General features: G+C 40.8%; 3 protein-coding genes and 1 long non-coding RNA gene across 7 annotated transcripts in view; 2 read left to right on the top strand and 2 right to left on the bottom strand.

Moving 5' to 3' along the window:
* en2a (engrailed homeobox 2a) overlaps positions 1-2,289 on the top strand; it is a 7,651-nt gene extending 5,362 nt beyond the window's left edge. Inside the window, exon 2 of the mRNA XM_049565890.1 lies at positions 1-2,289. This exon is cut by the window's left edge and continues 1,208 nt beyond it. The gene's annotated coding sequence lies outside the window, so the exon portion shown is untranslated.
* LOC125882180 (uncharacterized) overlaps positions 1-24,076 on the bottom strand; it is a 32,484-nt gene extending 8,408 nt beyond the window's left edge. The window contains exons 1-6 of the long non-coding RNA XR_007448314.1: positions 23,808-24,076; positions 23,141-23,212; positions 21,054-21,114; positions 20,388-20,448; positions 5,577-5,649; positions 5,307-5,472 (exon numbers count right to left, since the gene is read on the bottom strand). This is a non-coding gene — a long non-coding RNA (uncharacterized LOC125882180). The remainder of the gene's footprint in view (positions 1-5,306; positions 5,473-5,576; positions 5,650-20,387; positions 20,449-21,053; positions 21,115-23,140; positions 23,213-23,807) is intronic.
* A 3,336-nt stretch (positions 24,077-27,412) lies between these two features.
* On the top strand, positions 27,413-58,547 carry rbm33a (RNA binding motif protein 33a). 4 transcript variants are annotated; one of them, XM_049565886.1, is made up of 19 exons: positions 27,413-27,615; positions 31,093-31,171; positions 34,134-34,182; positions 34,575-34,648; positions 34,791-35,097; positions 36,986-37,141; positions 38,456-38,624; positions 39,358-39,575; positions 41,006-41,324; positions 42,929-42,990; positions 45,525-45,654; positions 46,063-46,430; positions 47,060-47,323; positions 47,524-47,808; positions 48,240-49,028; positions 50,750-50,917; positions 51,784-51,969; positions 52,301-52,389; positions 52,598-58,547. In XM_049565886.1, the coding sequence occupies exons 1-19, from the start codon at positions 27,597-27,599 to the stop codon at positions 52,644-52,646; spliced, it is 3,780 nt and encodes a 1,259-aa protein (XP_049421843.1). In that variant the 5' UTR covers positions 27,413-27,596; the 3' UTR covers positions 52,647-58,547. The 4 variants fall into 4 exon arrangements, with proteins under 4 accessions (XP_049421843.1, XP_049421844.1, XP_049421842.1 ...); XM_049565887.1 differs by having other exon boundaries at positions 41,003-41,324; positions 46,063-46,418; XM_049565885.1 differs by having other exon boundaries at positions 41,003-41,324.
* Positions 58,548-60,973: 2,426 nt separating this feature from the next.
* shha (sonic hedgehog signaling molecule a) lies at positions 60,974-69,738 on the bottom strand. The gene is made up of 3 exons (XM_049565007.1): positions 69,183-69,738; positions 64,903-65,164; positions 60,974-62,658 (listed from the first exon to the last, which is right to left on the bottom strand). Exons 1-3 carry the CDS (start codon positions 69,480-69,482, stop codon positions 61,979-61,981), a joined length of 1,242 nt encoding a protein of 413 aa, XP_049420964.1. The 5' UTR covers positions 69,483-69,738; the 3' UTR covers positions 60,974-61,978.
* Between the last annotated feature and the right edge of the window lie 2,351 nt (positions 69,739-72,089).

Genomic DNA, 72,089 nt, shown 5'->3' with positions numbered 1-72,089 from the left:
GCCTCGCTTATATGCATGTGGTCGTCTCATAGCCTTTAAAATATGTGCGTATTCCCTTCGTTATACCAATGCATCAGTGCAGCTATTATAGTTTTTAACTAGCAATATGAATCTGTTTTTTTGTAGCTAACTGAATTGAAGGCTATAATGCTGCCTATAAAGTCACAGAACAACTCTGTAGCATAAAGACAATGATGGCAACCATTATGCGCACTCTGGATTATATAGACTATAAAAGCAGGTTATTGGATGTTCTTGTTAAATCTTTCTCTATATACAGTTTTATTACATATCCATTTATCATAAAAAGAAGGCAAATCCGTCAGTGACTGTATTACAAATGTTGGAAATCTCTTATCGTTGTTGAAAGGACTTCATATGTGTATTTATATAGATTATATTGAGAAAAAAAATCTATCCAATGACCAGTGTTGCTTTAGAGTAGATATCTGAGGTGTTTACACTGCTTGTTTATCTTGCAATAACTTCTTTTTGTTTTCTTTTGGTTTTTTTTGTGAATGAAAAATAGTTTATGGGGCCTTTGCATGAAAGCTGCAATTTGTTGTACTTGGGCAAATAACTGTGTTTATAAACTTTGGTCTTTATTGACAGGAGTATGATCGAGCTAAGTTTTAGACTGTATCCATACCAAATTGTGGACTTTTTGCCTTTCAAAGTGTTTTTGTTGTGTATCTGCAAAAAGTGTGTGTGAATTAAAATCCACCAAACAGAAACACACTTTGCCTTAAAAGTTCAAGTGTGAACTTTTTATGAAACAGAACTGTGCCGAATCAGAGAAGCAGTATTACTTCAAATGCAGACTATTCAAGTTTAATGCCTTTATGAAAAACTGCTGGTACGACATTATGAATTTACTCATCAGCGTATATCTATCTATATATGAACATGTTTAAATAAAATTACAACACAGAGTTGTAGAATACAATGCTATTTTTTATTTTATGTTGGGAGTATTCTTTGGTATAAATGTACATAATTTGTATCATGTATTAATTGTGTAATTAACTGCCTCCTGAAAAACTGCAAAAGAAGAGTAAATAAACCTTGAAGATTATACACAAGCAAGTCTCTGGCATCTTTACGTGATATGTATTGTCATTAAAACACAGAAGAAAAATAACTGAGGCCTGGCTGAAGCAGCGACTCAATGCTGAGCTTCTGCAGGCATTATTATCTACAAAAAACAAATGCATTACTCGCCAGAAAAGAGAAATACACACAAAAATAGTTGTAAAGAAATGTTGCCAGATGTCAAATATCCACAAATGCAATCACAAACATTATTAATTTGCATAGCATGACAATCCTCTCCATGCAAACACCCCCTCATTCTATGGGCGGCTCTGCATCACATTCATTGAGGATCAAATTCATGGGTTCTGAGATTAAAACATTTGCGAAAGCATCCAAACATTATGCAAGGGAAAGCCTTGAACAATTCCCAGGCATGTTTCCTCAACAATGCCTTATCTGCATTTCCATACTTGCACCGCTAGTCTTTGAACGCCATGTCTAACGGCCAGTGACTAGCATTAGAGCGGATAGGGCTGCTCCCAGCACTGTCTTCACGACGGTCAGTCTTCCTCGCCGCTTCTGAAAGGAGCCTGTGCTTCTATCACAAGGCAGAAATGGGAGTCGAAAGGAGAGAGTGAGAGAGAGGGGAGGGAGGGAGGGGGGGAGAGACACTAGAGAGAGGGAGAGAGAGCAATGAAGGTCAAAGCCTGTCATGGCTGCAGGTGGCTGGTTTCCCCCCTCCCGCCCCTCAGTAACCCATTCTCCACACACAGCTTTCTCACTCGCTAACTCATACTCTCTCCCTCCCTCACACACACACACACACACACACACACACACATACACTTACACACATCTTACTATCACTTGGTTTTATTTTATTCTTGCCTGGCACGCACACATCCCCACACACTTCATTCATTTCTGTTCCTCCTCACATGCACACATACCCCTGTTGTTTTGGTCCTTCATTCAGCGCATCAATAGGAACCTTCATCAAAATATTCACCGGCAGAGGAGCTCCCCGAAGTTCAGATAGGGACACCAATGCATGAACAATAGCTGGAGCTGTACGGCTGCATGGGCACATTCTGCTGGAACAAAAGCTTTTTATCGGAGAATAATTTGTCTCATCGCCAAAAGTGAGATTCAGGTGGTCGAGTGACCAGACGTGGTCCATGTTTGGGCCTCTAATCACTCCATGCAACAGGAAAGTCTTGCATTGCAGTAAAAACATATGACAGTGGAAATCATCAGTTATCTGGGTGGAAAACACTGAGAAATAAACACCTCTGGAGCAGGATGCAGAAGTTGTAAAAAACACCTGGAATAAAAGTTATTTTGTGCTGACAATTTCACAAAGTTCTCATGCTGTAAAAATGGAAGTGAGCACAGGATACATCAGGAAAGTATCAATGTCTACCTCTAAACACAAAAGGGCCCCATCCTGCTATGACCTCTCCTACCATCCTCCCCCTCCCCTACTGTGTCATTTACCCAGTTTCTAAATGCTTCCTACGGCCAGAGTGGAATCTGCTCAGAGGTGCCTAGGCTTTGTGGCGGAAACATAATTAAAGTGGTGAAAGATGTAAAAGGTGAAGAATGGGGATGACATCAGGCCAATTTCACACTTGGCACTCGAATGGCTAGGTCCAAGCCAGGACTCTTGCCTCGCAACACAGATCAAAGCCCACTGTCACCGCACCAGTGCAGGAAAAAAAGAGGCAAAAGGACACCTAACTATGCTAATCCCCAGGACGAATATATTTTAATCTTGTTAGAATACAAGTTAATGCCGTGGCTCAGTGACTGAACTTTCTGGCAAGAATGAGAGGTGGACAGAATTACTTTTACCTTTTCTACATGAGGTGCCTCTGTCTGGCACCGGATAAACAGCCGGAGTCTGAACAAACTTTCTTTTGGGCAAACTCAGCACATTATCGAGCCACATACTGTACAGGCAGCAGATAGCAGTCACAAGCCAGTGAAAAGGCGAGCAACAGTTTTCATTAAGAACAACGATGGAGGGGAGAAAAAAAAACCTCCAGTGGCTGTGTCAGTGACCCCGTCTGAATCCCCACTAGGGCACCTAACATGCAAAGGAAATGAGTATTTTGTGGACTGGTTTGTCCCCTCTCACATTGAGCCCTCCGTTCTCAAAAGCACCTTGGTAACCCTTGATCTCTCATGTATGGAAGTCAGGGCACTGGGGCCTGCAGAAGTTGACTAGGCAGACAATAGCAAGCGGATGCTTTCTGGAAAAGTCACACCCAGGCAACTCTCATTTCACACACCCGTGTTTGAGCGACCCTTGAAAAGAGATGCAAGACTTTTCAATAAAGATTCTTTTTGTTAACGAAATTCAGGAAAAACAAATCTCTCTGTGCCTTTTTCCCATGTAGCGACCATATCTGGGTGCTTTAGCGGATGTTTCCTGCTTTGGGGAATAAATTAAAATGTGGAATCTTTGGCAATAAATTCCACAAAGTTGTTTATAACATGCTTTGACCAACAGAACTTCTGGTTTCACTGACTGAATCGTGGATGTGTCATGAACGGATTTTTGGGTGGTCAAAATGTGGTAACCGTAATGAGAGAACATTACGGGACAGTATAAAGAGTTTTTGTTCATATAAAAATCTGCTTATTTTGACACAGGTTGCATCAGTTGTTTCTGTTATACTTTTTGCAGACTGCATTTACTATGACTCTGACTGCTGCTTTGGTGAAATTAAACTGCTGTTACTCTGCTAATTCTGTTACAAGAGATCACATCAAGTGCTTTTGAAGCTGAAAATTAACACTAACTTTCATGATATTCTGATATGTTATCTTTTTCACAAATGAAGCACATCTTCCTCACGAAACAAAACAATAAAAACATCATCAGTTCGTTGTCATTTTTAACTTCCTGTTCACACTTAACAAAAGAGCTGCAACTGACGATTATTCTCATCACTGATTAGGTTGTTGTTTACATTGATCATTAGTCGATTGATCGTTTAGTCTATAAAATGACAAAAAAATACTTAAAAATACTCATCGCGATTTTTCCAGAAGATCAGATTGCATCTTCAAATTTTTTGTTTTGTCTTACCAGCGATCAAAAATCGAAATATATTAATTTACAATGGCATAAAACTGAGAGGAGCAGCAAGTCTTCACAGTTTAGAAGCTAAAAGTTTGGCATTTTTGTTTGATTAATGACTTAAACTTACTGCTTATCAGAATTGCCGTAGGTTAATTTTCTGTTCATCGACTAATCAACTAATTGTTTCAGTGTTAAATATAACAATAAAGCCAATAATGAGACTATAGTTTGTGTAAAATGCATCACACTCCCCAAGATATTATGTATGATATGGCAAATCAAAAGCAAGATGAGTAATGTATGAATAAAACCGACATTACATTGCATCCCACAATTTCTTCACAGGTGTCTTAATCATTTGGATTAGAAGAAAGTTTTATTAAACACTGATTAGCTATTCATTTTAAAAAGCATAACATATTTCCATTATAATATCACAATACACTCTCTGTAATGTTGGATCACCTTCGAGTACTGTAACAAGGGTTGAAGTAGATTTGGAGTTGAACACTAACGAATCTTTGCCTGTTCGGCCTTTTATCAAGTACAGTAAAATTCCTCATGAAGGTTTTCTCAAATTCCCAATAAATTTAGTAATGAATATTTTACTTTTCTCATTCCCCTACAATTCTAACAGTGTTGCAACTTAAAATATAAGCTAAATTGAACTAAAACATGTACGCACCAAGAGGAAACTTTCATAATAAACACACTTTTAAAACAAGACCTGCCTTTTCCAAAAATAACACGTTTCTGTGATATCTTTTTATAAGTCCTGAAGTGGCATTGGGTGTTTAATTCTGTACTGTAATGCACTGAAGTAAACAAAGTTGAATATCTACCAAAATCAGGAGCATGTTCATGTTTGAGACAGGTTCTAAAAACACTCAGTGCTCTGGAGGAAACAAAAGCACGCATGGGTATCAAAGGTATGAGCTGTAATGTGATATGCTGCATTATGATTTCATTATTCATAAGTTGCGGGAATTTATGCAACAAAAACCAGATCTCTTGAAGAGGAACCGTCGAGTTGGTTGTGCTTCTTGGTGAAGCTTACAGTCCCCTTCTATATACTAAATTAAGATGTACAATGTACAGTCATGCCATCTCCGGCCTTTGTTACAGAGTTTGTGTTGCTTGCTGACACAGCTCGACAGGGTCAAGGATACATCTGACTCACCTCAGGCCCCCTGCTCTCCCTGGGGACTGGCCTGTCACTCACTTTGTGGTTACGCATCATAACTGACAGAGGCACAAAGTGAGAGCTCGACACTGCATCAACAGCAGCAACATCATCACCAAAAAACCATGACATCTTCCTCCTAGTCCACCACCAGCTCTCTACACTGTGGAGGGAAGGGGAAAAACACACATTCACACCAAGAGCCAATAATAAAATGTCATTCAGTGTGAGTAGGGAGACCCAAAAATAGAAGATTTGGACATTTACCTTAAAATTCTCCACACTGAAGTTGGGATGTGGGATGCCTTGCAATAGAGTTGTTATGAAGTGGCAGCCAGACCTGCAAAGGTTTGAAATGATTGGGTGTAATACTTAATTTCAGACGCTTTATTGAGACTGCATACACACATCTGCGCTCTGTGATCCATTCTAAATGGGTCTCTAGCTCATTGAAACAGCGTTGGGTTGGTGTAGCGTATAGCCTTTAATTGGTATTAAGTAGATGACATAATAAGCACACACATAGAGCTGTTTGACTAAGAGCAAAGGGTTTCAATGATCACTGATCACAGCACTTTGTTCTTTCTACATTAAAAATGAATATAGTCACTGAAATACTGTACTGGACCACTTCAGAATACAGATGATGCAACAGCCAAACGCTGACGACCAAATCTAAGGCACATTACAACTAAGGCACACATACAGTATATGAATAATAAAGCTTGTTTTTATATCTTAGATGCTACAGAGCAGAAAATCCTGTGATAATCAGTGAGTGCCCATTCGCTGTGCCAGACTGTAACCGATAATTTGGAGAATAAAATGGCAGCCCGCCAAAGACCTGGGTGAAGAGTTCAAAATATGTTTCCGTTATATTGTAGTAATGGTCACAGTGCATCCAACAAAGCATATTTAGCATAGATGTTTTCCTATTTGGCTGCATTTGTGTTACGAAAATAGTGTGCTCGTGTTTTTGCTAATTCTGTTTGGATGGATTTTGTGTTTTTAACATTCAGCCTTTTAAAGGGAGAATATCCGGGCGGCATTTAGCTCTACATCTGGACAAATTGTGGCTGGAAACAGAGCACTATCGCCAACTACTCATTTTGGATAAAGCGCTGACAAAAGAGGTTAACCCTCACTGATTTCAGCCCAATCTACCTGTCTAGACTTCTTCAGATTGTACATTGTTCTCAGACGGTCGAATACACCAAAAATAATCATCTCAGTTTGAGTTGGCACACAAGGCGAGCTGCGGCTCAGTCGACCGTGCCTTAGCTCACAGTAGTGGGCGTCTCTCCCTTTCTCCCTCTCACTCATTTTGCTGCATGCTGCCATTTTAACTGTTCCTGAGTGGCAGGCGAGAGGGCGGGGTTGGTAGTGGCGGCCATGATGGTGGAATCACTACACCCACTCCTGAGAACAGCCTCTACATCAAAGCCAATTCACACTTTGGGCTATGTTGTGGTGCAGGCCAAAACCAGAGACTCTAGGTGTAGGGCGAAGTATGACGTGTGGTAAATAAGAGTAATGTCTTACTGCATGCACGGCGAAACATTTCTATCAGAGAACACACATACTAATTATGTTTTTCTGAAAATTTAAAAACATTTGCAGACAAATTCACCCTAATTTTTTGCAAAACCTACAGTACTAGACACATTGCATTTGTAACATCTGCACATTTAAATTAAAAATGTTCTGTATACATCAATACTGTACGTCGCGTAGGTGTCCATTTGGCTTTTTACAAATATTATGCTATTGTTTATTGCACTGCACTGCCCTTAATCTTACATTTATAATATTTTCTAACTTTTTCAGTAAATCCAATATGTTTAAGCACAAATTATAAGACAGGTGCATGTGGAAAAGGGCTGCACATACGCTACACTTTACCTTCACTTATTGAAATAGCAAAAATCACAATTTCATGAAGATAAAACAAGAAAAAATAGAATGTACAATTACTGCAAAGGTAGAAAGCTGCCTTGGCTGAACAAGGCTCAACATAAAAACAGCTCAGGAAGATGAGTCTTACTCAGCCATGCTAAAAAAAAAAAAAAAAAAAACATGTAAATGCAGGAATATTTTTCTTCATTTTAGCTACAAACTGCCTGTTGAATGTAAGATTTAAAAGGATAAAATATCAAATTCAAATTACTTACTGCGCATGAGAAATAAAACGTCCAAAAAATGTATCAAAATCAAAAAACTATCTAAAACCAAAAACAGCATGACTGTAAATGTCACAAATAAAAAAAAAAAACTAAATCAGTCCTCCGTTCAAGAGTGTCACCGTGATCAGATGAACTAAAGCAAATAAACAAAAAAAATCTTAGGAAAGTAAAATTGTTGTTTCTGAGGTGAAAGGCAAAGGAACTGACAGCTGGTCTCTGGCGTCCTGTGACCTAACTGAAAATGTCGCCCAATTATTAAAATAAAAAAAGGGAAGTTTTTGCCAACAAAGTCATGCATGTGGTCCCTCAAAGCAGATTGTGTATTATGTGGGTCACATCCGTACCCCCGCCTCATTTCCCCACCCCCAACCCTGAAAATTAAAAAGAAAAAAAAAAAAATGTCTTCCTTAGATGACCAGAGTGGCTCCTAACCAACAACATTTGAGGTCAAAGTTCATTATGTCCCCTTGGCAACACCAGGGCAACAAGCAACGGTGTCTAGACAGGTCATGGTATCCCCCCCATGCCCAAACCAACCCACCACCCCCTGGCTCTTTCCGGAAGGAGGTGTCAGCAGCAGCCAAGTGCAGGGTAAACAGGGTGGAGGGGGGGGTGGCCTTTGGCCCTCGTGAGGTCGGATCAGCACCTCCACCCTCCACTGATCAAAGATGAGGATCCTCCATGCCAGGGCCTTGGTCAAAGGGGGCAGGGTCGGGAGATGAACTCTGCGTTTCTGTAATCTAGACGTGTCCAGACCCGATTGTCTTCTTTCACAGCCCAAAATGGACCCTTCCGGTGCCGCTGATTACATTAGGGAGGACAGCCTCTTTTCACTGGGGCGCCCGGACAAAAGAGGCGCTTCCGTGCCCCTCGCCATCTGGTCCCAAAATAACAGAAAAGGTCCCAGGAAAAAAAAAAAAAAGCCCAGCCAGCACACAGCCTTAAATGAAAGGAACGCTGTTTGAATAGATGGGATGGCTGGACAGATAAGCAAACATACAGTAAAGCCTCACACATTTACGCAGAGATTGGAACCCAATCTAAATCAGCAAATAAAGCAGTGTACATGGGCTCTGATGAGCAGGTCTGCAAATCATTGATGGATTTTCGCAGAAATGGAATTCTGCTGTGCACCAAATACAGAACTGTGCCACACATACATCATTATTATTACAAACTATCAATGCCCACAGGCTCTTCATGAGTTTAAACTAATCTGTGTTGTAGCACCGTGGACCCTGTGGATAGATTTGTGATGGAAATGAGAAGAAAAACACTAATTTATGTGATAGTTTTGAGTTTTTAATACAATGCAGTCGATAAAATAGGTAAATAATTGAAGACATAATGCATTAGGCATAACCAGAACTAAAAAAGCCAAAGTCTGTGGTGGCCAAACGGATTTTTAACTTTAAATTTAGTACACTGCTGCTACACAGGTGTGCCACATTAGGTCGACTGCCAATGAGCAGCATTTGCAGCCTCACATAGCCTGAATGCTGCATGTCTGTCACATCCCTATTGGTTAGTTTAACCTTGAGCCCAGTCCACTTTGTCCAAGCTGTGTGTCAGTGTTTTGCACATGGCGTCATGACTTTTGGCTGGTCCTTTCACATATCAAATCATTTTGGGGCTTTTTTCAAGCCATGCAGCTGCTGTTTGGGCACAGATTATTTGGCCTAATTGCAGCTCATGTTGCCCTGAAAACTCCCAGAAATCCAAAGTTCTGATTATTAGACCTCTATTATAGCTGGAAAATGCTTCTAACTGACACTCCACATTATATTAGCAGCATTTCTTACATTGTTGGCAAATGTGATGAAGTAACTTTAAAGTTCAGATTATTTTCATGTAGCGTTCATTGCTATTTTGTCTTTCTCTGTAACTAGCTAGCATAAGATAATTGATGAGTGGTCTGGGCACTTGGGCATCGTCGCTGTTAAAGTTGTGGTATTCTGACATAATCATCTGGGATTTTGAAAATCTGACATGAGACGAATAAAAAGCAGCAAATGATATCAAAATGAGAATCTAGCACATTTAAACTAAAAGCCTTAAAAGTGCTAATCACCAGTCTTTCTTTCGAAGATTATATCCAATTTAAAATCCAGCTCAACTTGAGGTTATAATAACGTGGTCTGTTCACTTCAGCAGCCTCTTTAAAAGGTTTCCATGTTCGACACGCAGGTACTTCAGGTGAGCTACGCGCCGTTCTACTGTCACAAAATGTATAACTCAGAGCATTTGGAGCTCTGTTTTGCTAATGCTGATTATATGCTCTGCTATGCATGGCTTGTTTTTCTCTCACAGTCCACAAGGAAATTTGGTAAATAAACAACCTCATTAGTGGCAAAGGTGATGCTGCCCTTGATCTTGAATGGTTTTGTCAGGAGAAAGGTGAATGTGCGGCATTGAGAAGTAAAGTTAGATTGAGTAGCCTGCCCATGTGGGACCGGCTTTGTTTTGAAAACTGATTTCACAAGCCAGAAATCTGAATTCAGCTCTTGATTGGTACAAGCCACGCAACAACGAGGCACAAAACTACCTCCAAAACATATTTTTGGCAACATTAAAGGATTCTAACAGCCACAAATCCAAGGTATACTCAAGTTTGTCTAACAAATGTGCCATAATCATGATAGAGAAGCCTGGTAATCTCTTTAAACTCTTTCTAAATTACAGTAAATATAACCAGCTACAGCACATAATTCAGTTTTAAATGAATATACGTGTTCAAGGTTTCAGATAGACCTGTCATCCAAACTTTGAATGTAGATTTGGGGGCTTTATGAAATCCAAATTAACAGTATTGCCAGAACAAATTGACGTTTTAATGAATCATGAGATGTATGAATATTACTGGTAGAACTAGGACACACAGAACATCCAAGGTAACACTCGTGCACCTAAAGACGATTTTTCTCTTATTAGCTTTAAACTCCAGAGAAATTATGTAAAGCTGATTTTAAGTGCTGAAATTTCATGTAATTTTAATATCCTCTTAAATTTTACTTCAGCGTTAAATATACAGTATCCCAGGTCTGACATAGCAAATTTTGGTGAACCGTTTGCCTTCAAACTTTTCATTATCTACAGGTCCTAATTATCTGCCTTTCTCTTCCTGCTTTACTTGCTCCATTCTTCATTATAAAACCACATCCAGGCTCAAAACTTTCAGTTGTCTGATTTTAATCCATATATAAATAAGTTATAATGAAAGTGAAATGCTTGAAAAGAAGCAAATAAGCAAAAGAAGAGCAGTTACACACTCAAGGATGCACATCTAAGTCGCTGAAAATGGTCAAATGGCACAAATAAATAAGCCAGTTCATAAAATATGAACTGAATGACAGTCTGCTGGTGTGACGTTTGACAGCTATATCCTGAGAAGAGTGGAAATTACTGCAGACTTCAATGTCTTAAAAGACCTACTTCACACATGACGACAAGCTCTTCTCATCCCTGCTGTGATGCAGCAACATCCTGCAAGTATTTTACATCTTATTTCTTCATCTGTGTCATTTCTAGGAGAAGAGTTCATATAACAACAACATGGAGAGAAGAAACTGAAGCAGGTGAGGTGATGTGATCCATCTGTTGTTCTTGGGATAACGCTCAAGAGGAAAATAAGTTCCAGACTTCAGAGATGAGGCACATAACTGCTCTGTACTACTCCAGACTTGCTGTATTGACTTGCACTCATCAAGGGTTTGACGCGCATGAGCGTGGCTTGGACAGTCAGTTGTCAGCCATGTTGGCTGTTCTTTGTAATGATGCTGCACACTTGCACCTGCTTTGGTTCCTTTAGCACTGGAAGTCAAACCTCTAACACACACACTCAAACGTGATGTGGCTGATGTTGCTTTTCTTTGTTCTTTGTTTTCTCAAGAAGTACTTTTTGGCCTTGCAATTATTGATAAAAAAAAAAGCAGAAAAAATGGTTTGTAAAGCAGGAGAGAATACAGAATTCCAAGGCAGCGGGAGCCAGAGTGTTTGTGGGGGTGAAAATGCTGCAAAATTACAATTTACTTGTAGACTGTGCAGAAGTTAAGTATGATTTTAAATGTGTGGCAGTCAGACACACACTGTGGGCATCACCTGTTGTCCACCAAGGCTGTGACGACCAGTCGATCGACAGAAAAATAATCGATGAATTTTAAGGCAGCGTTTAATGCAAAAATGGCAGACAATGATGCTTTCAGTCTGCAAATATGAAGATTTTCTGCTTTTTTCTGTTTTATATCATATTAAACTGAATAATTTGTGGTTTGGACTGACAAGATGAGACATTTAAAGACATCAGCTTGGACTGAGAAACAAAGATGAATATTTTTACTATTTTCTGTCATTTTATAGACTAAACAATTAATCGATTACTCAAGACAACAATCTGCAGATTTATTGCTTATGAAAATAATCGTTAGTCGCAGCTCTTTTATCCACACAGCTGAATTTTATTTAGAAAATCACCTAATGTATTTGAACTTGTTATATAAGTGCAACGCTGGAATTGTAAAACTTTAAAACTTGCCCAGGTGATCTTACAAACACAAAGTGTTTTATATTCATGAACTACTTTACCACTTTTTCAAGCAGGTACTGTGGAGGAAAAAAAAACATAATGCAGAGGGAAGAGATTCACAACCAGAGCCAGAACTGAGGCAAGCTCCTCATACAGCACTGCATATGATCATACACCATGTTCCTGCCCTGTTAAATGTCTATTCCCAAAACATTCTACTGAAATATTTTAGACAAAATGCAAGAAAACTAGAACTCTTCCAGCTGCAGGTCAAGCTGCAGTATCTGACAAATATCATCCAGTGAGCCACATGCACTGCTACGCGCCTGAAACAAACACAATATTTCCAGAACTTTCTCTCCAACGCTCTGACTTTCTCAACTTTCCTACTGTCTCAGTGAAGGCAGCAGCACCGGAGGGACTTCTCCTCCTGTTGCTACTACTGAACGCTTATTCCACAATCCTGTACGTCATCTACTTCTAATCTTTTGTTTGTGGGTAAATAAAAATCTAAATAACAAAAGCATTATCCAGTCCAACCCACTACTGACTCATTGCGTGTGTGTCTGCTGGGGGTTGCACATAACTGGCAGACACCAGCTCGGCTTCACAACTGTGGGATAAGTGAAGTGAGTGTGACATATAGAGGGCAGGTGGTGCCAGTCAAGTGAAGTACACAAGTGTAGTCCCAATCTGTAGTTTCATAGCTCGATAATTAGTTATTTTTCCATAGCAATCTCCAAATTATGTCATCAGGCCTTACAGAGTACTCATTATTCACTGCAACAAACAAGCTGGAAATAACACTCAATCCTATGGAGACCTCAGAACTGCGTTCCAGGGAGGGACTCGAGTCGCTGTGTGAAACCAACAAGAACCAACACGACACCTGGCATTTTCCAGCTAAAGTGGGCTGTTGCACACTGCTGAGCACAAGGGAGAGACATGCTTCTTAATTGTGCAGGTTTGAGAGTGCTGAGAGAAAAAAAAGATCACACATATGGTTGGCCATATAAAGGCTTAGAAAACCTGCTGATTTATTTATTTTTACATAAATGCATTTATGAGGAAACTGACAGAAACAATGTCTAGACATCTTAAATAAGGCAAGAGATATGTACCAAAAGTTACTGTGGCTTTGCACCAGTTCAAGGGTATATCTAAATATGAATAATGCTCATTAACAGCCTGCAGTATTTACTCATTTAAGGCTAATTCGATAGTATAAAAATATTTCATAACATCTGAGAAAATCATGTTGCAGTTAAGAATTACACCTAAATATCAGATTTAGACAGACGAGTCAAACCTGTTTAAAAATGGCACATCTCTTGGACCCACAGAAAAAACATGCTTTGGGTCAATTAATGTGCTCAGTCTGCATTAAATAAGTTCTTAAAATATTGCAAGGGCTACAATTTTACTTTTTTTTACTTTATAGCATACCCTATAAGAAGTAATCGTCATTATTTTGACTTTTATGCTAACACTTATTACTTATTAATACTGTGTTTTGGCTATAAACAAACATAAAACTCCACAACCTGCCTGGCTGTAATCTTGGAAGTATGGGGAGGGGAATTCACAACCATCCGTTCATCTGCAACCCTCTGCAGGGTGTCAGGCTTTCACTGTTAAGTGTGTGAATGAATGAAGAAGGTATATCAGACCTGTCCCTCAATGTAGTTAGAATTCTAAGACTGAACGTGGCTCAATATTACAAAGTTATTGTTAACTTAAATCATTTGTTGTTGAATTTCTATGGTTTTTAAAAGTAGAAAGTTGTCCTCAAGCGCTAAACATTTTTGTATTATACAAAACTGTTCAGATCAAACGAACTGATCATAAGATTTAGGTCCAGCATGGCTCAAACCTCACTGTGCTCACCCCAATAATCCGAGTTATTCCTTAATTTCTGATGGAACCTTCATATTTTACCAAAACAAGCAGCAGTCACATCGCAACAAATCAAACGATTTTGTTAAAAAATACACAGAGTTGAGTTTGTGCAAACTTCATTTTATGAAGTGTTTCTAAACATCCTGAATTATTAATTATTTATCTCTTGCATTATCGTCAATCACTCACCACTCAGACTAGATTCAGTTTCAGGCAATTCATGATGAAATAATTTGTTAAAATGAATGAAAAGAAACGAAAGAAAAGTTTCTTATGAGCCAAATGGCATAGTTACACAATTACAGGTTACAGAGTGAATTTTAAACAAAGAAAAGAGAAATATATGTCATTACCATGATATGAGAATAGATATCATCGTCTTAGATTTTGGATATCATAATACGTTAAGTGTTGTCTTTTCCTGGTTTTGAAGGCCGCATTGAAGTGAGGTAATTTATTTTTCTAACCGTTCTATTGTTTGCCTTTACCCATTTAGTCAACATATTTACATTACAGATGATTATTTATCAAAAATCTAATTGTGTAAATATTTTCTATAAGAGTCAGAGACTGCTCAGCCCTATACCGTAGATGTCGCAACACGAAAGGTCTAATATATTTTAGTAAAGTGGACAACTACTTCTAATTGCAAGAGTGAAACATAACTAATAACGGGTCCACTATAAGAAGAAATTAAAAGGTTTCATTAGAGTCAGTAAACACTGATAACTAAAATAAATTGCCAGTTCAATTAAGGGTTATGGAGTTTGCAGTATGACGATCAGAGAATGTAAACAGAAGAAGTTACTCAGATAAAGCTCTTGGGAGCCGGGGATCATGCACCATCTGCACTTTCATAAAAGTGATATGGGTCCTGACTTAAAGTCTTGAAGAGGGTAATTAGTTAACAGTTAAAGGCAGTAATCACCTGGCAATGAAGATAAAAGGACTCCAAGGAAAACAAAGTGGAAATGGGCTGGTACCATTCACATCACAGTCGGATTCTAAAGGTCATGTGCTAAGTCCTGTTAAGAGCCTCAAAGGGCAAACACTGAACACTGGGCACTTTTGTGTGAGTGTTTAGAAACACAGCCACATTTTAAGCACACAAACATGAAAAATATCAATTTCACATTTGGTTTAACGCTTTCACACTTTGTGTCACTGACACCCAGAGAGAAGGGCTGTGGAAGACAAAACACAGCTCCTGGATAAGGATCATGTTAATGCCTATCAATTAGGATCAAAAAGGGATTAACCGGCATGGTTGCAGCGGTAAGATGGGGGCCCATGCAAAGTCACTGAATACTAGGGGTCACACCCCCGACTTCATTAGGCCTGACCTTTCCACGCCATTGTGTGGCAGGGAAGAGACCCTGCAGTCTGTGTTTCCCCTTTACCCATCTTAGATGGCTTATGGAGAGTCAAATATGAGACATGCAGAAAAGCTGTTAGAGATCAGTGAAATATGAAATATTCACTTTCAAAGTCCAGGGAGACTTATTAGGTTACTGCAACTTGGAGCAGGTGGGTATTTACTCATCAACCCCCAGTCTCCCTGCAAAGGAAATCATTTTTTTCACCTTAGAGAGAAGTGAGATTTACTAATTAGTCATGGTGCAGCCTTCCCTCGCTATGATGTACCGTGGGGTTGACGAACTCTCACTCTGCCTAGGCGTCTTAATTCACTAAAGGTCAAATGGCAAAGTGGAAGGTGTGTCCAGGTGTGTTTAAATAAGCCCCAATTAGGGAAAAATGCAAGCACACCCTCAAGTCTCACCTATCCAACTTGGAAGGAAACTTTGAGTAAAGCTCCTGAACTGGGCCAATTTTAATGCTGAGGCGTGTTGTAGTACTTTTTTACATATTCGTTGCATAAAGACAGAGAACCGAAAAATAACTTTCACAGACAAACACCCTTGTACGGATATATTTTGTGTATATATACACAAAATTATCGGTCACATATTGTCAGTGTTTACACAAAAAAGTGCACAACTTTAAATTGTACCTATAGGGTGTCTACAGGTATCAGACACATACATTTAATTTAATTTTTAAGCATTTTTAACAAAATTTTACACAGATTTTTGGATAAATCATCTTCTCATTCAAGCGTTACATGCAAGTATTGATGTGATCCTGTGCAAAGGTACATTTTATGTAGGAAAATGACTATAAGAGTGACTTGAGTAAATCTATATTTTGCCAACAGGTACGTAAAAGTATAAAGTAAAAACACAGTATTAGGTTCAGTGGTTAAGTTTATAATCTGTAGTATCAGAAACGTGGACCTTAAATGTTTGTGGCATGTAATGTTTGTGTCACAAATTCAAATTCAAGCCTATTTAACGACCTTTAAGGCCTAATATTTGTATAATTTAACTGAGGACATTTTAAGACTTTAAAGGACCTGCAGACGCCCTTATTGTACCTCTTAATGCTAAACTGGGTTGTTGCATCATTAAAAGTAGTCGCTGCAATTTTATTTTCGCACCTGAGATTCATCTGAGGGCTCAAACAAAACATGTAGGACTTTATAGTTTCTCTTTAGTCAGTATATAAAATAAATTCAACATGTAAGCATTCAAAAAAAGATAAAATAATTGGTGAGCCGATTAAAAATGTACACATATTGTTTTACTATATGGTTCTCAGAGTGCCATATTACAGTCTGACCAGATGTTTGCACTCACTCTGGTTGGAAAATGACATTTTTGTTCAACTGTGCCATATATTTGATAACTGAATTTGATCAATCCTTGATTAAAATATGTAGAAAATTACAAATATCTGCTGATTTATCATTTTTTAGAATGTTTTTCCTTTTTTGAACTACCAGGCTCTGTATTGTTTAAGCTCTAAAGAGTAACTATAGTGTTACAAGGACACTATGTACTTTATGTTCAACCTTTCACACCACAGCTGAGCAGGATCTGGCCTGCTTAAAACCCCGACTGAGAGGAAGGTAGATCTGGGCTGGATAACTGACAGTGAATTGACCTGTTCTCACCAATAGTAACCACTGTGGGTTTTTTCCATCAGCTTTGGTGTAAAAGATGAAAAAAAAAGACAATTAAGTCCAAAGATACATGCATTAGATTATTTTAGAAATTCTAGAACAATACAATCTTCATAAAGCACTGTACAGTATGTTAAATGCATGTCTGCAGCTGTTTTGTTGGAAAACCGTAACTTAGACTGAAGTAACAACTCTTCATTTGCAAGGTCTCCATCCAGCGGTATGTGCTGAGAACTCAGTGAAAGTTAAGAGTTAAGTAAAAAAGCAGAAGTTCATCTCAGGCCAAAAGTTTCTTTCCCAGAAAGTAAGTGCTTGTTCAGGCTGCTGTTCAGTTTAAGCAGGCATGGAGCCTTGCACCGCCTTCTTTGTACCGTTTATGAGGGTGTTATAGATGAGCACACTCCATTTCAAAGTCACTGGTGGATTTGCAGTCAAATTAAAACAGGAAGTATTGCTGAAGCTGTCAATGCTACGCAGCTGAGTGGGAACGGACATGCTGCATGTGCACATCTTAAAGACTGGCTGGGTCACAAACAGTGGGGAAACAAATGCAGGCAAACACACGGCGGTCACACAACACTGCAGTCAGAGGAATCAACTTATTTACTTACCTTTCACACAGCTCAAAAGTAAGTGTTTTAACAATCGACAACAAACGCATAGAGCGCTGTGCAATTTCATTTGCAATTTCCCTCTCCTAATGAGGCTCTAATATTCATGTGACGTTGATATTGATGTTGTGGTTGCACCTGAAATCCAAAACCTCTGCAGTCAGTGAGTGGGGTGTGTGTTGTGGCTGTTTTAATGATAAACAAAGGTCTGCTATCTCCAGGCAAAGATCTCACTGCTGGCCCAAGATCAATTGCAAACCTCAAAAATGGTGTTTGAGCAGAGTTTGTTTGCAAAAACTGCCCCGTAAACAAGTCTCTCATGTTATTATTCTAATATTAGGGCATTATGAATACAGTATAAAGGAGACACACTCAGCTGTGACTAATCGGCAGAAAAAATAGATCCAAACAACAAAAAACAATCTGGCATATCATCAGAAGCATTTGAGGTGAACTGATGTATCGATATGATATCTATTTAACACAATTACAGTTTTAAGATGCTAGTTTGAGTGAGCATGTTCACACTGCCAGCTTGCAGTATGGTAAACTTATTTCACACAATCCACAAAGGTCAACAGGTTTAAATTAATAAAATAAAAAAATAAAAAATACTCAATCTGACATTAATCTACAGGTTTGATGATTCTGACCTGCCTCCAACACATGCACAAACTCAAAGTGCCTTTTCTCTCTATTTTCATGGCACCACAGCAGAGGCCCAGCTTAATATGTTACTGACAGCCACTGTTGTGTTACGTGGCATCAGAACACAGTCTGGCTTTCACACCAGCTCTTAACAGTGCACGAAAACAAGTATTTAAGAGGGCAAAGGTCACCTAAACCTTTCAGTGAGTCAGTCAGCAGTTATATCACAATATACAGTGCTTTAAAATAAATGCTGCAGTGAGCTGATTTTAAATTTAAAGTGCATTTGTTGTAAATCCTGTGCAACTTTATCATGACGATATAAAAATACATTTTAAGACTAAGAGGCGTCTACAAATGTAAAATAATACAGTATTTTATGTCGCTTAAAATACATTTTTTAATTCCCAGTAAGCGTAATATATATAAAAGCGTAAAAGATTTTATTACATTTAATATATACAGACATAATTGTAAAAAAACGGCAAAGCTGAGATAATTTCGAAATATATGCATAATATAAAATCGTACAAATCAGACATAAAATAGCTGCCAAACATTTTAATGTCGTTTATTACTCCAGATGAAGTACCGAAAAACTAATTTTGTATTAAATGTTTACAACGTCTGATCTGGTTTAAATAAAACAGTAGTTTATTTAATGTGTGCACCTTCTTTTGATGTCTTTTATTTTACTGTAAATTGTGTTTACTGTAAAACAATTTCACTTCGTCGAGAACACAAAATGCTTTAAATATTCAGCTGGTGAAAATTTCACGTATCATAAAAATCTGTTTTCACTGCTTTTGAAAATATTTTTTTATCAAAGTAAATTGGATTTGTTACTCATCACTTTATGTTTTAGATGAGGCTTGGATCATTTTTGCGATGAAAAATATAAATAAAAAGCACAACATTTGCGCAGCATGTTATTTTACATTATACTCTTAATATTATATTTATATTACTATACGCGTTGAATTTAATTTCTGCTTCAATATTTTATGTAAGTCTTTATGAACGTGCATTTTTAGCAATATTAAATATTCCATCTAAAGCATTTATGAGACAGTTTAAACAGAATGAAAATTAAAAAATAAAAATTTCATGTTAAAATCAAAATGCTCAAATAAATAAAAATTAATCGCGCTGCATTTGACGAAAAGTAAATCTATAAACCATAAAACAAAACTTGATGCAAGTATTTTTCACATGTGCCGTTTGTTCTGTATTCTTTGCAAATTTGTACCACTGAAAAGTTTGTTTACTCCGCAAAAATCATGCCGTTTTATGACTGGATTTACGCTGCGAGTTCAGATTTCCTTTTCCACAAGCTACATTATAGTTCATCTCTTTCGCCACTGCCTAAACCTAAAATGGACGCCGCTGGCTTCGAGTTATCGATGGCTAGGACCAGCTAAGGGTCACAGCTGTGCAGTTGTGCTCTTAGGAGGGAACAGGCAAATGGATCCATGTTTTGGCAGGCTGCCAGGAGACTCCTTAAAATACAGTGAAGGCCTTGATTTAAAATATGCCACACCAATGTCAAAGGAAACTGCGTCATTACGCAGCAGAGGCTGGTGAGATAAACAACCCGCCGTTTTACAACAGACAATGGCAGGTGCTGCTGTTGCATGGAGCAATGCTTTGAAACAAGCTCAAATTCTACTCTGTATGTGCACAGAAATAACCCAAGAAATCTTTTCATTATAGCTCAGGCAGCATTAGAGCCCAGATGAAAGCCTGTTTTCTCCAGACATCATCATGATGTTAGACCTCGTGACTGCACTGTGGGTGGAGACAATGAGCCAATAGAAAAACAGGATGAAGATTCAGAGCCCCTCTTGCATCAGCATTTTCCGGCTAAGCCTCAAGTGAAAGTTACGAGATCCATATCCATGATTATCTTATGAAGAGATCACAAATCAGTGTTAATAAAAAATGACTGCTGCTACTGACGAGTGAATGACAGCACTGAATTTGATTAGCCATTTCTCATCATCACATCATGTAGAACTGGCATTGCAAGCCAGAGCTCAACCTCTGTAAATACTGGCCTGTGCAGCCGACTGATATTTCCCCCAGGCAATCGCATTCACTCACTGCAGCACCTTAAAGCATTCCAGGAATAGCTTTTCTCAACTTTTAACGTGCCCAAATGTGCTTTAATGAACAGGTCAACACAGATCTTACCATTTGGGTGGACACAGTCCAGCGTCGAAGGCATGACAGGCTGCAGGAAACCATGGAGCTCCTGTGAGGACGAAGGAATAAAAAGCAGCATCAAACAACTGTGTGGCTTGGTAATAGTCTGGATACACATTACGCTGTCACACACAGGGTAAATAAAAAACAGAAAAAAACTAAAGCACAGGCATTTAATTTTAGTTTTGTAGAGTTAGCTTATAACACATTCAAGCTAAATATGCAGTCATAAAGTGAAAATATATAACTAAATACTATGCTGCATAGGTCCCAAGAATGGCTGAAATGATTTCAAAGCAACTAATAATTAAAAGTAGTTTATGGTTGTAAAAAAAAAACACAAGCTGTAGTACTTCTTGCATTTACTTTAAATAGATTATATATATATTCAAACCACATAAATCAGGAATTATTTAAACGTAGCATCACTAAATGTGCACGCAAATCCTCATCCACTCAGTATCGCTGCAAATAACAATTGATCACCGATGATGGATAATCATCATTTTATGTTTTTAAAACAATGCTGAAAGCCACATAGTCAAAACGGCATAATGTGCTAATACATATTTCCGAGACTATAATTCGAAATTGCAACAAGTTACCCCAAGAAACATGCATGACCCTAAAACTCCACTTTCCATTTCTTCTTACCTTCCTGATCGCAATTCCAATCATTTTTTTGTCAGACACTGGATCAGGTTTGGGACAGGCCCTGCAAAGACACTGCATTCTTTAAGTGCTTCTGTACAACATAAAACATAATCAACAAGCACTCAAAAACCATTAAAGGAATGTGATGAGACGAGACTAAAGGAGCTGTCTGACAGCAGACGAGTATGCACTGAGAAGGTGAGAATGAAGAGATCTGTCCAGGCTGGTCACTGATATGGCAAACAGATAAACATCACACACTCACTGTGTGAAAGTAACTTGTGATGTCAGAATGAGGCTGGGAGCACTTTGAGAGGCCAAAGTTAATATGTCTGTACTCTCCATCAGTGAGCAACTGGACTGTGAACAAAGTGCTTTGACTTTTTAAAACACACATCTCAATGCTTGGCAGAGTATATGACTTTTTTAAGGTGGAAACAACTAATATAAAAAAGTGACGTTCAACAAATGTACTGAGTGAGAGGTTGCAGTTTATAAAACTGAACTTTTGGTGAACATAAGAGGCTTATCTTTTATCATCTTGCATAGCGTTTTTGTGGTAGAAATTATGATATTAATCTAAGTTTCACTGGCTATTATTATGGTGCTTAGTCAAGGCTAAAGTAACACAGACATAAGTGATAATATCTAAAATGTAACCTGTTAAAATTCCCATTTCCTTTTGCTGAAAAATGCGATCTAAATCCAGTGACTGGCAGTAATTCGTCTGAATTCCACCACTTATAATCACTTAAACAAAGATATAAACTATTTTTACAGTTGCTAATTTAATTATCAACATTCGAAAATACTTTCACATTGCATACAATGATACTCGTTTGCACCGTTGCCTTCACAATGTGCTTTGCCACATGTAAAAAAAATGCTGAGTTATGGGTAATAGACTAAATTTTATTTTAGATATTGCAATTTTCGTAGAGAAACCTACTGTACGTATCTGTAGTTGCAAAATACTGTATTCAGAATACAAATATGTCAAAATCAGAAGCCACCGCAAACATTTAAATAATGTGCAGGCTCATTATGGCTGCTCCCAACAAATTTGGGGATACCCTGGAATCCTTTGGCACCAATTGGCAGTGATGAATCAGACAAAATGGCTACCAAGCCTCCAAACAACAGACAGACACACGGTGGTAGAAAAACAAGTCGAATGCATGTCCATGAAGTCAAGAATTATATAATAACATTTGGACTGTCCAGCTACTGAGTTGTGTTGACCCAACGATGTAAACTAGCCATTAAATAATCATCCAATCAGCTAAACGCAAACAAATTTAGGTTAAAAAAAAAAACACTCAAAGAGTTCACTTCCTTGTGTGTGCAATATGAGCTGGAGCTGCTGTGGCCTGTTTCATTGAAGTGTAATGTATCCCCATGTCTCCCATGTTTTGTCTGTTCACATCAATTCATATACGTCATGGACAACAACAATGCTATAGCAGCCATCTTGCCCCAAAAGAGCAGACACTGGGAGGAGGGAGGAAAAGGCTCCCCGAGTCATATGACTGCACTGTCTGCCGAAAAACTGCAGTGACAGAGCAAAAGCGTCTAGACGGGTCTGAGCAAGCAGCAGATCAGGTACATATGGGCTGTTGCACACTGACACTGTGTATTTAACTTATTTTTAATCAATGAACAAGACACACAAAAGGTCAGAAATTTGGGTGGGAGTTCATAAGACGATTAAGCTCTTAAAAAAGCTTTGTTCGCATGATGAAAGTTGCAACATTTCCAAATATATTAAATGGGTTCAACCATGGAGAATGTGTAAAAACAATGTACAGTGGCAATGCAGCCTGATTTAAAATTACATTTAAATATGTGTGTCATAGCTATAGATTTAAATAAAGTGTGAAAGGCAGCAGACATTTCTGTGTGGAAAAATGTTTTGTTGTAGTTTGAGGCTACTTAGGAGAAGTTTAAAACATTTTAAGTTCAAGCAAAATGTTTTCAAAATTGTTTGGAGATGTAATCATGACAAATTAATAAATGCAACCATCTGATACAACCCCATGCAGCATCCCCCTACATCACTCCAACACACTATCCCTGTCTCTGCCAACCTTTCTGAGCTGGTGCAGGCTGCCTTCCGGATGGTGCACTCCTCTTGAACTCCAGGGCTGACGGCTGATCCCCTGCAGAGCATACACAAGGGCAGGAAGAGAGAGAAGCATTTCATACAGGGTTCATATTCATATAACGTCACCTCAGGGCCACACAGATTAGTCTAGATGTGTTATCTGCACGTGTGATAATAGGTATTGTTTGGTGCTGTGATAAATTAAGGTGGTATAGCTGAAAGGGTTAAACAGAGCATTGATGAGCCCAGCAGGCAGGTATCCCCCTCAGGTGCCTGCTGAGTAACAGGTAGCTTAAGCGCGCGTGGGGTTAATCAACAACCTCACGTGCCTCAAAGGTGCGTCACCTGCGCATCCTCCTGAAGTAGTGTGAATGAGGTCAAGTCTCCAAAACAAAATAGCTACTGTTTGGGAGTCGTATTAAATAAGAAAATGCGAAACATACGCCTTATTTTAACAACAAGAATTAACCGGAGCACTTACAGTTTGTTACGGTATAAAAGGATAATTTATATTTTAAGCTAGCAACCCGTGTTATGAACAAAAACGCTCGGCTAACGGTCACAAATAAACATATTTGTTGGCGTATGTGTAATGCTGCAGTATCCACTGTGTGTTAGCCAACTTGCTCTCAGGCGCCTGCGTTACCTACCTGTGCATAAAGAGCTGTCTGCTGATAGACTGCAGGAGGAAAAAACTTTCACAGCGTTTATCTCAAAAATAATTTGGGGCTAAGCGTGGCGGCTTGCGGGCGAAGGCGTTTGAGGAGGAGAGCAAAAAAAATCCCATTCCCAACAGGCGGCTTCCTTGTAAATGTGCAAACAGATGTAAAAACTCCATCTCCAATTTTATCAATTTCAGACAGACTCCAGACAGTCTCCAAGCGGGTACGTGCCTGCTTGGCTTGCGCGTGCACGCCGAATGGCGCGGGAAGCGGCGATAACATATCCAGAGTGGCAGCGCGAGCAGCCAATGGCGGAGAGGAGCCGAATCTCGTATCCAATCACAGTGGGCTGATAGGTATAAACCCCGCCCCCTCCTCCTCCTCGCCAGTCTGTTGACAGTGCACTGAATAAAACAACAGTCTGAGTTAAGCAGTTCATTGCACTGAGATGTGGGTCACTGACTGCAGCCTATTCACTCAGTGCAGATGCATGGTATTATTTATTACAAAGACATATTATTAACCCAGATATGTGCCTAAATTTTGCAATTAATTCCACATCACTTGGCTTAAATCACATTAACTAAAATAATCAGAATATTGTTTTTAAATATACAATTTTAAAAGCATATCACCTCAGGTTATAAAAGAAACACACAGATTTTCCTTTGGCCACTTCGTTGTTTGTTTTAATTCATCAAACCCACCAGTTCAATTGCACCCATTTTGCCTATACTTTGTTGCACACGACTACATAAGGTTGACTGAAATAGCTGCAATAGTCCAAGCATAAAATAGGTTTGATGAATATCAGGATTTCTCCACTGATGCATGCTGCCCAGGTGTCTATCTATTTATCTGCACAAATAGCGAAACAATATATGTATTTATTTTAAATGTATTTTCTAATTTATTGCATACAGATGTACAAAAAATGTTATGTTGGATCTTTTTAACTCTAATATGTATTGAATGAGCACTTTGCAATTATAATGTCCAGTAATATTTTGTACATTACTGGAACAAGTCCAGTACATAATACATGCTGCACAGCAATGTAGGATTGTCCTTCGATATCAAAATTAATAACTTGACTTTCTATAAAGGATGCTCAGAATAGAAAGGTCAAATCCTTGACCAATGTGTGGTGAAAAATATGAGATTCACACCCCAGTCTCCCATACATGAAGACATTTCCCAAAAGCAAATCTTACTGTATTCTGATATTATTATAATAGTTCTGGCCCACGCGGCTGCACATTCCCTTGACCTACCCTCATTACAAAAACTGCTCCAACTTGAACTACAGTTCATAATGATTTTAAAAATGAACTGATTAAATCTTTCATTTACAAAATAATCCATTGCAGTCCCAGACACTCCACAGCTCCAGTATCACTTTCTCAAGACAGTTGCTGACCCTCATGAATTGACAGCAAAAAACTCATTGTCTCGCACAAAACAACTTCCAAGTTGGCATTTGAATTAAATTTAAAGCCATACAGACAAGTTTGTTGTAAAGAACCTCTGTCCTTTGGATGGAAAATAACAAGTCTTGTCTCCTTCGGCTTTGCACCCTTTAATTTGCATTGTTATGGAAAACCGCTGGATTTGGATAGGGCACAGAATCATTGAGGTCACCATAATAGAGTGTGACAGCTCCCCTTTTCACATCTATTTGGAAGTAAAATCAAAATTCCTGGGAAAGTGAATCCAGGGAGCATAGAAATATCTCATACAGCTTTGGAAACAGCTGTTTAGGGGGAATATTTAATAAGCTGTGGAATACATATTGATATGAATTGCACCTGCATTCAATTAAAGGAGAAAACCGGATACATGAGCTGGTGCAGGTACATACAGCATGAAAAATGTGAGCTTGGGAAGCTAAAACATGATGCTTTTAAAAGGTTTACAAAGCATATTATAAAGGAGCTGCACTGGCACTGGGCCCTTGCCATTTTTATTTTTGACTTAGCTTGTACAGTACTATACATTTTGCCTGATACCTTGAATGCAGCAATAACAGCACATGACATACAAGGAAGTGTCTGAGAGCTTGCGATACTGTGGATACATTGAATTTCATACTACTTTTAAGGAGGCAAGGAAAACATTTGCTACCTCAACATCTTTTCTGTACAATCCCCACAGTCCATTAGAATTCACACACTGTCTTTCAGTAGGAAAACCCCTTTACGCTTTCTCAAATTAAAAATCTCATGGCTGATCCCCTCCATCGCTCTGGCTTTCAGATATTGACCTTGTGGTGCTACAAAATAGCTTCTTCCTCACTGCGGGACCCCATAATGAGCCAATACAATGAGGCTTCAGTTCACTGCTCACCTCTCTTTGGTGTCTCTCAGGGTCTTTGTTGACGTTTGTCAGCCCAGGAGGAATTTAGGGGTTAGAATTCTGCTGTAGTCTAGCTGAAGACTCAGACAACAACTTTCCCAGACTTAAGCACGAAAGAGGAAAAAACTTGGTCAGAGATAAAAAGGCTTTGACCGTACAGGGAAGAAAAATCAAAGGAGTGACTTGAATAAAGACTAAGCACCATTTTGAATTGCCAATTTGACCAAGGACATGCATTTCTACATATGGCATATTTGCTATGGTACTACAACTTGCAACCAAGCATTGCCATATTTTTTAAATCGACCAGTTTCTAGGGTTTACGTGGATAGATCTGTTGTGCAATTAAACTTGCTTCTATTGGGAAGGAAATGTGGAACTAGACTGAGTTATGTCTATACAGATGTGTCAAACTCATGTCACCTTCACACAACTCTACACAAAAACTGTTTAGTTTAGAAACCCCAACCTATTGGACAACCTACAATATTTCTCATCTATGAGCCCTAAATGGTGCCAGTCAACCCTGCATGATGATGATCCCAATTTCATACTGTGCAGTTGAATGAGGTTGAGCTGACTACAGAATAACTAGCCAAACTAACTAAGTAATACTGAATGCGCAGATGGCTGTCATATTATTAGATTGCAACCATGATTTTTTTTAAATGATGTTTATTTATAACCTTGTATTTACTGGGGTTCAGACCTTTGAATCCACCCACTCCACTGAGCTCAAGTTCACCAAAAAGAAGAGTAATGAATTGACAGAAATATCAGGCAAATCCTATAGTGTATGAAGCCACTGGCTGTACTCACAATTACACCAAGGGCAATGCTAAACTCGAGTGCAAGGCATTTACTGTATATGCAAAAAATATGTTGTGATACCAGTTCAGCCCAGGGGTTAAGAAACATACTCTCACAAATATATATCCACCTGTGGGCCTACTAGAATTTTTAAGTTTTTGCAGGAATGGACTTAGTCATCATAGGTGTCAGTTTCTTCTTGCCAGGTAAGGCAATGCAAGCAATATTTAATCAACAGTATGGCCTATCTAAATGTAAGCTACAACACACATATTTTCCACAATAAACACTTGCAATGGACTCATGCCGTTGTGGAGGGTAGATACACGTCAGATTCTTACTGATGAGCCAGTGTGTTTACCTGACCTGCCAAGGAGCTCGCTTTGTGCAGCAAACCGATCGGGGGAGCTGGTGTTTCCCACCCACAATGCATCATCGCAGCAAACACAGCTCGGCCATGTTGGTATTCTGGTCGTGAATGGATATCACTGCCGCATAGGAGCCGTTCCCTTGCTAGTCCTACGTATTGTACCGTTAAAATGGTGAAATACTAACGATTAAATGCACACTCCAGTTTTGTAGGCAGACTCTAAGCGGGACGCGCCTTGCACCATGTCAGCCAACGCTCAGGGTGAGTAATGTCAGCGGGTTTTGTCGAGAATGCTCGCTAGCTATGTAGCTAAGTTAGCTAACACAGCTAGCTAACGATAAAATGGTTTGAAAACACTCCTACATTGACGGTAGGCCACATTTTAGACGTCAGATAACTGCAACTAATGTAGCTTTACCTTAAACAAACATTTAACACTTGGGTTGTATGCAGAAAAAATAAGATAAAACCAACGTCAGCACGCTACCGTTATTACTATGGTAACGTTACAGCTTAGCGTAATTAGTGACATTTATGAGTTTATATTCAATGAAATATATCGACCCCCCCAAAAGCTAACCAAATTTATTGAGAGCCAAGCCACAGCCTAACTTAAACTTAAGAATTTTCAGACCTAACGTTAATGTCCGACTTGACGTTGTTAGCAGCAGCGTTTGCAAATATGTTATGCAATTTAGCTAACTTAGCTAGCTAGCTTGCGTGTTATCTTACGCTAGTTTAAGTGATAGCAAAGATTTTATACGGACATGATTGATCGTTAGTAACGTAATGCTAGCGTGCTGTTGTATTATGTTAACGATGCTCTTGGAAATGTTAACGTTGCCAAAGCGGTGTTTTTAAAGGGAATCGTGGCTCTTTAAATCAGGTGTTTGGGTTTAATCGTAAGCTACTGTTAGCCGCCGCAGGAGTGCTGATAGAAGCTATCCGATTCTGCACAAGGTGATCGTTTAGAGAGAACACGCAGTTCTTTGGTGGATGCTTGGTGCCATTAGTCAACCCGCTTCAACTTAAAACTGTGCTAAGTAACATAGCTGTTAGCTATACGTACGGTGTTCTTCTTTATTTAATTGTCTGGCCTTGTCGCCGCGGTTGGGACTGATCTCAGGTCTGCATGTGTGTTTATAGGGGAACCACTGTATGACGCAGTTAACGGGGTGTTTGTCATTCCACATTTGCTTTGTCGTTTTTGGTTATCAATGGACTGTAGTGACTATAAGAAGATACATAGCCTGTCAGTTATACTTTAAGTCTGTACAGGTAACTTGAGGTGGTGAAACACATGCACCAGGCCTGTGAACACATTAGCTCACCAAGAGTGGCAGTGACAAACAACTATGTCCATATACCTAACATTTTTGTGCATTGCCTGTGATTTACAACATGTTAAGACTGTTGGCTTGAAAAAAATCCAATATTTACATCATGCAGTGGCTTTTCTTTCAAATGCATATAATAAATTAACCAGTTAGTGATCACCCGAATGTCAAAATTTGGTATGGTATGGTCATCTGATGTTTACCAAGTGGATGCAAATATCAGACACTCAAGTCCTTGATCTCTTCTTACAGTCAGTAATCTGCTTTTTTATCATGGAAGACATGTTGATATTTTGCAGAGGCAGCAGAAAAGCGCAGGTGTAAATGAAAAAAAAGATAGTGATCGATGTATTTTATTTAGTTGCTTTGGTCTCGGGTCTTGGTATTGTGCATGCTGGCTCTCTGTAACTTATAGTTTTAAACTGTCATCGTGTGTCCTGTGCACAGTCCCCTTTGCAGATGTGTGCATGGTGTCCACAGCTGTTATTGTGTCCATACTTGTGCAAGCCCCAATCTGGTACACACTGGTACTGTTGACAAATCCACAACAAGCACACAGGAAAAGAAAATAGCAGGAAAGCAGCATGCTGTGGTTTCCTGTTAAAACCTTTTACAGTGGCTTTGTCTAGCCTCTGTACAGCTTGTGTGTTGTTTTCTACTTGCTTCCTTGTTTTTCTTGTCAATATTGTGTTCACTGGTTATAGGGTTGTAATGATACATCAGTGTGGATTGATATATCAATTCATTGATCAGTGATCCAGTATTGTCAGTGAAATATGAAGACATTGTTACATGTTGTCATCATTATTTATTTTGGATGTTTTTTGGGCAAGTCTGTGTCAATATTTCCAACCAAGCACAACCCCTTCCCAAACATCCAATCAGTGCTAGTGCCTAGCACCAGACAGGTAATGGTATTCAGCCAGGAAAAGGAAGGAATATATTTACTGATATCATTGCATAACAATCACAGGCCCCTGAATTGAGTCGCATCATTAATGGCAGACTTTGTAATATCAGCAAATATTGTATTGTTGTCTGAAGAATTGTGTTAAAACTTGTGATTTACACCCTAATTGGTTATCTGATTATTGCCAGGTTTTTAAAAGTGGCAGATGAGAAAATGTTTGAGTTGAGGGTACCAAGACCCAATCAAACGAAATTACCACCATCTGCTAGTCAGGTGCTGGTAAAATGAGAAAGTGGCTGGTAGATGTGCTTCACTCACCAGCCCAAAAAAACTAAGGTAGTCTATTGAATGGCTGGTGAAACTGGAATATTCACTCACCATTTGGCTGGTGGACAAAAAAGTTATTTTTGCACCTTGGAGCCAATCATGAACTGCTCAGACGGCACAACCCTTATTTTGTAATTGTGGAGGTTTCCTGTTGCCTGCACGTGTGTTCAGACCCTGATGCGAGAACCATGCAACATCTTTCTTGGGACACTTGGAATAAAGCCATTGTTATTGGTAGTAGTAAGAGTTGTGTGTTTCAAACTATGATAAGTCAAAATGTGTGCTGTTAAAAGGCCTATGCCCAGATCAAGCAGCCCCGGGAACTGAACTCAGGAATCAAATCCCAAAGTCAGTTTCTCTGCAATAACTCTTTTGAAGTGAATGGAGTAGGACATACATGGATATAAATGGTTAAAGTTTGTCTTAGTAATCAATAGTGGGTCATTTTATATGGTATACTGTTAATGTCTGTGGCTGTTCTGGTTATTCTTCCCATTTTTTTCCTCGAAGAGAATTCAGGGTTGCTCTTTTTCTGATCTTTGTCCCAGTATCAGTGTTCCCTTTGGTGTAGCCAGTGTGCAAAATATTATGTATTGGCAAGACTGGAAAAACCTATTAGAACTGAATGCATTGGGCACATGAGGCCAAAAGGATTGTTTTTGATCTGTATCAGCTGATGATCAAACAACAGCAGGAGGTGTGGCAGGTGCTGTGATAACAACTTCTTATTGTGGATTAGGTTGATAGCTAACAATAGATAAATATCTGGTAGTGCAAAATTTTAAACGCTTAGACCTGCACAACTGTACTGTAACACAGGCTGAACTTTAGGTTCATGTTTGGACTGCCTTAGGCAATATAGCACAATACCTTTCTATTTGGATTCAGCCACAACAAGCCATAAGAGAGATGTGTTTACTGGTCTCTAGTGTGTACCATGCTGTTGGTGCACATGGCATATTGTGTACTTGCTGCACAAGTTGTTGATTCAGCTTGGCACGAGGGGCATGCCAATCTGAATCAACAACTTGGTGTACTAATAGTCCCTGTTTAATTCCAAGCGTTCAGGCCAATAGGACAGAGTGACATCAACCTGTGAGGACGGCACATGTTGTTATCATAGTCTGTTCTTGCACTGTAAGCAAAACTTCCTTTCTGTTGCAGATTTTGACTTTGATGAATTCGACAAACCTGGTGCTGAGCGGTCACGCAGGAGGAGAGGCGAAGATGACGATCTAGAGAGGTAAATCATCTCATGTTCCAATTTGTCTATAAGTAAAGAGCAGTAGTGTTTGTAATTCACAGCTTGTTAAAGTAGTCACAATTAAGAGCATGATATTCATCTCTTCCTATAGAAAAATAATTACTGTACTATGAAATTAGTTATTAGTTTTCCACAGTTCTGATATACCTGTAACAGCAGCGCTTTCTCATGCTCTCTTTTTGATATTAGCCCTTTTTACACAGATGTCACACTATAGGGCTGCTATGAAGTTCAGACCTGCCAACCTGTACGCATTTTGCGTACCAGGCACGCATTTTGACATCAAAGTACGCTGGTACGATTTGATGCTCTAAAAGTACGCATATCACTCGATCGCGCATTTCGCCGGTTTCAGTGTATTTGTCTATGCAAGATGTCACTCAAGTTGATACCCGGTGAATATAGGTGCGTAGGCGCAACGAAAAGATTTCGGCCAATCAGATTGCTGCATATTGCCCCCCGCCCTCCCATCCACGGCTGACTAAGACTAAGACACCAAAGATGCGCTTGATACAGTTCCATCCAGTTAGACAGTACACTGTCGCCTTCAACGTCAAGATAGATGAACCCTCTTCGCCCACACCTCTGGGTAGTCCTCAGTGATGACTCTATCAATTCAAACAACGCTGACAGGTAAAATGACGTAAGAAATGCAAAAATTGAGAGCTTTGAGAGCTTCTGTCTGTAAGCAGTTAGCTTCTGTCTGTAAACAGTTAACTTTAGCTTGTGTCTATTAGAGCTAGCTTCTATCTTAGCAGTTAGCTTCTGTCTGTAAACAGTTAACTTTAGCTTGTGTCTATTAGAGCTAGCTTCTATCTTAGCAGTTAGCTTCTGTCTGTAAACAGTTAACTACAGTCTCATAGCAGTTAGCTTCTGTCTGTTAGCAGTTAGCTCTTATTAGCTCCTCACCGTCAGCTCAGACTGGAGTTATCGTGTGTTCAGTTCGGTAGACGGTAGCACCTTCTCACGCTCGTTTAAGAAATCTCACTCCACCACCGACTCCTTTTTTATTTATTTTTTTACGCCCTCTAGTGTGTTCACTCGTGTGTGTGTGTGTGTGTGTGTGTGTGTGCGTGCGTGCGTGCGTGCGGGCACGTGTGTGTGCGCGCCCAACGGGGCCAAACTCCGCCGTGCGCGATACAGAGAGCAGGGGAGATTGTAAACGCGCGACCATGTAGAGACAGAAATGACACGCGGTCTGTAAATAAGATAAATAACATAAGGCTATTTAGTTTGTTTAATAAAAGGACAAGGTATAGACCTGTTCTATAGGAAAGGTTACCTTAAGTGACTTCTTTGTGATCTGGCACTATATAGAAAATAAAATTAAATAAAATTAACTTGACCTTCAAGGGGGGGCAGGGCGAGGTGCCCCCCTAATAAAATGGTAGGGCAAACACTGAAGTAAATAGTGTCAAAGTCGCCTGTCGTTGATACATTGCTGGTGAGAATTGTACCAAGGTAAGCAAATTGCGGACAAATTTACATTCAACTGTGTTATGAAAGCATGTGCCCTGCCTGAATAACTATAACACACACTTATGATAAAAAGACTTTTTGTTTGATGAGTCTGCTGAATTTCTATAAGAAAAAAACAAGGCAATAAGAAAAGAGTAGTTCTAATAGGTGTCGTACTACACAAGAACATGATGAGGAATGCTAATGTAATGCACTTGTCTATGATCTGTTATCTATTTCTGTATGAAATTGCATGAAAATAGGATTTCGCCATGTGATGTTTCAAAATTTTCTCGGGGGAGAACCCCCCGAATCCCACTTGAAATCTTTCTTTTTGTCACAACAGGACATATTACTGTATTTTTTAAGCAGATGATCAATGCTACCATCAGATTGATGAAATTGACCTTGATCTGTGCCATAAAACAAATATTGGGCGTCTATGGACGTATGTGGGGCTTAGGCCTATAGATATGAATATGTAAACGTACGCTCGTTTCTTCTGTTTGCCACATGTGCATATTGACTTATGGTTTAAAAAAAAAAAAAAAAAAAAAAAAAAGTGCCACCGTGTCCGCATATGTTCATGACCACGCACAAGTGTCTGGTAAGGTGGTACTCATAACCTTTCTTCAAGGTTGGCAGGTCTGGAAGTTCCGTCTTTATCCTTCCTTTGCAACTGACAGACTCAGACTGCAGCAGCATCATTCTGCTCCAGTGTGTGATTTTAAATAGCATCATGGCATGGTGGAATCAAAAGAGGCATGACTGGCGTGACTTTTAACACAAGTAGTGTCTGCCTACAGTGTGACATAGATAACATACCCATCGTCAGCATTTTATAAACAATATCAATCAACAATATCAATGGCATAACATAGCAATAACAATCATTTACTATCTCTGTTACATGGTGGCTGATCTCGTCCTTTTGAGGACATTTTCAACTGCTGCTCTTCTTCTTTGAGTTAACTGCCAACTGTTTTACATGCTTTTTAAATATCCTGTGGTGGGTCGCACACACAGCATGTCATCAAAATGTCACACCCATCCTGCCCATGGTCCTGTCCTGTTTACACAGACACCGTTTTGGCATTGTTACTACATTCTGTGACGACTAAAAGGCGAGATGTCTTTGTCTCCCCATTCCGCACTCGTACCTTACACACAGAATGGTAAGGCAGCGTAATGGCGCGATATACCTGCCTTGAACAGGTAGTGTAAAAAGGGCTATTGTTTACCACAGTCTGCTATTCTCTTCTGCTAACCAGGAAAACAAGTCATTGTCGTAATTTTATAACCTTGTTTTATTTGTCTTTAATAAAAGAAAATTAATGTTATGCCTTTAATGTCAATTTTTCTCTGTGGTATCAAATGCTGTATTAAGTGTTACAGCAGAATAACACCCTCTGTAAATACATGTAACACTGCACGATTATCTGACTCAGCTAACCTGTTACTGGTTGTGTTTTCTTCTTCAAAGTGATTTGGAAGAGGATTTGTTGGGAGAGGACTGGCTGTCAGGTAAAAAGGTAAGATAAAACAAAATCTCGCTGTTTTGTTTACTTTGATTTTTATGTGCCAAAAAACAGTTGGCTGTGTCAGTATGGGTTCTCCTCAAGCAGGAAACGGAAAATAATATCCAAAACATTGGGTGTTGGTAGAACATTTAGAAAATAGAAGGAACAGTTGACTTGTAGCAGGTGGCTCCTCTGCAGGGGGAACTGTTGATGTGAAGCAGGAGGAAGTACAGTGGACAAAAAAGAACCGTGTTGACCTGCCCAGATTGCCTTCACCACATGGGAATAGTGCATCCTTTGGGGTTGGAGGTGGTCCCCTGCCCCCACACCTTACACACAGCTGAGCAAGAGTGGAATGCAATTTCAAAAGAGCACACGGTAATGGTCATTTATTTTGGTTTCAGAATCCCTCAGAAGGGTCAGATGAAGAGCTGAATGATGACCTTCTACAAAGTGACGACGAAGATGTAAATATGAGGTAAGCTATGACATAAGTGCCATGTTTTCAAGTAATGTATTCAGTCATTAACTGACAAAAGTTAAGCTCTAGATTTTGCAGATTTAACTATCATAGTTCATTTATGTTTTCGGCAAAATCTCAATGATTTGTTTGTTTTCAGCGGCCAGGATGTGAGCCTCAATGCCACATACAGCTTGGGCACATCCTATGACCAGCAGGACAACTTGCAGGAAGCAGACTACACAGATGACGTTGTGAACCTGGGCGCAGAGGGCTGTGAAGAAGGGGATGGAGGGGAGGAGGGGTACCAGGGAGGGGAGTACACGCAGGAATACAGCCAAGACGGCAACTCAGAGATGCCTGAAGACCAAATGGATTACACTGGAGAGGTAGCTGAGGGTGACGATGGCTACCAGGATGAAGTGTTAGACATCCAAATCAATGAGCCCATAGATGGTGAATTTCAAGTGAGTTCTCACATTTGCTTACTCACACGTAAAAGCCTGCAGATGCACATACACACACGCACACACACACACCTACCTCCTCCCACTCCCTTTTCTGTCCAGCGCCATTGTATCCAAGAGATAATATCAGTTTTCTTGTCTCGCTAAGGGGACAGTCAGGATTGAAAATCTATTCAGGAGAAGGAGATGTTGGTTGGCGTTTTTGGGCAGGAGAGGATTAGATTCATTATCACTTCCTGCCAGTTAATTTCTCCATCTTGCTGACAAAGTTTGTGTTGACAGCTTGTTTGGCATGAGGTAATGCTGTGCTGTCGCCTCCAAATCCCCGTGCCATTGTGACCTTGGGCCCTGTATCTTTGGGGGAGTAAGAAGCTGCTTTGTGTCGGGGAGATGTGCTGCCAATCGGCGGAGGTTAATGTGGGGGGCTTTTATCTCAGGCTTTAGACTGGATCTGATAAAGTCTCATGCAGGTGAAAAGATTATTGACCTTCCTGAGGACACCCCATACAGTTTTCTAATGATTGATGCGAGTTTCCCTTTCATTCGTTTCCTTTCCCTCTTAGCCAGGACTAAGAGGATCAAAGATAAGACCAGATCCATGTGCAAATGTCCGTTATGGTCCATTTACCAAGGTGTGATGGTGTTTGGCACCTGACAGAGATATATTGGCCTACCTCCTTTCTCCAAACAAAGATAAGATGTTGACCTTCTTACTGAGGGTGCGCTGCACAAATAGACATCTATTTTGGATTTTGGTAAATGTCTGCAGGTGTGTATTTGTATTATGTGTAATAACTGTTCACAAGGTCACTAAACTACCTGGCCTTGACATTTTGCTCGCCATGGTATTCATTGAGTACTATGTGGAACAGTTTAAAGGATTAAGCTGTTGTGTTCCCTTGGGGCAGCCTGTCCGTCCGTCTGGTTTGCTGAGAGTGTTTTTTTCCCCCCTTTCTGCATTAATATGTGCTGCTGTTTGGCAGGTTAATGGAGCGCAACACCAAACACCATGGTGTGACCTACAGTCTGACCTTATTTAGCAGTGAGTTTTTGTTAGAGGGTGTTGTACAGATAGAATGTTTGAATCACTAGCAACTCCTATACCAGTTGTAGGAGCTTGTTAGGTTGTTGCAATGAATGAAAGGTATATTTGGAAATGATTGCATCATGACTTGAACTGTTATTTTCTCATGAAGTAGTAAAAACAGGTTTCCCACAATGTTTATGTCTGTGGCATGTTTTTGGCGTGGAGTTATGAACTTACAGTGCGGCCAATAACGGAGTGATTTGCGAGGAGTCAGTCAATGATATTTTCACCATCATTGAACTGGGGAGGAGTGCTTTTATCCGTGCCTGCATTTCTGTATATCATGTCAAACATTTACATCTCATTGAATTTCAAATGCTGTCAGGAATAGTAATGAAGCCTTGCTCCCACTGTTATGGTAATTTGGGTTGGGGGGGGGTTACATAGTGTCTCCCCAAAATCCTCTCCCTAACGTTTTAATGTTTGCCTTCATGTTCTGTATAATTTTTGTATTTTTTCGTTAATTTATAGGTTTATAAATGTAAAATTTCTGTCCATTTAAATTGCATATGTAATTATCAAGGCCACTTGAATTTATTTTAGCCATCTAAATTAGATAAAAATATGCACACCCATATTTAAAAATATATAATCTTGGTGTCTGTTGAACTCATTTATCTATTTTGCTTACATATATTTTCAGCAGCATCACATAGCATAAATAGATGTTTTAATTTTCAACATCAACTTTGAAATTGTTTTCCAACAATGGCATAGATACCATCGGCCATTGCTGATCCTCAACGAAGCATTGTTACCTCTTTAACCAATCAATACATATTATCCATTTGATCTTTAAAGGATGATGTGTACCAAACCTCCTATGTTGATGGGCGTCTGGGTGAACATGGAGTCCAACAGGAGGCAGTCCCTGAGGAGGAGCAGGAGGAGGAAGGGGGAGAAGAGCAGCAGGAAGAGGAGGAGGAAGACACAGCCAAGGGCTTTGACACAGAGGAGGTATGTCGACACCCTCTGTGTAACACTTTACACTTTTTGTTGGTATGACTTGATTGCGTTTTGTGTTTGTTTGTTTGTTTTTAGAATCTACTGAAACTAGGGATGCACCAAACTGAATTTTTCAGTCATGATACCGATACCCTGGGTATCGGCTGATAAAGATAACCGATCTGATACCAGTGTTGATAAGTTGTATGCCTCATTGTGTGAAAGTGACTTGGATCATTCTTTTATGTATAAGGCTAGAGCAAGCTTGACTTAAACTTTGGTTTCCTAACTTTGTCAAACAAAATGTAACAAATGAATACATAGATATAAATGTATTGAATTGTTATTGATAAATAAAATAATAAATCATGCACCAGCAACTTGGTAAAAAAAAAGTACTATTCAAGTGTAAACCATATAAATGTATCAACATATTAGTCAAAACTAAAGCTGTACACAACTTTATTTAGCTGTTTAATACAAATATTCAATGATTGTTTTTTTTTTTCCTCCATACAAAGTTTCAAGGTTGGAACGGGGTTCAGCGGGACATTCAGGGTGACAGTTTGTTTACTGTATTAGGTGAATGTCGCTAACTGCAAACGATGGATTGGAAATGTTATCAAACAAAAGTCAGACACTGTGTCGTATTGCGTTGCCGTGGGCTGTAAATTCACCACTTCTCAACAGAAGATTGAAGATAATATTGTCTCATGGCCTTACGGTGGAAAGCCTCTCTTCCTCCAGGCCACTGCCTGCATGTCCGCCAGTCTCTGCAATGAAGAAAAAGCGTCAAAGTCAAGAGCACTCAACTCCACAGTAAAATCTGAGGACGAAAATGTCCCCAGAAGTACACTGCACAGCATTCTGACTAGCAAGAAAAACAAACAAACTAACAAAAAAACTGCTCAACTTGAAGCAATCTCAGTCACCTGAGGGGGTCTCTGACTGATGATTCAAATCTCTGACTTTCAGGGGGCAGCTTTAGTTGTAACTTAGACAGACATTGAAATATCAGTAAAAAAAAAAAAAAAAAATACAAATGCATAAAATGAGAACACAATGTGGTCTAGCGGTGAATATTTACATTTAAGAAGCTGGAACTTGGTAATTTTGGCACAATGTTAAACCATATATTTATTATCAAAATTGTTTATGTTTAAAGTTCTGTTGATCAACTAATAGATGAACTGATTATTTCTTTAGCTTTGGAGGAGATTTTGTGATGCACTATAAACCACAAAGTTTAACACTGCCTGAATTCACACAAAGTTGAGCCTATTATAAAAATTGTGACTTGTTTTTAACCTCTGGAAATGTCCTCAGGTTGAAAATGAAGCCATGCCTGAAGAAGAAACAAAGGAGGAATCAGATGAGGAGGACGAGGAAGATGAAGAGTCTGGTCGTTTACGGTTCAAATCTGAAAGAAAGGACGGTGCTGTTGTGCGGTTGGCTAACGCAGGCTGCAGCAGGAGGGATATCCCTGAAACACTCGGTACACATTCTCCTAGCTGGGTGTTATTTATCCTTTGTTCAGCAACAGCCAGAGTGAATTCTCAAATATTTTTTCATCTTAAATTTTTGCTCCCCCCGTAATAGGTTCACACTACGGTTAAGCATAGAATGTATGTAAAGATGGATAGCACGTCTCCACTTTCTTCCGCTGCATAAAAATGAAGCCAAAATATCCAGGATACCGGCGCTACCGTCTTAAGCTGGTGACATTATTTGGAGCCAGACTCTATGAAATAGCAATCGGAAATGGGAACCGTGGTATCAAGATCATGCCATACACCTATTCAACCCAGTCCCGAGCAGCGCCATTGATTGCGAGCACACAAAGCTGTTAATCATCACATGATATCCCCTGACTATAGCATCAAGTAACTTATTAAAACCAATCAAAATCCAAAGAATGAATACTTGAACATGCATCAGTGTGGAAAGAACTACCTTAAATGACAGAGACCATATTTGGGAAACATTTATTTGATGTGTACTTTGAATTTTTATTTGGCCCTTTTTGCTAGCATGGATTTTTATGACCTGTACTGCAGCCAGCCACCAGGGGGCAATTCAGATGTTTTGGCTTCACTTTTTGGACTCTGTTATGCCATCCATCTTTATAAACAGTCAAGGTTATGGACTTAAATCTGTATTTCTTTTTTGTTATGTTTTTCTTGACATTAATGTTGAGTGCTCTGTTTTCCTGCTCTACCTCTCATTAGAACTGTCAGAGGAGGCTAAGCAAGTTCTGATGGCATTTGAAGAACAAGAACGGCAAAAGAAACAAAACCGATACGGAGGCCGAGGCATGCGAGGAGGAATGCGAGGCGGCAGAGGAAGAGGAAGCTTCCCACCCTATGGAATGGGAGATTTTAGAGGAGGATACAGAGGAAGAATGAATGACCAGAGGCTCCCCCTGATGGGAAACATGGGCATGCAGGTAAACCACTCCACCTGAACACTAAAGGGATAATCTTTTTGGCTACACTGCATATCGCATCACTCAATACTGAACTACTCCTATTGAAGAGTAGCTAAAGAACACATAAGAGCTTCACTGGATAAGATGATTTGAAATGGCTTGACTCTTTACCTTCCTGTATTCGTCACAGCCACAACAAGGCTGGGTGTCTTTGTACTTGACGTGTTTTGTTCGCCGCTGCTCTCTTCACTATCTAAGACCTCCAAAGCTATGGTCGTTTACGCATGACAAAAGTCAAAACGCTCTGCTCTCCCGTATCTATGTTGATATATGGATTATAGCAAATCGTTTGGCAGTAGTCCATTTAGACAGTATTATACGAAATTAAATTTGTTCTTTGCCCAGGATTTAGTTTCTTGTGGGCTTTTATTATTAGATATCACTCCAAGCATTTAATCCTTTGATTTACATGGCTCATCAGTTCATACAAGACCTTTTGAAGGTCTAGGGGAAAAGTCACTTCCAACCTAAATAAAAAAAACACGTAGGGATGATCTTCAGTAACAGTGGAAGGTTACCAGATTTCAGAACTGGGCCAGGTCTAGTTGTTGCCATAATTACGCCCTGTTAATTGTGATGTTAAAGATACCACATTTCCATTTTTTATGTTATTTTTTTATTTGATCACTGAATGAAATTATGCATTTCACCAAGGCTACATTGTACAAAAGTGCACAAAAACAGAACTATTGTACATGAATAATAAATTAGCAATATACCATTGTGTTAGAGCAATTGTCCTCAAGGCTGTGTGACATTTCACTCCAGCTTTCCACTATTTTGTGTTTTTTCATTCAGTGGTAATAAGTTGTAAAATTCAAAACAAAATATTCACGCTGGAAATGAATATTTAATGACAGATGGACGACATGCCAACACTACAAACATTCTGCTGACTGCTGTTACTGAGCATTTACTTTTCACAATATACTGTATGTTTAACCACTTGACTGATTTGGCCACTGGCATGTTTGTTTGTATGATAGCTTTAACGGATAGGCTGGCCAATTATCAAGAACTCATTTGAAACTTCAATTGATGATATAATTATTGTTCATTTATCAGTTGGTGCATCCCTGGCAGATATATCCTGATGCTAGCACATAATCGACTCTCCTTCTAAATAGATGTAGCTCAAGTTAAATAAACATATAGTGATCGCACCAAGGTTACCATCAGTTTTATGTCACTTTACAAATTCTTCAAGGGAGCATTGCATTAAATTACCTAGGATACCATCTTCATCTTGCCTGTGAATTGACTTGTTAGTGTGTCATCCCATTACTGCAAGTAGTGATATCAGAATCCTCCCAGAAAGAAATATGTTTTGACAGGTTGTTTTGGTTTTTCCCCTCCTCTCCGTTTCCCCATCTCTTTCCAATTAGCAGCCATCCTCCCGAATGCCTCTTCCTCATCAGCCTCATCAGCAGCAAATGCACTCCCAGCAGCACCACCCTTCACGTCCAAGAGGACCTCCTCCCTTCCAAGACCATGGGCGCCCGCTGGTCCAGCAGCCCCTTCAGCCCCTCATCCCCCCGCACATGGCTCACCGCTCCCCGCCGTTGAGGCCCCAGATGGAGCCGCCACCACGAATGATGAGCTCCCCGCCACCTAATTTTCCTCAGCATCACCAGCAGCAGCCTCCACAGCCCAAAAACATCCACATTAACCCCCATTTCAGAGGGCCTACGTCATCCTCTGTACAAGGTAGGCTTATCCACTATCACTGAAGTGTTTTTTACCAGACATTTTATTGAACTTCTGTCACTTTCAACAAATTTTTACCTTGTTTCCAGCATTTTTCTGATGTGTGCTGACTCATTCATAGTATTAAAACTGATTTTGCAATCTCATTTAAAAACAACAGCAGTATCGCCACCTGTGCATTAGCAAGGAGGTGTGTTGCATCCAGCCAAGCTCTCCTAATGATACACAAATAGCCTCTAGGAATGATAAGACTGTTTAAATCATAAGACATAAAGAGCTATAAACATTTTGAAAGGATCATAACTTGATTTTGGATTCAAAGGCCATATCCGAGCATATAATATGAAGCAACATTTCTCCCTAGTTACTGCAAACCATTGAAATATATGTGCGTTTATAGTATATTCACCAAAATATCTCTGTAGGCCTGCTCATTAAAATATGACATTGAATGCATTTTTTCAAGGCTGGGATGAAAATCCAGATATTTTCTGTGCTGTTTTATATTATTTTTTTTGGGTCTTCAACATGAAAGTGAAGCAGTTGTCTACAACCGGTCAGTTTAAGATGACATGAGTGTTCCCTTTGTCTTGTGCAAAGTTGATGTACTAGTCTCATATTTGTCACATTTTAGTTCTGTCTGCATGAAGACAAATAAAAATGCAATAGATTTATTTGATTGACAATTTAAATTCTGAGAACGAAAATCATAATTTTCATTTTATCCAAAATCGTGCACCCCTAGTTAACCAGCAAGATGCTCAGCTGAGGTGCATGTGATGTCTGGCAGTTATCCTTACACTGTCCTGAAAGGTGTCTGGATTAGAATGTCATTTTGTTGTTTGGTTGAATGACAAGTGAATAGCTCTCTCAGCCAGTAATGGGTTTATCCTCCATTTTTCTTCTGGCGGCATCACCATTTCATTCCCTGAGATGGGTTTATCTGGCCTGTCTGTCCAGGCCAAGATTGAAATTTTGTTAGCAAAGCATGTTAGCGCTTGTGTGTGTGTATATGTCACTTTGTGCAAGTGTGCATGGATTTTTTGGTTTTGCTCCTGAGAGGAAGACGTGTTCTGGAAAATAAGGAATTGCCTGTGGTTATGATTAAGTGTGTGTATGTGTGTGTGCATAATATGTTTGTATATATGCTTGTGTATTTTTATTTATTTATATATTCATTTAAGTGATAGATTCCAACTGAATTTTTTCCTGTTGCAAATGTTGACATACAATTACAGTAACCCTTATTTTGAAGCAGTATGAAAATCCATTTCTTCGAATTATATTGTGCTGAATGTTGTCAAACAGCAATTGTCTTATTTATTTTTATCAGTTGCATTTGGCAAATTATTCTCATGCATTTGATATTTTCTTGAGCTCCCTGGTCCGTGTCCAGCTGTGTAAAGATGTGAGGAGCGACTCTGATACAAAATTTAACATGTATATCTGTGTAACAGCCTTTAGCATGGAGATGTCTAATGGGCTCCTCCCTTTTGACTATCACCACCCTCTCTGTGCCTACTGCCCCTCATTTTCATTTTTCTCCCCCTCCTCCATCCACCCCCACCCCCTTTCTCTCTTGCTCTCTGTCTCTCTCATTGCAGTGCCCTTGATGCCTCCTGCTCAGAGCCAGCCCAGACCTGCTGTGGGTCCTCAGAGGTTCCCTGTGAGTAGCAGCTGCTCCTCTCCCTCCCTTTCGCCACACTTTCTCTCCCTCTCCACACGGTTAGCGTCCCTTTTTGTGAGGGCAATATCATTACGGCAATTAGACTGCCTGCCCTGGCCAAATACTGTTAAAGCAAATCTGTAAACACCGATACGTCTGGCTGCACAACTGGAAATGCGTGATAGGGGCTTTAGGCAGTAGACTTTTGGAGGTCGAGGCTGCAGTGGCGGGACTTAGTTAGCAACTCTTCATGGATGGGCTGGGGCTCAGACTAGCCAGCTTGGCACATAATGGAATTGTGAGACCAGGATATACTGCCAGTTAAAATTCACTTTCCACAAGTTTGTGTCCCAAAGGCACGGAGACCTTTTTTGAACGGTATTTGAATTAATGAAACATGCCGGTGGTTTGATGGGGCTGGGGTGAGCCTCTTGCCTTTTTGCACCATATATTCCGAAGGCTGAATTTCACGTCAGAGAAAAGGGATCTTAAGTCAGTGATTTCCTGTAAGAAAAGGTCCTTTATTTCACTCACAAAGAACCTATCCGAGGGATGACGGAAATGCCTTTAAAGTAATTACTGTATTGAGGGAAATGACTCGACAGCAAGACGGCCAAAGTGCTTTAAGTTACTCCGTCCTTCTAGTTAATGATGCCCAGGCATCAGGTGGTGCTCGTACTGACTGACATCCTCCTGGAAAGTGCATTTTATATGGATTTATGCAAATCAGCCATTGGAAAATAGCTGCATCCAATTGCATTCATGTGGATTTACAACCCTCTTGCCAAATGAGCCAGCCTCACATAGAGTCAATCTTTGTCAAGAAAACTGTATTTTTATTTACCTCCTTTCCAACCTTCAATGTCAATATCGTGCAATTCCTGTTCCCTGAGGTCTGTGATTGTGCTAGATATTGATAGCGCAGTAGAAGGGAGCTGTTTTGCCTCTTATCAGACAGTAGAAGGTGGGCTTGGAAGGGTATGCAGACAACTGGGCCGATGAATAGCATAGTGTTGGATTCCCCAGCTGTCAATCGCATTTAGGCTGCTGTTGCCAAGGACACAATTTGAAATGCAGGTGACATACCAGCCGGCAACATTCCATTTACCAGTGGGCACCTGATTACTCATGATTATCATACATTATCATCCCATCAAATTTAATTGTTAAAAGACTGGGCGGATGGGGGGTCATTGCCTCTAGTATTACTGCATTAAATTTTTGCTGGTGGAGACTGGTTTTGAAATATTAATCTCAGCACCAATTAAAGGTATTAGAATATATAATCTGTTTAGATAATGACATTCAGTTTAACCACAAAATAAAGATGCCACCACCTACACTATTTGGAAAAGGGCTATTATTACCTATATACACCTTTCTTAGAAATATTTTATTCCTTGTGTCGCATGTTGGTAATGGTATCAGCCACTCACAGCTCTGAAACAATCCTGTGAACAATAACATATCCCAAAAACAAAGACTATGCTTCGTTGCCAACAGTTTTTATTGGTATTAACTCCTAAGAAGTTAACACGAGACCCAGCAACAAAACATCTCTTTAAACTCAAATTTCCATTCTTTGTTAAATACTTTGACATTTGGCCCCTCTCCATTCTGTTTGTCTCGGTTATCCCCTCACTGCTGAGAACTATCCCAGCATCAGTTACATATTGAGCATCCCGCAGCCTGTTTATCAAGGATTAAAAGCGAGAGGATGAGCTGTGTTATTTGAGAGGTATTATATGGACACCAGAGTCCTCATTGTGCAAACCTGCCCGTCTGACCTTTTAGAACAGTATGATTGCGCCCTCATTGTGATCCCCTGTCTTTGTAAGCCCCTTTGATTAACTTTCTGTTAAGCAAGTTTTTGGGACTCTGGCCTTCTAGCTTTCTAACACCTCTCCTCTCTAAATACCGCCATGCAGCAGTGGAATAAAGATGGATTAAGCCTCGATAGCATCTTAAGTAATTTACAATAGGCTTGGAGGAGGCAAGCAGCCCATTTGTGGAAGTGCCACGTGTTGAATAGCAGGTTAATTTTTCAACAGAGATGGATGTTTAAAAGAATAAAGGAGACAGTTATGAGAGGGATTCGAATTCCAAGGAGGGATTAAAGGGTTGTTATCTAGTTTTCCTTGGAAGATTGATGGGAGTAGCGTGCATGCAATGAGTAGAAAGCTGTCAAACATACGAAGCGGTTGAAACAAAGGTGAGGGCACTTATCCCCTCCTGAAATACCCTTTCCTTGTTAGAGACAGGCTTTTAGAAGCTTTATCAACAAAGCCCCAAGTAGCATTAATGCAGGTTTGCTCACGAATTCAGGCCGAAGGGTTTCTTTAATATTGGCATGCATATTGATGTTTACAACTCAAGATTCTGCGTCTTTTTAATGACCCCAGCCTTTCAATTACAAGCTCTCCCTGCCCGATGCAATACTCCACAACAAATTCCCATTTTTCATTAGTTTAATTTGTTTGTGATTATTGAGTTCCCAGTATGGCCTATAATTCATGAGTTTTGTGCTTTCCCAGGGACCGGGAGACTTCCAGCAGCACATGTCTGGTAATTTCGGTCAGCCCCAGCGGCCCCCTCATCACATGGAGCCCTTTAGGAACCAGCCACCTCAAGGCCCCCAAGACAGAGAGCCCCTCTTTATGGGAGGTGAGTCCCACACCCACCTTGGACGAGGGTTACAAAGCTCTCTTGGCATATTTAATCCTATTCGACATCACCTCTGGCGGTATACCTACAGGGTATGCTGCTAGCTTTCTGGTGCTGCTCCATCAGCAGCACTCATGTTAAATGCATGTGTATATATATACATCTGAATGAGCCTTGGAAACTGCATTAAACATCTGTATTTCTGATTTCCATTCACAGTGTTAATGCTGAACTAAATACACTGTTGTTTACCGTTTCACCTTGATAGAGTTGTCTGTTTTTGTTTCCCTCGCCGTAACACTATACATCTGGAGAGGAAGTTACTGATGTATTGAAATTGGCTCACAAGGAAACAAACTGACATCTCTGTTGTGTTGTTGTTGTTTGCTCTTACCCGTGTGGGCACAGAGCACACAGAGTCAGCGAGGTTTCCAGGGCAGCACATGTTTGATCACCAGGGCCCCACTCCTCTGATGAACAGCAGCCACAACCTCCATCAGCAGCAGCAGATGCCCGGCCAGGGCCAAATGGGTTTCGGCCCCCCAGGACCAGCCTTCAACCAGCCGGGCCAGGGTCCACTAGGACTTTTTCAGAGAGAACCCCCAAGACCCAACCTCCCTCCCCACCAAGGTCATCAGGGGATGGTCGGCTTAAATCAACAAGGTGGGCCCCCCAACCAGCCCAGACCCTTCATGGGCCCTCGGCAGCCGTTTGGCCAGCAAGGGAACCTTTTTCCCCCTCCACAAGTTCCGTTTGGGATGCAGGTACGACTAAGAGTAAGTGATTTTCTAACCAGTTGATGTCTGTGTATTTGTGCTGTATGTTGTGCAGCAGTTTTGTGCCATTTCTCTTGTTCTTCCCCAATTGTTTCTTGACTTTGCTTCCTAAATATGGTAATTCGATCAGAGTGTTGTTATGTTCTTTTCTAGCATCCCCTCTTACCTGTGACGCTTTTTGTAAAGGAGCCTGGCAGACAACTCACACGCTTTGTCTGCCATGAATGTATGAATTTTTATCTGCTTTGCTCTAGATTATTAAAATTGCTGTGGCAAGAGCAATGACTAGACTAGAGTACTGTACACATGAATAAACTAGTCTAGTTATCATATTCACTGCCACTGAAGCGTTAAAGGAAAAAGACTCATGTCTGTTTGGCACCTCGGCATTTTGTCAGGAGACATAGACAAGAGCTCCCTCTAGTGATTGAATCACTATTGCTGTACTACTTGGTAGATACTCGAGGATACTGGAGGTTAATTATATGCAGGAATTGTCTGATTCAGTGTTGAGATTTGTGCTCATAAGAAGTGATGCTATTGCTATTGTAAAAAATGAAAAGAAATAACAGTTCTGACATTGCTGGTTTATTCATGCTGTAGTTTGTTCTCATTCTCTGATTCCCCAGGGCTTAATGCACGGCCCTCCTGTCAACCAACTTCCACATCACGACATGCCGCCCCATCAGCCCATGCACCAGCAGCAGCAGCAACATCATAGGCAGGACTTACCCCATCATCAGCAGCAACATCTAAATGTCAGTGAGCCTCGCCCCATGATGCACCATGGACAGAATCCCTTCCATCAACAGCAGGCGCATGGTAGCCCCAGGCAGATGACGCCCCGCCCTCAGAACCCCCAACAGCGCAACATGTCCAACAGGCAGAGGATGGTGAGAGATTAACATATCAGCTCATCTATTTTCTGTTAAAACTGATGAAAGGCAGCAAAATTGGGTCATTCTGATTACTGTATTCTGTCAGCATCTTTCCCCAATAAACAGAAACTAGCCTCTTAAAATGTAGTGCACATATTAAGATCAGATTGATTGTAAATACAATGTGAAATGTTTGTATTTTGTCCTTTCATCAGAGCACACCTGTCTCCAAGCAAATGCAACAGCGCAACAGCAACCTCCGGGAGCTCCCCGTAGCACCTGGCAACATGAACATGAACAGTGCCCGCCCCGCCGCCAACGTTAGGCCTGTTGCCAAGGCAACACAGGGGGCGCGTCCTGGGCAGAGCACTCAGCTGGTGCCTGACGGTGGCAGAGGAAGAGGCCAAGTTGCTGCCAAGATCGAATCACAGCCTGGAGAGGCAGGCAGGACAGTTGTTCGCAAAGAAATCGCAAGCACACCCTCCAGCACGGCACCACAGGTCAGCATTTTAACACTTGTGTTAAAAAAAACATTGGTATGGAAAAATGTCATAGCAACACAATGGACAAATAATTTTCAGATAAATGTGTCTTATGTTTTTCTTAATATTTTTTTTTTAAGTGGGAGTATAAACTGTGAGTATTTCTTTCCTGCTAAATTCCCAATGACCCAGAAATTGTAACCTCGGCCAAGCTTATTAATGCTGAGTGCTGAAAAGGACCCCCATTTATTAAAAGCCCAATCATAAGGTTGTTAATGACAGCAGTCTCATTTCATTGGAAAGACCAGATCAATACTGATGCATTTTTCTCTTGGGTTTTTCCTTTGATTACATCTGAGTATCAGGCAATGTAATATGGTTCAAATAGGACACAGTGGCTCACAACACCCCTACAGGCAGTCACAGGCAGTTTATGTTTTGTGCCACAGGACCCCGATGAGGATGAAGAGACCCGGCAGTACCGTTTGAAGTTGGAAGAGCAGAAGCGCCTGAGAGAGGAGATCCTGAAGAGAAAGGAGATGCGACGGCAGATGCAGGCTGGCGTCAGAAAGAAGGAGCTACTGGACAGACTCAACGCCCAGACACCGGGCCAAGGCCAAGCTCCTCCACAGATTCAATCCTCACAACAAAATCAGCAAATGCCACACCCTGTCCAGCAACAACAACCACCACCACCACTACAACCACAGCAGCAACGACAGGAACAAAAACAGCCGCTGCAGCCACAGCCACAGCCACAGCAGCAGAGACCCCAGAGAGCACAACAATCATTAAATCAATCATTAAACAATCCTAATCAGGCCACCCCCATCCCTCCCAACGGCAGTCCTCAGATCCCTACACCACGTCCCAATGTCAAGACACGCCTGCAGATGGTAAAAGGTAGCACTCAGCTGCAACAGACCCCTGGGCCTGGTCCAAACCAGCAGTGGAAACCACCACTTCAACAAAATAGGCAGCAGCTGCAACAACAACAACAACAACAGCGAAGGAACAGTGCTGGGCAGAACTTAAACAGACCTGGTTCTCTGATCCAGCCTGATCAGGGCCCCCCAAAGAACATACCTGTAACCCCGTCTGTGGGCCCTGGCCAGGCTCAGGCTCAGACTCAAGGACCTAAACTTGGGGCTAAAAGAACTGTGATGCAGCGGGCCAAGAATCCTAGTTTCGAAGGGCAGGTGCCACAAAAAGTCAGAGTCGTCAAACTTTCAGGAGCGGTGAGCATGTGAATTTAATTTCTATCAAACACCTTCTTTTATGTTTTGGTCCGACATTTATTTGATCCTCTTCAACAGATTTTATCCACAAGGGAAATGACACTTTTAAAATGAAATGCCACCGATTGCCCTCACACTGTCTATTTTGTAATCTAAAAGATATCTAACCTATGGGAATGACAAGGTGATGTCTGTGTCATTTTGGTAAAATTGATCTGTTAAGAGTTTCCGCTCTTAAGCTTTGGGAACTGGTATTTGAGACACAATGCCTTAATGCACATTTTACCTTTAGAACACATAAAGGCTGTAGGCATAGGAGAGCAGTATGACATTTATCCATAGAGTTAGGGACACCTCATCACTGCTCTTAAAGGTTGATATCCTCTTTTAAGGGCAGAAGAGTATTCTCTTAAAGATAGATGCCTTGGAGATGGTAAAACAAGAATGACAGTAACACCAACAAGTCCAGAATAACCACTGCCGGCTATTTTATACTCACTTGATAAGTTACTGCTGTGGCCTTAATTACACATTAATCTTTATTGAAAAACCACAAAGGCATGCATGTTAAACATTCATACTTGTCACTGATGAGACATGTTGGTGGGATGTGATAGTATTTGAAATAAGCCGCTTTCCGACTCCATCCCAGAGGATCAAGCCACAGAGCCAAAATCGCAGGCTGGCTGCAGATGAAGATAACTGGGTGTCAGTGCGTTAATGGAAACCTGCGCAGAGCTATCTGATGTACGGCATCTTGGAGAAAAAAGGGGAGTGGGATGTGAGGTGGAGAAAGAGAGATGGAAACAGAAAGAAGCAGCTAAGGCCTATAGGCGTGGTGAAAAGAAGATTGCCGAGATGCTCCCTCTTCCACATTGTTCTGCTGTCATCAACGGGCGCTTGACAATGTTATCTCCTCCCTTCTCTTTTTTTTTTTCTTGCTCTCTCTCTTCCTCTCTGTCATCCCTCGCTTGCTGTTTTCCATCAACCCATCTCTCAGGTGCGAGGCAACAAAAGAATGCCAATCCAAGACCCTTGTAATTAATCTTTTTTGGTTGAACGGGGGGAGCAGCATAATACCTGTGTAAGAAAGTTGCCACTTTTGAGGATTTGGATTTGTATGGCTTAGGCACACAGATAAGAGGCAAATTATATTTTCATCAGGGATAATACAAAGCAGCGCAAGACACAAAAGCTGGGAAGGAGGGGGGGTGTGAGGGGGATGGGGTACACATCGAGCTGCTGTCGTTCCAGTGTAATGCAGCTTAGCATTTGATGGGTGCAATCAGGAGCTGTGATTTCTATAGGAGGGATTAATCCATTTACTCTCAACTGGGGACAGGTCAGAGATATCGCCTCTTTTCTTCCCCTGTATTGATCTGTCACATCTCTCCGCAGAGTCGGGGAAGAGACGACCTTCAATTCTTCCCCGCATGTCAACAGAGTTGAGCTGTGACTTTATTTGATAATGAGACCATCACCTTGTTGGGTTGATCTTTATTCCCCACAGCATGTCTGATAGTGATCCAGCGCCACTTTTCTGGCACTTTTCCCCTTTGCTTTGTAGATAAGGGTTTGCATTGCTGCCTGTTTTCCATAAACACTTTGCCTAAATGCTTAATGTGAATAGGAGTTTGTGATGCCTGCATATAGATGGAGATAAAGGCTGGAATCTTGTGTGAGATGCTAAATAAATGTTGACCTCCATCATCCCTATCCAGAGTGGAAAGGGGCCAGTGCCAGCCAGTAGCCCAGTGCAGCAACAAGGCACCTGGCCGGCAACACCGCTCAACCAAAGGAAGGTTACCATGACAGGGCAGCAGCAACAGGGACCAGGCGGAACACCACAGGTTGGCCGAGGGGTCATGGGCAACCCGCAGCAAAACAGGGTATGTCATAAACGAGCTCACACCTTCTTCTGTGTGTTGGACATCAGCAACCGCCTCACCCAAAATATGTGTATTAATAGTGCAGAGTGTGGGTAATGGCAGCTCTGAAATGAAAGAAGCTGAAATGTCTCCTGTAAAGTTGTCCCATGCCGCTGGCGCTACCCTGGCATTCAGTAGACATACCAATCGAGCAGCAGTGGTAATAAGACAGGACAGTATGCCAGGTGCAGGAGTATTGACAAGCTGAAAGCAGTGTAACACGGGGGGCTACACAAGGTCCCCTGGCCTCTCTGCACGCCTGTCACCACCAGGCTGCTGTCACAGTTACCATACTCACTGACGCTGACAGGGTAAGGCAGTCACCATAACGCTTGCATGGCTCCTCTCCCTTTATGCTCCCCCGCCCCCAACACACACACACACACACACACACACACACACACACACATACACACACATATTCCCTCTACCTCCTCTTCTCTCTTTTCGGGGTCTCTCCCTCCCCCTCCTCTTCCTCTGCAGCCGAAGAAACATACCTCTCACTCTCAAGCACAAATGAAGATATGCCATGCCACATGCATCATGTTCTGACGTTGATGTTCTATGTAGAAATATGATAAGTCAATCATGTGAAAGCTTGGCATGTCTGAGAGGTGCGAGAGGAAAACACATAGCGTTTTTAAATTTTCCTTTGTGCTGAGAAACAGTATAGCTCCTCTCCACATGGTTGGATGCAAGATTAAAACATCAACATGCCTGTGTAAGCAGCGAAAGGCTCAGTCTGTGTTTTCGCCCGCCGTCTTTCTCTTAACCCTTCCCCGAATTTTTTTCACCACATGTGGGCAATTTCTCTCGCGTCGGTGTAGGTTGTTGTGTCGGGCCGGGGCCGAGGTAGAGGGGGTGGTCCGATGGGTCGAGGTCGTCCAGTGTCCACCAGACAGAGCCAAAGAGGAACAGAGAGCGAACGATGCACTGTGTCCATAGAGGGCCTCTCCTCATCCACAACTGACGTTCAGCTGCAGAATCTTCTCAGGTCCATCGGCCCCATCGAGGTAGGTATCGCAGCTTGATACTTGCATATTTATTGTATTCAAATACCTTTCTTCTGATTTAATATGCTTGTGCAAAGCATCCTGTTTGTATAAAGAGTATCAAAATTTGTATGTGCATCATGATGAAAACTTAAAACGTTATGTTCTTGCACCCACTAAAGGGGTGACATTTCGTAGTGTGATCCCATAGCGCCCTCTGTCGTAGTTATTAGGTAGGTAGAGAAAGTGAATGAATGAATGGATTTCCCTGCACCACCCCCACTCCCTCTTGTGGATAAGGGGAGAATCTAGCTATACTCAATATGTATTTTACTATTTCTGTTTATCGCAGATGTTCAAAATGATGCCCCAGCAGAGGAAAGCAATCGCCAAATTTTCCAGTCCCCAGCATGCAGCGAGTTTTCAAATGAGCTTCCACAGGTAATCAATATTCCTCCCTCTTTTTATCGTCTTTATAGATATACCAATTAACTGATAACATTACTGTGGATGGTAGCCTACATCTTGCCATAGTGGTGGTCATGGATTTGCGCTGTTGTACAGATTGTACGCAGCACAAAATACGTGTTCATTAGTGTCTTTCTCCTGAGACAACAGCTCAAACATTATTATCACAATTACTACACAGGCACATGATTGATTTGTCGCACATTGATGTGTCGCTGATTGACGGATGAGGAGCGCAATAGAGCCAGGGAGTCCTGTTAAAAGAAGTCACTTTGTCCCAGCGTGGGAGCCTCACGTGCACAGCTCCAACCTGGCATAGGAGTTTTTCTTCAGCCCTTTGGGGGTCACACAGTCGACGACTCTGCACAGAAGCATCATTCATCTCTTTCAACTTGGAACAGTGACAATAAAGACTGTAGCTGCGAAGCATGCCATTGTTTGACTCTGTCTACCAATTGTCCATTGTTGTAAAATGGCACTGGAGAGACGCTGGACAGTGAATCCTACTTTGATGTAGTTTGTGAAGAATGTTTTGTGCGTCTTACACGGACACTACGTCGATCTTATAATGGGATAATGGTTGCTCCCCTCTTTAATTAGATTCATTCATAAAACAAAACGAACACTTTGTAGTTCTGATGTGACTACTTCATTGTAGTTGATTACTATCTGCGACTCGCTGTTTGGCTAAGGTGCAGGAAATGGTTGTGGCAGACTGTGGTCTACTCATATAGCAGTGTGTCTCCCCTTCTGTAGATGGCAGTATTTCATCACTAATGGTGCTTCATTTTTCCAACTCAAGCCCGCTTTTGGGCAGAGAACAGTCTGCAAGCAGTTTTTGGGTGAATGGCCCTACCTAGTGGAGATCTTGCATACAGGCACAGAGATGGATGATTTACCATTAGACTGGCTGGGACCATATTGGCATCGGATGTCGGATAATAAATAAAAGTTTTTTTTAATTCTCAGTGGTTTTAGGAATTGTTAATGCTGTGACTCTTTTGTAGATTTTGTGACGCTTTTCAGTTTCAGTGCTGCGTCTGGGACAGATTATGTTGTTTAGGTTGAGCATTTGGCATTGCTCTTTGTTGTAAGTGTTATTAGATCTTTTAACTGTTCCCTGGAATCCGTTTTGGATTACCCCTCCTTGCATTTTGGATGTTTATTTTTTTAGGTTGCATGTTGTCTGATTATGGAGAAGTTAGATTTAGGTTTCTAATCTGTATTGAGTGTGCTTTGAGGGAATGTATATGTAATGTTTTTTTGAGATTTTTTGTTTTGAGATTTATATATTTGCTATGTCAGTGAGAATGACTCACAATTCTCCTCCAGGATACATTTCTGTACATTTTTGCTGGGATTTACATTAGGCTTCCTCCGTTCAGGTGTAAGTGATCCGAATCTGTGTGACTATGAGTAGATAATTTGGTGCCTTATCACTCAGCTGCATGGCGTACCTGGAATAGCACTTTGAACGGTTTGCATTCACACTGAGTTGACAACATAGATGTTCGGCAGTAAAGTAAAAAAGTTAAATTCACCTCATTACTTTGCCCGATAACTTTAATTCCCCTTATTATATTAAATACATCCTTCATATCATATCAATCATATTGATATTGAAGTCCTACTGAAAATACATTTCTGTGAGAAACTGTAAGTAACACTTGTACTATCTCCAAGGCATCATTTTATTTTAATTTTCTGAGCATGTGCCCTTGTTTGGGGAGTGCGACCATATCACTGAAATCCATAAGTTTTCTAAATACTTACTTGTCTGGCTCTCAGTTTGATTTCACGAGACATCATTATTAAACTAAATGGAGCAAGTTAGGCTCATTTACTTTTCCCATAATTCCATGATTTTTGTTTTCTTTCTTTGTCGGACAACATTTTTGTCTGTTGCGAGTTTAAAGTTTGATACACGGAAACTTCTTTTAAATGTTTAGGCGTCGTTTACTCGTAGTTGAAGTTCAGACATGAATCTTTTGTACATTACTCACAGGACTGTGACACAGGAAGCGGAGGGGGCAACCATTATCTATGTAGTGATCATGTACATAAGTAGCCATGAACCTTCTCTCAATATTTATCCTGTTGAATTTTTTTTTTTTTTTTGAGTTAATCTTATCTATTGTATCAAGTTAAACATTTTTATATGTAAAGATATGCTAATGACTCCAGACATAAATCAAGTTACTAGTGTTTTGTTTATAATTTAGCGCCAGAATGAACAATAACTGGACCATTTTTCTGTTTAGAAAAGAGATTTGACAAAAAATTTTGAGGGAAAAATAAAAACATGGCCAATATACCGTGAACATGCAGGTATGTGAAGCCGGTTAAACTTTAGCCCAAAAATGTGTGGTTGTGTGTGATGTCCATGTGTCCGGTGCCTTTACGATGAATAATTGCTCTTATTTGTGCTGCATTTTATGATTTTATACTTTACATTCTCTGTAAGTCCCTGGGTATTCAACTTGCAACATATCACATACATCTTAAGACACTTTGTATGGCAAGAAATTCTACCTCATATAGATCTAGGGGGATGCCACTGAATTTTGGCAGATTATTTGCTTCATAGCCAGAAACACAAGACTTTTTGTCCTGCCCATTTAACTGTGATGTCATACTAATGTTCAGCTCCCTACAGTCCTGACATGTTAGAGGTGACGCAATGGACAAAGTATATGTAGCTGCATTTTAAACACTGGATTTGACCAATACAGAAATAATTTGGAGGGTTAACATTTAGACTTTCAGCTGTTAGTAAATCAACTCCTGGCTGTGCATGTGGATGACATCACAGGTTAAGTCCTTTGTTCTCTGATTTTAAGACTTCGGCAAGAGTTGTTCATGTTCACAAGTAGCTATTGGCCTCTGTCTCTGACTGCATGTGTGAATCAAATTCATAAATTTAGTGGTGTTTCCCTTAAATTAGCCATTACTTCAAATAAGTCAGAATCCACTCAGTATTAAATGAAGCTTCACATGCATGATTCTTGCCAGTAAAGGTCATGGTTCTCAACATGCTTAAGGTATCAGAAGTATTGGGACAAATGGGGTGTCTGAAGATGTCTAAACTCCTAAATTTTCTCTTTTCTTCTTGTAAAACTTGAGGTTCCTTGGTATTTTTTGTATGTTGTACAGTTGCTCTAAACTGACTTCTTCATGTTTTGTTCCTTTTGTTTTGAGTTGAACTGATGTAGAGATTTTTGTTCCCTAACAATGTGCATTTAATGTCTTTTGTGTTGTGGGTTTAACTTGATTTTTAGTGCTGTGGTAAATCCTGTGGATTTGAAAAAGTACAGGCAATGCCAGTGATAGTTATATTGCTACAAGACAGCTGGTCTTGTAATGACAGAGCAGATTCATATTGAATCTTTTTGTACCTTAATTTTAAGGATTTCGTACAAATATGTACCTTGAACATTTGGACATATTGTTCTATTTCTCATAGTATTTCTCATTGAGGAAAATGGTGCTAAACTATGGCCTGATTTACAACAGGTTACTTAACTAGCATGATGCTTTTTTCAATCACATCAGCTCATGTGGTTGCAGTAGGGTATTTAATATTTGATTGAGAAAGGCTCATCTGTTTCTGTGGGGCTTTCTTGTGCTTGCATAAGCCTTCATTATGGCTGGTAGCATCACAATGTTTATGCTAGCTATGGGTCAGATCCGCAACACTAGCTGGGTTGGGTTCAACACAACACTAACTTAAAACTTTTATTCCAACAGGTCCATTTGCTGTTCCAGGGTGCTGAGACTTTGCAGACCAGCTGAAATAATGATTTCATTCTTTGTTTCTCCTCAGGTCACAAGCTGTCGTCAGCCTGGTTGCTAGCCCCCAAAGAAAACTTTAAAGACCATGCCAAGGGTTTAGCATGTTTCAGCAGTCAACAAATTGGGTTATGAATGTGTTATAATTTACTACTGACTGCTTTGCAAATTATAACTACAACTTTTCCCAACTTAAAGTCAGCTGTTGGTTTTAGTTCATGCAAGCACTTACTCAGTTTACTTAAAATTGGCAGGCCACCTCATGCAGCTAATTGGCTTTCCTTTTTGTCAAAGTTATGTTATTGTTGCATGATAATGTGGTTTATATTATTGGTTCCTTGATGTGTTTAGGTGCTTATGAAAAGCTCCAACATCTGAAAGTTGAGTTGGGTTGTTTATAGTTTGTTCCTCTAATGTAAGGATTTAAGGTTAACTTTGCAAACTCTAGTGGATCATTTGAAACCGCTTGCTACTAGGGATGGGCGATATTATGGTATATTTATCATGCAACGGTAGAAATGTGTCCACTGGTAGAACTTTGGCAATACTGTGTCAACTATGGGTGCTATTCATGGCAGGCTTTGTGGCATATCAGGGGCTGGACTGTTCCGTGTACTTGGGATTATCCCATGATCTTGCAATCTAGCAAATCTGTTAGCTTCGAAGGTAATGTGATTTGGACAGACATGAAGGAGGAGAGCAAAGTTGTAAATCCAGAAAACTATAAGACTTAGAATTATTGTTCTCAAGAACCTTAAACCTTCTCTTTTGAAAGAAATTTGGTTTTGTTAAGGAGTGTTGTCTCATGTGAGGCAGTTTTTTGTTTGTATGGAAGTTCTAAATAAAAGAAGAAAATAATGACATGATGAAGTACAGTATGGTTATTTTTCGACCATTTATCATTACATATACTGCTACTGTGATAGAAAACTACATATGTTGTGATAGAAGGTTTTGGCCATATCGCCCACCCCTACTTGCTACTGTTTTGAAGACTGATTTCTCAAAGGCTTTGCTGTCATGCTGGTATGAAAAATAATTCTTTTGCTGCATGTTGTATGGTGTTGTATGACACATCACCAAACTGAAAGTTCTTGATCAGGTTTTATAAGCTAATTCCCCTTAAGTTGTGCTAAACAACAAAGAAGATAAAGTATGCCATCTCCAGTTGTTGTCTTTATTGAGTTCAAGTAATAGCTGCACCTTGTTTTATTTAAGTTTACGATACACCAGGTGAATATTTTTTGTACCAGCAGACAGCACCTTTAAGTGTGTTCATTTGCCTTGTATTTATCTTTGAGGAAATCAGTTGCTTAAAATTGTGATTCTAATGAAACCATTAAAAGTCGAAGTATCGATTACATGAGAGGAACAAACTGGTTGAGCAAAAGCATCCAAAACTGTTGGCATGGTCAAACACTGACTTGTGGTGCTCCTGGGTGAATCACAGTGGGCTGTTTGAGGTTGTAGTTTGGTTTTGGGCGGCACTGTAGGGCACACAATACCGTGAGCTCTAGTATTAACACTAATTTTTCAACAGCGTGCTGGTGAGAGGAGCCATTGATCGGCTTAAACCACGATACTTCTGTCACTTTACGTGCTTTAACTCACTCACTTAACACTCACGGTTCCTTTACAGTGATGCAGTGTCCGGCCTTGGAAGCAAGATTTTACTTGAGCTAACTTCCCTCACTAAATAGATGTCGCATTCACTTGGTCTGCCACATTTCCTTCCATTACTGCTTTTCCTGCCACGGCTGTTCTTCCAACTTACATGTATTTGACAGTCGCCCATCTTTTCCTTGATGCTGCTGCTGTTGTTGAACTTAAGACTTCTGTATCAAGCAGGGTGGCCTACCTGGATTACCATTGTTTCTTTAGCCCAGTTGGATGGAGGTTTCCATCTCTGTGACGACAGCCGGGTTCACAGAGCAGACACGTAACTCTAAAGCCGCTTTATGGCTTTCACTGCACCAAAGGTCATCCCAGCTTCTTGACATGCATTGTTTGGTTGGATTTTGAGAAAAAAACAAGACACTACAGTGGTTTCCTCATCCCGAACAGTACGGTGCACCAAATAATGACTGATGAAAATCCAATCTCGAGTTTTGACTGAAACTGTTGACAATCCATCCTGTTGTGTGTTTTCACAATTTGATGTATGACATGATGAAACATAATGTTCTGTGTTGGAAAGTTCAGATATCAATCATGTTTCATGTTCTTAAGCTGTACACTGTGATTAAGAAATGTTTTCTAAAGAAAGTGAATGAATCTTAAAGAGATGGAATGTGTTAAATTTGAGAAGAAACTGGAGAAAAATAAACTTTTTGATAAACACAGTTATGGCACTGAGTTTGTCTTTATTGTGAAATTGAAAGTGTCTGCAAAGAAGGTCAGAACTACTTCCTTTCATGTCGAACCCACCAAGGTCCTTTAGTCAGACTGAACTGGGTGTCATCTGAAGCAGTGATTCTTAATTTTTCAGGAGGTGATCCTCTAAATGCACCGGTATCTGCTTGGGACCCCTCGTCACTGGTTCAGGGTATTTTTAGTTGTGAACAGTTCAACCAAAGAGTGATAAAACTTCTTGGCCGGACTGTTACTTTGACCTTTTCAGGACCTTATCCAGTGTAGTGCAAGGGATGAACATTTTGTGTCGTAGAACAATGTTGTCCTTTTCTATCCCGTGAATTATCTTGCAACCACTAAGATTAATCTGGAAACCCCCTCAAGGTATTTTTTGTTGGTTTCATGCCGTCTTCCCATGAAATTAAAGGTCAATATCTGAGAAATCGTTTTTTAAAAAAAAGACCAAAATGTTGAGTCTTGTGATTGTGATGTTTAAATCTAAGAGATTTGAGAGCATGTACGCTTAAGGTTCCAACAAGTCTTCTTCATAGAGAGCAGGAACAGTTCATACTGATTGATTTGATTGAAGAGTTCTAATTGTCATACATTGTTACTCCATCTCGCAGCCCTGATTGTTTTCTTTGAGTAAAAATATGTATTATCATGTTTGGAAGATCTATCCATCTTTACTTCTGTCCAACTACGTACCAGATAATCTTTCTAGCAATTTGTCCATCTATCTATGGTGAGTTTTGCATAGTTCAGGTCTCTGTTTACCGACAGTATGAAAGGAGGCTCTAGTGAAGATGTGTGGGACCAGATCCCTGTAAAATATATTTCCCTCCAACTTACCACCTCTACATCTTCAGCACTCTGCTGGTTGCTGCCACAGAGGAGTAAATGTTGCCTGGAAAGGAACAGGCCGCTGCCATTTGCAGCACTCTCTTAGAAACGGGGAGTTTTGTTTTCCAGAATGCCAGACTGTTCATGTTTGCAAATGTCAACATTTGTAAAAGCCGTTGTTGAGCTCCAGCAGACTGAGGGCCCCCAGAGGGATTAGAGGAGGCTCTGTTTACCTGCTCTGAGGAATGCTGCCCTGCACGGACGCTTTTGTATCTGTCAGGGACCCAAGGTCACAGCGCCGGCAGAGATGGGCCCGCTTTGTCCCTCCCCAAAGTTTCCACCTCACAGTATCAACAACACAACACAATGTGGGCGACCTGGGAGAAGGAAATGGAATTCCTGCTCATGTTGCTACAGTGTTCAGAAACTCAGGTTCAGTGGCCCCTTTTACCTTTGATCAGTTGGGCGAAGGTTCATTTTTGTGGTTTTGATTGAATAATAATAGATTCACATTCATTTGTACTTTCATGTGTTTTGGGAATTCATTTGTACTTTTGCTTCTCACTACAAATACATTTATTAAGTTTGATGCATCAAAACTAAATATGAGGCCACTTCAGTTTGCTCTGTGGCCCCATACATCTGCCCTTGAATGAATTTACATAACTCATAAATAGCACTTGCTGCTTCTTTCTGTGTGTCATACTTCATATACAAGTATTTCTAACTCCCTGCAGTGGAATATCAGCATTTTCATGCATTGCCAATCAGCACTACCACCGTTTGACCACATGGTGTCGCACTTACACAACTTAATTACACGGTTCCTGGGATAAACTGATGCTGTAATCAATTTCAGAAATCTATGCAGCCAGCTAACACCACAAGAGGACAAGAATACATCACTATAACCTCACTATCAAGTGTTCCACGCACACTATAAGTCCCCGTGAAAATACTGGAGGATTATAGCGACTTGTTAAGACTGACAAATGTTTTACTAAGCTGTGATTTAGACAATGACTGTGTCTCTTCTTCTGGACCGGACTGTCAGTCACTGATGGAGCAACCTGACCCCAACCAGCAGACACCGAGAAGCACATTGAGGGCCAACAAACACACTTCTGTTTAATTTGTCTGCAAGTTAGGAGTTATTTGCGGAGGGCAAACCTCGTTAAATTTGACATGGGCTCTCAACATTTCGCAAGCATGCAAAAGGTAGTTCAAAGCGCAATATTTTCTCCATTTTGTAAAAGGTAGCAAATAGGGCGAAGTGATTTGCCATAGCTCTCCCAGAAGGCTAAGCTCATTGAATTACCATGTAAAACAATTGTTATGTGTTAATTATAACCATCCAGAATGAATGCTTTGTTTGTTATAAAACACAAACAGACCAAAGTGAAAATATCATTACAGGATTACACTTAATTGGGCCGTCATAATGTTTCAAATGTTCCTCTTTGTGTGAAGTTCACTCAGACAAACACATGTAACAACTCCAAGTTTGAAGATTTTCTTTATCTCATTTTGTAATAAACATATAAATAATAAACTCTAGACATTTTTGACGCATCGCCCTGTTATGAAAGTTAACTGGTATGGTCTGGCTATATAGACTATCCAAACTTTGCATCTGCCGCAGGTCATTTCTATAAAACTATTTCCCTATTACAAAATATGAAAAGAAAAATACATTTTAGTACATTTACAGGAGTTACTTATTAATTTATTTAACGAAACTGTTTCAGTACTACTTTAACTGTTACTGAATTGTCAGAATCTGCATTTAATATTTTTCTCAGAAGAAAACAGAAAAATAGAAACACAACAAAAACAAACAAAAAAAAAAAGCAGAGAATGCAGACATGAGGCAGAATATCTGTCCCTCTCCGACAACTTAAACGAACAGTTTCCAAAATAATAAAATTCTTAATAAACCAAAGCAGTACAAGATTTTTCCAATACTTTCCCAACTACTGTATTTAAATTAAAATATATTCTCATATCTTACACTATTTCAAATAACGAAATGTGATTCGGTAGCGATCTGTCAAAATCTAATTTACAATTCTGTGTATAAAAATATAATTTATGGAACCCCGCGAAGTTTGTTCTCCCCAAAATATAACAGTCAGTTGCACATATATGCACATATGAACATTACAACCTGTCAAAGTTAGCTCCTTTCTACATGGTCTTCTTTCTCTTTGCGATATTTTTTCTTTTTCATTTTTTTCTTCATTTTTTCTGTCTTTTTTTTTTGCATTTGAGATATACAAAAATAGATTATGCACAATTTGCTGCTCACACCGTTTCAGAATCCATTTGTGTGACAGCAGCGAGTTCACATGAGAATAAATTATTCAAAGAGAAACTTTTTAAGGCTCCATTCATTCTTTGAAAGGGGACACATGGAAAAGTCACTGAAATAAATATCCCAACTCCGCTGGGGCCTTTGTCTTGTTTGTTTGTTCGTTCGTTTTTTTAATTATTATTATTATTTTATTTTTTTTAATCTATTGAATAGTTCGTGTGTCCTACATTTTAAAAGTCTCACTCTGCTCCTGTGGTTGAGTTTTCAACTCGGGTATACTGACATCCCAAGTGGATGGATCGAGTGGCTGTCCAAGAGCCATGTTCCTAATTGATAAAGGATCTTGGAGTACCAGTGCACTCCGTCATTCTGTGCACTGACTCGAGGCTGGGAACTGAAAAGCAACGAGGACACCCAGTGGGCGAGCCTGACGGGTGCCAGGGCCCAGTGCGCCAGGTCATGGTCTTCGATCACTGCGTAACAGGACGCAAGGACCTGGTCCACCACGACGGTTCCCTGCACGGTCACCGGCGCAAAGGAGCCCTCGTGCTCTTGCGTGTAAATCCGTTTTACGCTCACAGGCTCGAGTCGACTTCGCTCGGCGTCAAACACGAACACCGTCTGTCCGGACTGGACTTCACTGGCGAAGATCGCCGACATGCGCTCCTCCTCTGTGGTGTTGTGGCCGACGAAGAGGAGGTGCGCGGCGGTGAGGGTGATTTTCTCCCCCGAGTCGGTTTCGATCACATAGAAGAGCCTCCTGGTTGTAGAGTCTTGATCTATGAACATGATGAAGTCGGTGTAAATCGGGTTTCCATCGTCATCTGCTGCCAGGACCCTGTCGCCGGCTTGGAGGTGTTTGACCGCCTTCTTGGTACCATCCTGAAGGATGACAGTGGAGGATCCTGGGAAGCAGCCACCTGACTTTGCTGCCACTGAGTTCTCTGTTAAAATGAGAGATTGTGCTGTTAAAATACAATATGCAGCTTTTAAACCATCACTACATGTTTATCACTGTGGTAAACCCCCCTGGAAAATTATTTTTAAACGCATTCAAGACGCGTAAAATGTCCCAGTATTTAAACACTTTTATGACTTACAAAATAATAAATCACAGCTGCTTTGAGCCAGTACAGCTCAGGACTGTCTCCTCAGTCAAAAGCCCATTCAAAAACCTCCTTTTTTTTTGCTCGTGTTTGTATTTTTCCTGCCTACACACATCATGGTGGGCCATATGCATTTTGCATAATGATGCCTGTCTGCTCCTCCGAGCCAAATGCGTATTGGCTTGGCCCACGTTGTCTGAGACGAGAAAAACTGAAAGCCTTGGCTCATCTATTCTTAATTAAAAAACCCAATAAAGAGCAGGCATTGTTATTCTAAATCAGCTTGTGGATCGAGCTACTCTCGGTAAAGAACACTTACGCCTTTCCCAGCTACTCTTCCCATATTTACTCAGGTGCAGAAACCTCTATGTGACAATTCACACAAATAGGCGACTCACAACTACTATTTACCCAGCGGAGCCACTTTTCCAAGCCTCTCGAGTTGTAGATTTGAATTTAAATGAGGGCCCGGACTCTTAAATGCTTTCTGTTGTGCAACATCAATGTCCCCTCTTTCTACCACCTCTCCCTGCTTTGTTGTCAGGCTTGATGACAATAATTTTGGCCTTGGTGGAGCTCTTCACATACCAGTCTCTAGGATCACACTGTCCTGCACACAGAGGAAAAAAAAGGGGGTTTCCTACTCAGAATTTGGGGGCTTTTAATCTTCTTTTAAGATTCCCGAGCATGAAATAAGGTGACAACTGAAAACCAGATTTACCCCAACCAATTCAACATTGTTCAGCCAAATCCTTTTGGTAAAGTCGCATGACCCCTAATGACACGTCGGCCTGGCCCATACTGTGATCTCAAAACGTGTGTGTTGAATGATAAGTAAGGGATTTATCAATAAAGTCTGAGCTAAAGGCAAAGCGCCACGGTTCATCAATCAGTGTGAAGAAATGGTTTCTACGCGCCATAGGTGTCCTTTAGCTCAGTGGAGGCCTGTACTGTTATTTTAGCCCCAAAAAATGAGCCAAAATAGAGCTTGTCCTAAATATTAAAAACTAAATCTAAAAGCTGAGACAAATAAAATCCGAATAAACACCTTAAACAATGAATTATTCTCGTTTTTTTCCATTATATGACCATATCCAAAATTCTACCTAATTACCTAAAAACGTCACAACTTCCAAGCATTTCATTTTGCCCTCCACCGGTGTGCAAAAAATCCAGAGAACAAAATGATTTTCTTTTTCTAGGTCACACAGAGGAGTCTTGTTAGATTATGGTCGTGGTTCCCACCAGGAGACAGTGTGGGGCGATGTAAGATCAAGAAATAAGCTGAATGAGAAATGCTCATAACGCCACAGGCTGGGATCTGCCCACATATCATTCACAGATAGATGTTTCATAATGCAGAATTAATGGTTAGGCTATACTCTGCACTCCAATTAGACAAATAATAAGATAGGATAAGATAAAAAACTTTATTAATCCCGAGGGTGATTAATGCGCAGCAGCTGCATGAAGTTGTAAGAGTGCAGATATGAAGAGTGCGATATGCAAAAGATTAAATAACAGGGGTGCAAAATATAAAACTAGATAAAACTAAGGCGCAATTCAATATTTACAATATATAAAATGCCAAAAACAGGTGCCAGGATGGATGATTAATACCCTGATAGGAGGCAGATTTAGTAGGTCTGACTGCACGTTCTTGTGATCAAAAGGTAACTAAATGCTAATTTTGGTTTTATTGATAGTCGTGCAGTTTATAGCTTTGCAACAGAAACGAATAAACAGATCTTAAAACACATTTTGTTGCATTTCAACTCTTGCATTTCTGTCTTGGAGCTTCTAAATGTTGCAGCTGATTGGACCCTCATATCAGGTTTTTGGACACTTGATAAGCGTCCTCTTTGTTTCTGTCTTTTGGCACTTTCGTCACATCTAATCTAGTTCAGGTTTCATTCACAAACAGCTGAAGGAAAGTTTCCTAAAAGATAAAGCAGGGCTGCACCTGCTCATTTAGATTACAATCTTGCCTGATGGGAAACGCGCACCGGTGATTATTCTCACCACAGTGCGCATGACAGATTTTCCTTGGACACAATATTTGCTCTCATCTCGCAGCCGTACCTGCTTTCACAGAGCAGTGGATGTGGGCTTTGGATTCATAGTAGACCCAGTCGAATCCGGCTTCCACCGCCAGCCTGGACAGAGTGCCGTATTTGCTCTTGTCTCTGTCCGAGGTGGTGATGTCCACGGCTCTGCCCTCGTAGTGGAGCGACTCCTCGAAGTGGTGTCCGTCTTCGTCCCAGCCCTCGGTGACCCGCAGCTTCACCCCGGGCCACTGATTCATCACTGAGATGGCCAGAGAGTTCAACTTGTCTTTACATCTCTGCAAGGGGGGAGACATAAGACCAATTAGTCACCTGTTGGGTCAAAGCTTACACATATATAGGCTGTGCCAGGGGCGTATAATGTGGGAAAATCTGATTTTAGAGCAGCATTTGCCACCAAATCCTTTCTTATATTGACACAGTTTCTAGTGCCAAGAGGAGCAGGTGCTCGAAATTGACAAAATTACATCATCTTTTGGTAAGAGAAATAAAAATTAGACAGCACACATGGCATTTTTTCCCTCTTTCCCACAGAAATTGCGCGTCTTAGTAGATATCTGGTTTGTTTGCTTGATCTCTGCTGCCCATTAGAGTGATAACAAACTCACTGAGGCCTCGCCCACACCTCTCCTCTCCATCCCCACCTGACTCCCCTGATTCCTCCCAGCTGAGATGAAACACTGGGACTGAACTGCATCTCTGAGTTTACATTTCTCAGTGAGCAGCAGCGTCAGAGGGCACATCTCGGATAAGAAAGCTGCCGATGAAATATTGATAAGGCACCGCATTCGCTTCACTGGCCTATAACATATGGGTCTATGGTCTTGGAACAGCATCCCTTTCTATCAAAAAGTGTTGCGTTGAACACAACATGCATACATTATAAATTCATGAGTTTGTATTAGGCCATGAAATGAGCGAGTCCCTTTGTTGGTTGCAACTTGTCTGTTTTCTTTAAATCAATAATTGATATGCAGATGATATGAAGGTGATCTTCAGGAGCAGCTGGCCCGCCTTAAAATATCTGGAGTCGCTCCTATAAATAAATCGTCGCACCCCAACCTCTCCGCGCTCTCAATGAAGATGCTTGGCCTTCTCCAAGACAACTATTCTCGACACTCAACCAATATGTCAAATAAAACATCACAAAGAGTCTTTTCAGTCCAGCCGCGGAGGGAAACTTTCATTATTCCTCTCCTGCAAAGTCTTGGAAACGTGACATGCCTCCTTAAGTCGAGGTGTTTTGGCTGCTGACTGACAGACTTGTGAAATATCCAGGGATGGTATGGGCGCACAGAGAGGCGTCTATGTGTGTCCCTTTCCTCTTTATGGACAGCTTGTGTGTGTCTACAGCAGGAATGTTCACATAGACCCCAAAACTCGTATAACAAAAAAAGAAAAAAGGGTCTTCCACATATATCAGTGGGTGTTTTATGAGGATATCACACTTGTAGAATGTGTTGAATAAAAAAACGGGCCCCCCAAAAAAACCTCCCACATTCTGAGTGGGATTGTCGGAGTCAAGAGCCGTAAAGCTTAACCTATTTATTAATTCATTAGGTCGTGTGCCGCAAATCAAGCCAAATTCTGCTCAGCCACCGTGAAGCCCAGCAGGGCGCCCTAGACCGGCGCTTTGTGCTCGGGGTAAAGTTGTTCAACAGCCTCCCTCTTAATCTTTTCACAAATGATTTGGTTAGAGGAAACACTTATCAGCTACCTGTCAGTGCAAACAAGCCGCCAGCTCATCTTTTTTTCCCGACGCGTTTGCACTGTGGGGAGAGACTGCAGACTCCTAAATTGAGCTACACTGCAAAAAATCGAGTATTGAAGCTTTTCTTAAACGTGAAAAGTAACATTTGCCAGTGTGGATGACGTAATTTAACAGACGAAATCCAGTATTTTCTTTAAATTTACTGGAGCACTACAAGTTGTCTCAAGAAAAAAATCTAGAAACAAACCAAACTTCACTGGAAACAAGTTGAAATCTAGAGACTGTGCATTCTCACTGCAGCACAAGAGAAAATCTCCATTTATTTTGATACAAATAATATTTTATGACTTGAACACGAAGCTATAATTTGTGGATTAGATCATGTTGGTTTATCTCAGGCCCCGTGACTCCTGGAAACACTATCTGTAAATGTCTTTAAACGCCTCTGTTGGCAACTTTCCTGGGAGTCATCTGTGTCTTTATAGTGAGGAGACTGGATGCTTGTTGGAGCGCTCCTTCAAGTATCAAATATTATAGTCTTGGCTGGACCTCAGTGAACTGATTGATTAATTCATTATTGCACACACCTGAAGGAGCCACCGCATGCACGCACCTTGTTTCATGTATGGATATATCTATTTTCTAAAACGCAAGATAACAAGAAAAGTCCACTGAGTTCGTGCGTAAAACTCCGTGCGTAAAAATGTTCATGCGTAAAGCCGTGGAACAGCGCAAAGCCCGTTGGCACAGCGTAAATCCCCATGTGATAACACTTAATGCCACTGGCAGAGCAGCCTTCAAAACAGCTACAGTCTTGTTTTAAATGTACATGCCCTAATTTGATGGCTTTACAATGTCATGTGCGATAAGAGCAATCTCACCTGTTTTAACTTACTGCGGCCGCCCGCTGACCAAAGGTCATAAGTTCAAATTGCGTTTCAGGCCCAGTGAGGGGTGCCGAAAAAGCCCTTTCATGTACGTGTCACATTTGGAGCCGGTTGTCGTGTTTTCTGTAAACGCTTGATTGCTGAATGGAGAGCGGACGATGAACCAGAAAGAAGCCATAACTAGCCTTTTTATAAATCCGTGAAACACAAAGCAGCTCCCAACATGTAATTTTGAGGCCCCTGAATACACTAACTTCAGCCACAGATGCCCCGTATAATCACATTTTATCTGAGGGACTCCCGTCTCCTCTGTATGATTTTACAAAGACCTGTAAACACAGCTGTTTATACAGCAGGTGGGGTGTTTTACTCAGATTGAAAGCCTCGCAGACACATGTTACTCAGTATCCTCACATATGAATAAAATAATGAAATCGAACTATCCCCCATTTTTGCCGGTGATCCTGGAGCCTCCTCGAGGATCCGCGGGGGGTCCCTGAACCCCAGTTTGGGCATCGCATCCCCACGCGCCTGTAATTCCATGATCTCTGTGTGTATGAGAAGGTATAGGTGTATGGCAGAGGAGATGTGGGGAGGGCTGAGAGGGACGCCGAGACCGCACGCACAGTGAATATTTCATCGGAGCTCGTGCTCATGCATGGTGCGAGGCACGGGTTCAGGGACTCCGGCGCGCGCCTTGGCTTCATCGCCACCAGCACCACCGCCACCATCACCACCGGCATTTTATTATTACTGAGCCAATATCACCCAAGCGCTTTTAATAATTCACCAGCATCTGAGTGCTAAAAGTCATGCTGAAGAGACGCGGCATCCTGCAGCCTGGAAAGAAATCAAGGCTCCATCTCTGCGATGTATTGTGAGCCTCGTCTTATCTGCACAGACCGAGCTATGAGCTTTGATAACTAACTGCCTACATGAGGATGGAGTATTAAAAAAAAGATGTCATCATCCATGCAAGTGAGGCACCATCACCCCCTGTGCGCCTTGCTCCTATAATTGACCGAGTCCCACCCATTTATGAAGTCCTGATAGTGTTCAGAACACTCTCAAAGACATGTCACTGTTTTCATGCACTGATGCACACCATGCGAGAGGCTAAATTACAGCAGCCTGTGCGAGAAAATGTCTGAATGAGCCACGCCATGCCTGAATAAGCCCGGCTGTTTGAAGCGGTGCGCATCCCCATCTCTCTCTATTCAGGGCTGGAATAAAGAAAAGGCGCTTAAAACAAGCTGCAATGTTAGGCGTAAATAGGCAACAAATACTGGATGCCTCCACGAAATGTAATGTGACATGAGTGTGCGCCTGTGAAACAACAAATAGAGCCTCACAAAGATACAAATATAGATATGAGGAGAGGGGCACATTAATATTTTAAATACACTGTCACAATCATGAAGGCCGAGTGTCCTGACTGTCCGCCTGCACATCACTTCTCCAGCTGGATTTCTACATTAGCTTCAAGCCTGCAGCCTTTGAAAAACTCCCGTGCTGGTGCATAAAGCGCATCTGCTTTTACAGTGAAGTTAAAAGGCTCAGTGTGAAGAGTTCAGCAGCGGGTAAAACAGACTTCACTTAAGGTGCGCAATCAGTCTGACAAGGAGGTTGTTGCAGTGCGCAGTGATGGTGCGTTAGGAGACGGGCAGTAGGAGAAAAAAGGTTATTCTGTCTCCTTACCTGAGTCATTAGCCTGTCGGCACCGGTGTTCTCCTCATCCTTGAATATGATGTCTGTGTTATAATTGGGAGTCAGTTCTTTAAATCGCTCGGAGTTTCTTGTGATCTTGCCTTCGTATCTGCCGCTTGCCCCGAGGGTCTTCTCCGCCACGTTGGGGATGAACTGCTTGTACGCAAGAGGTGTCAGCTTCTTCGGGTGTTTTCTCCTGCCGTAGCCCCTGCCCGGTCCGCATCCCATCCCAGAGGACACCAAGGACAAGCAGATGAGACCGACCAATACGATTCTGGTCCAGAGCAGCATTTTTTTTTTGTCCTTTAAGATCTCAAACGAGTCGCCGCTGCTATCTCTACCGTCTGCCTCTCCCGGCTCTCGCAATGTCCTTGTCTCCTCCTCTACTTCGCCTTCGCCTGGTCTCTACTGTGGCAGGTGCGGAAATGAACGCGTCAGACAAATGGTAATAACGGGGCACATCGAAGGAGGGTTAAAAAAAGTAGTGAGGGAATTAAAAGCCACGGGATCTCTAGTCGAGCTGCAGCCGCTTGTGTGAGGCGACCGCTTTTACTGCTTTGTATTATAGCACCGATCTATAGCAGGGGAGGGATTTGATTGGCTCGCCTAGACAAACCCTCCTGATGTTATCCCACAAAAAAATCTTAAAAGATTTCTTCCACCTGAGGGTTAGCCTGTGTTGCGGGGAGGAGGGGCTGTTCCATGGGAAAACATCAATTATAAACCGTCTTTTTTTCACCCTCCCATTTTCCAGATTTCACAGGAAAGGCAGGACAGACAGGAGCACTTGCTCAGTGCGGGGCTCAAATCTGAAGCAGTGTAGTTAGGTGAAGTGATTTCAGTGTGTGTGTCTGTGTGTGTGTGTCTGTGTGTGCGGTAATTGAACTGCGTCTGGGATAACTTTCCGCACAGAATGCATTTCCCGGGAGAATAAAACTGCTCGTGGACGCGCACTGCGCACGCCTTTGCTGGATGATTTTGCTGTGACCTCGTCTCCACCAAATAAATGAATCCACATTATGAAGAGTGTATTCACTGTACAAATGATTAGATTTGTGAATTTAAAGTCAGAATAGCTTCCAACCTGTAGTTTCTCCCGTTTAACAGCGTAAATATACGCACGGAGACAACTTTGGAGAGCTCCGCACCATTTAAGTTAATCACAGGCTACAGAAATCTAAGCGACCATAACGGAGTTAACCTTTTGGTTTGACATTACTCAATACCGCCAAACTTTAGAAAAACGTGAAAATAAACCTGCACTAATATCTGTGCATTGCGCGCACTGTGCGCCCTTGTTGCGCCCTCTTTTTACGCATCAGAGCATTTTATTCTTCAAATTATTAATTATTTTAACCGATTCATATTTTTAATCTAGACACACATTCATCTAATGTTAGAACATATTGTCACACATCTGACTTACACTATAAACTGGACTCCTTAAGGATGAGGGAGGAAACCGCACAGACTTTCAGTACCATATACACAGTGGTATATATCCAAGACCAATTGTTATTGGGACCAGACTCTCCTACACACTGTCTTCCTTCCAAAGTCCACTTCATACACAGATTAAGCCTCAGTAACCACTGTATTTACCGGCCATAGTTGTGGCAGACATTTGTGTTTGCGCCTAACTGTAACTTCCTCTTGCACTCTCTCCCTTAAAGAAGAAGGGTGGGGGTGGGGGTGGGGGGGGTTCTTGCACGCATGGCATGCAGTAACACCCAACTCTTCTGACTTTATTTCAATCACCATCCTTCCTGAGTTGTTTTCCGACCACACAGATAGCTTATATTCCTGGGATTAAAGCCAATTATTAAGAAATACTTGGTGCTGTTGATTAAAAATTGCACCTTCACACATAAAACACCACTGTATTGTCATTCAAGGCATCTCAGCTCAGACAAAAGCAGATATTTCAAATGTTTCAGGAAGGCAAATTATTTGTGTGATAACAAACCAAGTGTTGGAGTAATTACAGGAAGAAGGGCTGTTTTGAGGCAACTTCAGCTCTCATCACGCTGACAATGTGGCACAGGTGCTCTGAAGTGAGGACAGATACGCCAGCCTTTGGTGTGGCTTCAGTCTCGTTAAACCTCACTCTGGCTGACCTCCAGTCTGGTGTTGTTCAGTCTGTGCCAGGCTTGCAGCACCACAACCAGGGCAGGTGAGACTGCCTGCAGCTCGCTGAGACCATGAACATCAAGTCTTGGCCAAAAGATGGCTCATGCACTTGGCACACTGCCTTGTAACCCCGACCAAGATAGTCCACTACCAGTTGTGGCTTTCAGTCCATGCATCACTGAATTCCCTCTGTTTTTGCTAAATGTCATGAAGATGTCTTCACTAGACAGATTTCAGCAGTAGTTTGTGCAGAGGTACTGTTCAAACACAGAGCTGACAGCAGTTGTGGTGCCCTGAGGGACACCGGAGGCACTGTTTGGCCCCAGGTCAGAGTCTTGGTTCTGGTGTCACAGCTCTGAGATGAAACCAACATGCCACACAAACGCCTCAAAACCACAGAGACAGGAGTAGGTGAGGCAGCGAGAGTCCACTGGGGCCTCAGTCCTCATATCCAAAAAAGGATGAGATAGTAATAACTGTTATTATTATGATTACAGCGACTTTAAGGGGTTCTTTGTCAATGAACCAAGTGACAAAATGTGATGCTAAGTGAGATGAATAATGCAGAGATTGCAATGAATAATGCAGCCTATAGAGCAAGGTGCACTGATGTGACAGACTGGATTTGAACTTGAGTTTCTCCCACAGAGGAAACCAACCATCTATCAGCCCGACCTGGGGCAAATAGTATTTGCAAACATTACACTGCACTGTTTGGTTTTGGTCTCCTCCAATGCCTGAAGGCTGGAGTTTGCAACTAAAGGGAAT

Source organism: Epinephelus fuscoguttatus, linkage group LG21 (genome assembly GCF_011397635.1).
Source record: "Epinephelus fuscoguttatus linkage group LG21, E.fuscoguttatus.final_Chr_v1".
Lineage (NCBI taxonomy): Eukaryota > Metazoa > Chordata > Actinopteri > Perciformes > Serranidae > Epinephelus > Epinephelus fuscoguttatus.
This window is presented reverse-complemented; position numbering and strand designations above follow the sequence as displayed.

Excerpts from the sequence above, each read along its gene's own strand:
- rbm33a (XM_049565885.1), top strand. Across the intron at positions 45,655-46,062 it reads AGAGCCCCTCTTTATGGGAG|AGCACACAGAGTCAGCGAGG; the intron begins GTGAGTCCCACA and ends GTGTGGGCACAG. Across the intron at positions 47,809-48,239 it reads CCTCCAGCACGGCACCACAG|GACCCCGATGAGGATGAAGA; the intron begins GTCAGCATTTTA and ends TTTGTGCCACAG.
- shha (XM_049565007.1), bottom strand. The coding sequence starts at position 69,482 with ATGCTGCTCTGGACCAGAATCGTATTGGTCGGTCTCATCTGCTTGTCC. Across the intron at positions 65,165-69,182 it reads CCGACAGGCTAATGACTCAG|AGATGTAAAGACAAGTTGAA; the intron begins GTAAGGAGACAG and ends CCCCCCTTGCAG. Across the intron at positions 62,659-64,902 it reads CCACTGCTCTGTGAAAGCAG|AGAACTCAGTGGCAGCAAAG; the intron begins GTACGGCTGCGA and ends TCATTTTAACAG.